The sequence below is a fragment of the Gopherus evgoodei genome, unplaced genomic scaffold (assembly GCF_007399415.2).
Source record: "Gopherus evgoodei ecotype Sinaloan lineage unplaced genomic scaffold, rGopEvg1_v1.p scaffold_34_arrow_ctg1, whole genome shotgun sequence".
Lineage (NCBI taxonomy): Eukaryota > Metazoa > Chordata > Testudines > Testudinidae > Gopherus > Gopherus evgoodei.
In genome coordinates, this window is record NW_022060016.1 from 4,934,111 (window position 1) to 4,992,212 (window position 58,102).

General features: G+C 49.3%; 1 protein-coding gene across 1 annotated transcript; it reads right to left on the minus strand.

Annotated features, from left to right (window-relative positions):
- Window positions 1-21,720: 21,720 nt before the first annotated feature.
- On the minus strand, window positions 21,721-49,738 carry LOC115641314 (very-long-chain 3-oxoacyl-CoA reductase-like). The gene is made up of 11 exons (XM_030544361.1): window positions 49,582-49,738; window positions 37,903-37,949; window positions 37,696-37,771; window positions 37,085-37,195; window positions 35,916-35,983; window positions 33,052-33,096; window positions 31,585-31,619; window positions 31,195-31,276; window positions 27,506-27,571; window positions 26,635-26,784; window positions 21,721-22,270 (listed from the first exon to the last, which is right to left on the minus strand). The coding sequence occupies exons 1-11, from the start codon at window positions 49,736-49,738 to the stop codon at window positions 22,127-22,129; spliced, it is 981 nt and encodes a 326-aa protein (XP_030400221.1). The 3' UTR covers window positions 21,721-22,126.
- Window positions 49,739-58,102: the final 8,364 nt, after the last annotated feature.

The following is a 58,102-nucleotide window of genomic DNA, read 5'->3' on the forward strand; positions in this document are numbered from 1 at the left end:
ATGAGGAAGATATGCGATTTGTTCTAAGTGGCTAGCGTGATCTATTACATCATTGGTATTGTCAGGTATAAACACACAACATTCTTTTCCAATGAGAGCACAGGTCCCTCCTTTGGCCGCCAGCACTATGTCTAATGCTTGATGGTTTTGGAGGGCAACCTGTCTGATCACCCCTGTTTCTTTGGCCAGGGTTTTTAAACTTTCTCCTGTTTCATTTGCCATTATTTCGACCACTGCTTGTAACCTTAGGAGTCTTTTTGCGTGGTGTATTACTCCCCCAAGTGGGATAAAGGAACTGCCAATAGCCTCTTCCCAGGTGTCATTACTGTTCCATATTGTGTTAAACGGACAAGGTCCTCCAATGAGGTCTGGGGAATTGAGTGGGATAGCCAGGACGGGAACACCAGTTTGAGAGTGGGCTGGGATGTGGCTGCAGACCCAGCATTTAGAAATAATAAGGGTCTAAGCTATCCACACTTGCTGCTGGATAAAAGAATTGTCATTGTGGACTCCCCAGACCTTAAGACAATAGCAGCCGAGGAACAGGCACCACCAGAGGCGCATGTTGGAGGCAGGGCCCTTCTGGTTCTGACAACCTCAACTGAGGGAACTGCAGTTACAGTTTTATGTCCACCAGGCAGCAGGCGCTAGGCTCACTACTGCTTCTTCTTGGGCCTTGCTTTATGTAGTCATCTGCTTCTGGCAACCCTTACGAGAGCGTAGTTTGTAAGGTATTGCAGGCTGTTCCTCTACGTCTTCTTCTGGAGTCAAAAAAATTGACTCTGCGTGGTCCTGAGGTGGTGGTTGGTTCACTGGGGGTGGTGCATTTTTACACTGCGAAGCATGTATCCACTCTTGAGATGCCAGACAGTTTAACAGCCATCCCTTGACTCTGGCTATAACAATGGCCTTCACACCTTATCTTTTCCTGATGCATACATTCCTCATTCACACAAATAGATTGAGAATACAAACAGTAGTATTTTATATCGAACAAAAAAGCATTGCAAATTAAACCTTGCTAAGTTTTACAATTGATAACTAAGACAATGTACATTGAGACCCAGGCCTTCAATGTTTCTCTAATTTACTTAACATAGACACAATAGAGAATCCTGTCTCTTACTATCTAAATTTTAAAACAAAGAGTTAGAGGGGGCCCAATTTGTAATGCATATGGGAAAACAGAATCTTATAGTCCCAGGGGTCATTTATTTCTGCTATTTAAAAAAAGTGGCTAGCAGGATGAAATAAAATTATACTTTAATTCTTATGGGACATTATAAAATCCTGCTCCTACATATCCCCCTTTTGACACTAAGATTATTAATCGCCAGTGTCACTTTTTATTTAGTCCATGTAATAGAAAATACTGGGAGATGATTTGGGCCTGTGGCTTTAGCTTTGCACACATTTGTTTTATCCACCAGCACATTGTAAACATTTCAATTACACACATACAATTTAAAACCAAAAACACAATTAGGGGTAGTAACATTAGTATGCCAGTAGTTGTGGGAAACCATCCAGAAAATATGTTATACCAATGGTAAGCTATGATGTTTTTCTGTAGTGGCAATTCTTAACATGTCCCCATTTGTGTGTATAATATGAATGGTCCAGTAGGTTGCTAACACTTTTTAAACACTTTTCCCCAAGAATTAACACATACACATAGCCCATTATACAGTACTTTGGATTATCTGAAAGACAAAAATAACATTTTTCTATCCCTTTTGGGGTGGCATTGATTATTACTTAAAAGATTCCTTTCTTTTACAAATACCCTTGCTGATTGCAGGCAAAACAGAGGAATTACCCCATATTTTCCTGTGTTTTTTTTTTTTTGTTCTATAGGCAGGCCGGGTTTTAATGGCTTTTACTTTTTAAGGGTTATGCGGAAATTATTCCACTGTTTAATTATTAAATTCATGAGGTGGTGTACCTCAAGTTTTTCCTGCTGTGTTAAACTTTAAGTTTATTCACAGATAATAGCTGAGAAGCATCATTACCATATTACTTTAAAGGATTTTTCCAAAAATCATACACTCTAACTTGTTACAGGGGTACTTACTAACATTACATTTATTTCAATGTTTAATATTAACAATAACATTAGCATCAAATCTATTAAAGGTATCTTGTTATACCATGCCTTTTATGTAGGCAATTTGTTTGCTGACCAGGTATGTTATTTATTTGCAGCTTCTTTTGTGCTGGCAGTTCTCACCTTTCTTTATCAGTTAGATAATTTGCATCAACACAGGCTTGACTTTTGGATTCAAAGCCATCAGCAGAGCTCAGAGACTCTGTCTTAACACACAGGGATCTGAAAAACAAAAAACAGCCTATTGCGGCTCTTTTTGGAGCCCTAATATGATTTTAATTCAGCCGCATGTTTCATTTGCATTTCTTTTACCCCTTTTTACAATATACACCACACATGTCCGAGGGAAAATGCACATTCCTTCTATAATATAACTTTTTAAAAACATTAGCCATATCAATTTTTACATAAGGTGTAACTGTTTCTTTTGTTCTTACAGAGTTTTCATGTATCCTTATCAAAGTGACAGTCTGATTCCACAGAGCCATTTTAAGGCTCAGAGTTTTTAACATTGCTTCTTTTTGTTTTGTGCACCTCACCTCTGCTGTTGCTTCAGAGGGTCACGGTTAATTTCTTATTCTTTCACTACAGCTCTTATCTGCTATTGTTACAAAAAAAACAAACCAAACAAACAAACAGACTCCAGAATCTTTACCTATTCTCCTGATTTTTACTGTCCTATTGCAGCCATGACTTGGTCTTTATTTAAAAACATTTTAATTTTTGTAAAGAATGAAATTACCCCTTAAGGGTTAAATGCTAAATCCCAAAGCCAAACAACACTAATTGCCTGTATCTTGCAAAAAGGTCTGTCAGTTTTGCAACTTTGAATTAGAGTCAAATGAATTTGTAGTGGCATTAAAAACAAAAACAAAATTAATTTATCTTACCCCTACAAAACAGGAGTTTTACAAACCAGATGTGCTGGTTTAGATTCTTAGAACTTTACATATTTTCACAGACAAATAGATACATACACTTTTTTTTTCCTTAACATTTCTTTACACTACTTTGTTTTTACATAGCTGTATATATATTTGGATGATTTACAGGCATTCTTCTGGAAAAGGGCCCATTTTCCCTTCAGAATGGCTGCAAAGAAACCAAGAATTCTCTCTTTAACATGGTCCTTTTTAACATTTTCCACAAAGTTTAACTGCTTAATTCTCTCCAGCCTCTGTAGACTTAACTTTTCACTCTCTTCCCTTAAATCACTTGTTTATGTCCCAAAATGACACCTTTATCACCTCAGATTTCACCATTCTAAGGCCATGTCTACATCTAAAATTTTGCAGCGCTGGTTGTTACAGCTGTATTAGTACAGCTGTATAGGGCCAGCGCTGCAGAGTGGCCACACTTACAGCAACCAGCGCTGCAAGTGGTGTTAGATGTGGCCACACTGCAGCGCTGTTGGGCGGCTTCAAGGGGGGTTCGGGGAACGCGAGAGCAAACCGGGAAAGGAGACCAGCTTCGCCGCGGTTTGCTCTCGCGTTCCCCGAACCCCCCTGCAAACCGCAGGGAAGGAGACCTGCTTGCTCGGGGGTTCGGGGAACGAGAGAGCAAACTGGGAAAGGAGACCAGCTTCGCCGCGGTTTGCTCTCGCGTTCCCCGAACCCCCCTGCAAACCGCAGGGAAGGAGACCTGCTTGCTCGGGGGTTCGGGGAACGAGAGAGCAAACCGGGAAAGGAGACCAGCTTCGCCGCGGTTTGCTCTCGCGTTCCCCGAAACCCCCTGCAAACCGCAGGGAAGGAGACCTGCTTGTTCGGGGAACGAGAGAGCAAACCGGGAAAGGAGACCAGCTTCGCCGCGGTTTGCTCTCGCGTTCCCCGAACCCCCTTCCAAACCGCAGGGAAGGAGACCTGCTTGCTCGGGGAACGCGAGAGCAAACCGCGGCGAAGCTGGTCTCCTTTCCCGGTTTGCTCTCGCGTTCCCCGAACCACCCTGCAAACCGCAGGGAACGAGACCTGCTTGCTCGGGGGTTCGGGGAACGAGAGAGCAAACCGGGAAAGGAGACCAGCTTCGCGGCGGTTTGCTCTCGCGTTCCCCGAACCACCCTGCAAACCGCAGGGAAGGAGACCTGCTTGCTTGGGGTTCCGGGGACGCGAGAGCAAGCCGGGGAAGGAGACCAGCTTGATTACCAGAGGCTTCCTCCTTCCACGGAGGTCAAGAAAAGCGCTGGTAAGTGTCTACATTGGATTACCAGCGCTGGATCACCAGCGCTGGATCCTCTACACCCAAGACAAAACGGGAGTACGGCCAGCGCTGCAAACAGGGAGTTGCAGCGCTGGTGATGCCCTGCAGATGTGTACACCTTCAAAGTTGCAGCGCTGTAACTCCCTCACCAGCGCTGCAACTTTCTGATGTAGACAAGCCCTAAGTATTGTTCCAGGGATTCATGCCTGCACTTACTGCTTTTCTTACTCCTGACACTAGGCCCTTAGGGTTTCCAACCTGTTTTTCAGTTTCTTTATCTGTTGCTTGCCTGCTTTTCTGGGCCCGATCCTGCTTTTTTTTTCCAATGAACCGTTTGTGAGTGCTATTGTGGTCACTTCACAATTTTGAAAGAAGTGTTCAAGGAAAGGGACCAGGAAGGGTGGGGGCTAGTTGAGGAGTCCCCCCTCTTGCTGAATTGGTAGTGGAACACTAATGAATCAGTTTCTGAGGCAGACAAAGGGGAGCAGAACAAGGAGCTTTTTGTCCTTTTTACAATGAGATGGGAGTATGAAGGGGGTTGGATCGATCCGGGGTTTGGAGAACAGGGTAAAGGGGAGCGCTCAGTCTGGTGGTGGGAGAGGAGGCTTTTAATAAAGCTTTTAACTTATTATTTGAATAATTGAGAGGCGAGTTTTGATTTTGTCCACCTATGATTTGCCTCTTGCCACCACTGCATGAAACAATTAACCTCTCCTTTAGCCAATTTAGTTTTAGGTTGGCTGAGTTTGTCCTTTAAGACATCCACTCAGTCTTTGTTCCAAGATTTTAACAGTGGCCACTGAGTTTTGGGATCCCCCTGAGTTAGCCTAGACCATTTTTCCAGAAATTTACAGAAGTCCAGATTCTTTTTACAGGAGTCTGGACCCATCCTAAATACATGATGGAAATGTTTCAGGAGAGGAGGGTGGGGTTAGGGCTGCATGTATGCATGCCTAGATGTGGAATAGCCCATTGATGTGGTCTCACGTTGCGGTAATAGGCCTCAGTAATCTCTTCAAAAGTTTCAGCCAGAGCATGCGCAATGCGCTTGCGCAAGTTTATAGGGAGAGCCACTGTGGTCCTTGTCCCAGTCAGACTAACGCGTCCGTGCCACTGTGCCATGAGGGGTAGGGGGTCCATTGTTATAAACAGGCAAACTGCATAGGGGCCAGGGCGGAATCCGCATTGCTGTAGAAGACCCTCCCACTCTTCCCAGGTGACCCACAGCAGCAAGATATCTTCCAGGATTAACTCCTGCAGAAAATGTTGGGAGACTGTTCAGTGTAGATGCCCCCTGCAGCAGTTTGCTTTCCCCAACACACAGAAACCCCTGCACATCCCTGAAGCAATCAGTCCCCCTTACTCACCATTTCGTGGCTCCTGTGGGTTATGTGCGCTCTGTTTGGTATGGGAAAAGTATGCTAAAGTGAAGACTGTAAACTCCTTCATTGCGTGGTGTTGGGGGGGGGTGCAAGGCTCCAAGTAACTGGCAGTATGGCGTGGAGTCAAAAGTTTACATTCTCAGGCCTACGATTACCCTCGGATTGCCCCTCGGGCTAATCAATAAGTTCCTTTGAAGCTAGCATGAGTACATGTGATCATTTATTATTTTTCTTTTGTTCCTTTGTTTATGGTATAAGATGTGATTAATCAAAGGGGGTTCTGTAGTGTGGGTAAAGGATGTTGTTAATTAAAGGATCCGGTAGTTAATGAATTGTAAATGATCGATTGTAGCACCTGTGAACATCTCTGTAAATGAGTAGGGTATATAAGGCAGGGAAAAGGATAGTAATCTGTGCATGATTTGAGATTTGTATCTCCCTGCACCTTATTTGATTTCAAATAAAGAGACTTGCTTCTCCACTCCGGTGTGGTCACTGGGGATACGCACACCGGGCAAACGAACCCCAACTGTTGCCCCCTGCAACAGCTTTGGCGAGCCAGCCAGGAGGTCCGAGGCTGAAAATTAGCCTTGCTCGGACCCTCTCCGGTGGCCGACGGATTGAGACAGTCGCTGATGCCCAGCGCGCACCAGTGCTTTCACCGGGGGCCTCGGCGAAATCTGGTATGGTCGACCCCGGGAGGCACAACGGTGCAACGCCCCAGAAGGTGGAGAAGCTTTGGTCCCGAGCAACGGTGAGGAACTGGTCTCGCGGACAAGGTAGGATTTAATTTAAAGGGTTTAATCTGTCACCTGTTAGGATGTGGGGATGCCCAGGATCTCCCTATAAGGAATGGGACAGGGACAGTCAAAGGATAAAGTAGTGTGCACGCCTTTAGAATGCATTCTGGTTAATTGGAAAATCTTTGGAATGGATCCACTAACTAAAGGTAAACTAAAAAGATATTGTGCAATAGACGGGCCTCAATACCAGCTGGAGGACCAGGAACGGTGGCCACCGGAGGGTTCGATTAATTATAATATGATCCTCCAACTTCTCTTATTTTGTCAGCAAACTGGTAAATGGAATGAGCATAAGTATGGTCAGATATTTATGTCGTTATGGAACAGAACAGATATTTTGAAGCAGTGTAATTTGGTTCCAACAGGCTTAGGAAAGAGTTGTGAAAATGGTCCAAAACTCATTATCCACTGTAATAGCACGATCGGGGTCACATTCAGCCACAGCACCCCCACCGTATGATGACAAAGTCCCCTCAGCCCCGCCAATTGAGCCCTCCACAGGTTTGTACTCTTTGATTACTGAATCGCCCGCAATGCTACAAGTTCTCAGGATGCAACCACTAGGCAGGTGTACTCCCATGTTCCTTTTAATCCTGTGGATCTGGCAGCTTTTAAAGCGCGGCAGGGGAATTCTCAACCAACCCCTCTCAATTTATCTCAGTTTTTGAAGGCTGTCTGGTTACTCATAAACCTGACTGGGATGACTGCCAGGTACTTTTACGGACTCTCCTCTCTGAGGTGGAGCGGGACCAGGTTTTAGCTAAAGCACGGGCAGAGGCAGAATGGAAACATGAGCTGGATCCCACCACTAAGGAGGCAAAAGATCAGGTCCCTTTTACTGACCCCCAGTGGAACCCTAATAAAGCTGAAGGTATGGGTCCTTTCACTAATTATAAAGAACTGTTGTTGTTTGGCTTACGTCACTCGGCAGTTTGCCATAACAACTGGGTGAAGCCTTATGAGGTAGTACAGGAACCAAAGGAGAGTCCGGTAGCCTTTCTACAGCGCATACGGGATGCAATTAGACAGCATACAACAGCCAACCCTGAAAGCGCAGAGATTGAGGCAGTCATCAAGGGTATTTTTACCAGTCGGGCTGCCCTGGATATTAAAAGAAAATTAGAAAAGAAGGAAGATCTCATGGGTATGACTATGGCTCAGATCCTGGAGACAGCTAACAAGGCTTACAGTCTTCGGGATGTAGAGAAGGAAAAGCGGCAGGTAAAAATGATGGTCACAGCAGTCCAGGCTGGCTGAGGACGGCCTCCGGTGGAGGGAAGGAGCCATGGGTATAGGGGTCGTGGCCGAGTGCAGCCTGGTTCCCAAGAAAGACAGCTGGATCGGGAGCAGTGCGCAATTTGCCGGCAGGAAGGACATTGGAAAAATGAGTGTCCGAACTGGGAGTGTATTCCCCAGATGACAGCAGGGACCCTGGAAGATTAGACGGGTCAGGGGAAATGGATTATCCTACGCCCGGAGCCCCGAGTAAAAATGAGGGTAGGAAACACCGAAGTGGATTTTTGGGTAGTCTCAGGAGCAGCCCGAACTGCTGTAAACCAGCCCCTTCCCTTACCCATAGAGAGCTCTCTGGTGGTAACCGGGGTGGTTGAAAAAACAGCTTCGTGCTCGGTTTATGCCCCTGCTGAATGCGCCCTGGGGGAGAAGACTATCTCACACCAGCTCGTTTATCTCCCTAAATGCCCCACTCCGCTGCTAGGACGGGATCTCCTATGCCAGTTAGGGGCTACCTTGCACTTCTCTCAAGATGAAATTGTTCTCACTCTACCCCCCGAAAATGCCTGGGTTATGGTTCTGGAACCCTAATCTAAATCTACAATCACCTGCGCCCCAGAATGGGAGGAATGGAAAGACCGGGTGCACCCTTTGGTCTGGGCTTCAGGGACCCCAGGAAAGGCTGCTCATCTAAGTCCCATAACGGTGCAGCTCTTGCCAGGAAAGGGGCCAATTCGGATTAGGCAGTACCCCATCAAGAAGGAGGCCAGGGAGGAACTACAAAAAATCATAGATAAATTCCTGCAGTTCGGGGTATTACAGGAGTGTCACTCAGCTTGGAATACCCCTATCTTACCTGTCCAGAAACCTGACGGCAGTTATCGATTGATGCAGGACTTAAGATCAGTCAACAAGCGGGTTAAGACTCTACACCCCTTCATCCCCAACCCATACATGCTGCTAGCCTCTGTGGGAGGACAGTATTCATGTTTCTCAGTTCTTGATTTAAAGGACGCCTTCTTCACGATTCCGGTGGACCCCCAGTCCCAGGAAATTTTCTCCTTCGAATGGGAAGACGCAAACAGGAATAAAAGACAACTGTGTTGGACGGTGCTGGCACAAGGATTTAAGAACTCCCCCACTCTCTTCGGCCAAGCTTTATCTCGGGACTTGGAAGAATGGGAAAATGAGAACAAAGTCCTTCTCCTGCAGTACGTTGATGATTTATTAATAGCAGCAGTGAGACTAGAAGTATGTCTCAAGGCAACCGTAAGTCTTTTAAACTTTCTCGGGCTGCGGGGGTATCGCGTGTCAAGAAATAAAGCCCGAATTGCCCTCCCTGAAATACGCTACCTAGGCTTCCAGATCAGACAAGGGGAACACCAGCTCTCAAAGGAGAGGCTTGAGGCCATCTGTCAGGTCTCTACTCCCCGAAATCGCAAGCAGCTTAGAGCATTCCTGGGAATGGCAGAATTCTGCCGAATATGGATTCCAGATTTTGGACTGCTAGCTAAGCCTCTGTACGAATGTGTTAAAGGGACCGATCAGGAACCATTTTACTGGACAACAGAGGCAAATAATGCCTTTACCTTAATAAAAAGAAAACTGATGGAAGCCCCAGCCCTGGGTCTGCCCGATCTTTCTAAGCCCTTTCAATTGTATGTACATGAAAGAAAAGGGGTGGCCCTGGGACAACTTACACAGTTATTGGGCTCTTGGAAAGGTCCAGTGGCTTATTTCTCCAAACAATTGGATCAGGTTGCTACGGGGTGCCCAGCATGCTTACAGGCAGTTGCAGCTACAGCTCTGGTGTTAGAGGAAGCAGAAAAATTGACTTTGGGGGGGGCTGTGCAAGTCTATACTCCTCATATGGTTCAAGCCTTACTGGACACAAAGGGGGGGCCTCTGGCTCACCCAAGCTCGGGTAGCCCGGTATCAGGCTAAGCTCTTAGAGAACCCCGAAGTTACCCTGCAGGCTTGCCACTCCCTTAACCCGGCCACCCTGCTGCCAGAAACAGAGGGCCAAGAACATGACTGCTTCTAGGTTACAGATGCCCAGTATTCCAGCCATCAGGATTTAAAGGATCAACCTCTCCCTAACGCAGACTATGAGTGGTACACGGATGGCAGTAGCACTGTTGTAAATGGATTAAGAAGGGCAGGCTATGCTGTTGTGTCTCTCCATGAAGCTGTGGAGGCAGAAAGCCTGCCCCCTGGGACCTCAGCCCAGCTAGCTGAAATAGTGGCTTTAACTCGTGCACTTGAATTGTCAAAAGGAAAAAGAGTTAATATCTTCACGGACTCTAAATATGCTTTTGGTGTGCTGCATGCCCACACAGGTCTGTGGAAACAAAGGGGATTACTGACGGCTCAGGGTTCTCCGGTCAAGCACGGGTTACAAATTCTTCAGCTTTTGGAAGCCGTACAGCTCCCCTCAGAGGTAGCAGTAATGCACTGCAAGGCTCATCAAAAGGAGGATCACAGTATTAACCAAGGCAACGCTAGGGCGGATAGAGAAGCCAAGCGGGCCGCCACTTTAGAACCAGGACTAGCAGAGGGTGTCCATCTCCACACCTTGATTCCATCACTACGGACCTCCCTACCCTGCAGTATACGAGTGAGGAGTTAGAATGGGCTAAATCTCTTGGGCTTCAGGAGGAAAAAGGATGGTTCCGTTCCACAGAGGGAAAGGTCCTGTTACCAAGGTGTATGATGCGACCAGTATTACAAAAACTACACCAGACCTCTCATGCGGGCAGGGAAGCTTTGACCCAACTCACACAAAAGTATTTCATCACCTCAGGACTTCGGCCTCTAGCGTCCCAGATATCTGCGGAGTGCCTTACTTGCCAGAAAAATAATCCTCGACCAGGGAATCCAGTTATACCAGCTACCCTAGAACCCACTCCGGGCCCTGGGCTAGTGTGGCAAATTGACTTCACCGAACTTCCTTGAGCCCAGGGGTATAGATACCTCCTTGTCCTGGTGGATCATTTCAGTGGGTGGCCCGAAGCTTTTCCCTGACGAAATAACACTGCTAAGACTGTGGCTCTTAAACTTATTAAAGAGATTTTTCCAAGATTTGGCCTGCCTCGATGGATGGAGTCTGACCAGGGAACACACTTCACCTCAAAAATTGTCCAGAATGTCTCGGATATACTCCAGCTCAACTGGAAACTTCACACCCCTTGGAGACCACAGGCCAGTGGAGTGGTAGAACGCACTAATCAGACACTCAAAAGGCACCTAGCCAAAATATGTCAGGAGGCGTCTTTAAAGTGGCCTGATGCCCTACTTTGGTTTTACTCCGCATTCGGGTTCTTCCTAAAGGTAGAACTGGTCTGAGCCCCTTCGAGATTATGTTTGGAGGGGCATGGCCTATGAATGGTACCCTGATCCTGCTAGGGGAATGGGAGGTTGGGTGTGGATATTTGTCTCAGTACATGTGTTCTCTGTCTGCTGTTTTATGTTCCCTTCACAGGTACGTGAGGGACTTTCAGCCACTCCCTTTAGATGCACCTGTCCATTCCCTACAGTCTGCTGACTTCGTCCTCGTCTGTACCTGAAAGGACGAACCCCTCCAGGAAAAGTGGAAAGGATCCTATCTCGTCTTACTGGTTTCCCACACAGCAGCTAAAGTAGAGGGACACAAGAGCTGGATTCACTACTCCCGACTAAAAGCTGTACCTCCACTGCAGAATCCGGACCCCGAGCAGTGGACTGTTCAGCCTACCGGAACCGGAACATTGGAAAATTTGGGACTCAAAAAGTTATTATTTAAACGCAAATAACTCTAATTTGGCCATGTTTTTAATACTCGTTTGGTTATTTATTGTTTCTGGACATCTGGCCCCTTCACCCTTTCGCTCCCCGGAAAATAACTGGTGGGCCCTTTTAGCTGTCACAGCCTCTAATTCCTCCCACTTTTGTGTAGGGAGCGGTTACACTTTAGGGTCTGTATTTACTACTTGTTTTGTGGGGGTGGCTATGCCCTTGCAAGAAATTCACAACTATACTGAACTTGCTACTTTCAATGTTAAGCTGACAGCCCAGCAGCTGTCTCAGTTTGGCTCTATCTCAAATCCTAAGCCCTATACAAACCAGCATCGCCTTCAGATTAGGCTAATAGACGTGTCCTCAAATGTTACTTCCTGTTTTACTATCGTAGGGGCACAAAAGGTTGGTACTAATTTAACCAACCATGAGATGAATTGTTCTGTTTCTCCAACCTCGACTTCTTATTTTTATGCACACTTATATCTTCCCCGTGGGTGGTTTTTGCTCTGCGGACTAATTGCATTTACCTGTGTCCCAGCTAACGGTTCGGGGGGCCATTGTTCTTTAGGACGATTAACCATGGGGGTTGTCCCTGGCCATGCTTTAGTTTTAGAAATGCCTGAACCTACCCGAGCCCGGAGGGCTCGGCGTGGTCTGCCTCTGGATGAAACATGAGGGCAGGGGACTGGACTCAATGATCTCTCGAGGTCCCTTCCAGTCCTAGAGTCTATGAGTCTATGTGATTCTAAGGTAAATCTGGTGTCTAAATCTCAGGCCGTAGCCCTTGCTACTTCATTGGTCGGTGTCCCAGGCCTGGCCTTAGATGCAGAGCTCCAACTTGCTAAAGTGGCCTGTGCCCTCGCCAAGTCCATTAACTTAACTTCCACTTTACTCTCTGACTTGGCCTCAGAACTATCAGGGGTCCGAGAAGGGGTGCTCCAAAATCCCGCTGCAATAGACTACCTCCTCTTAAGGCATAATCATGGCTGTGAGGAATTTAAGGGTCTCTGTTGCTTTAACCTTTCTGATCACAGCCAAAGTAGCGAGAATAGACTGGCTTAGTTGCGTGACATTGTCACTCACATAACGCAAAATAGTAACAATGATTGGTGGGGTTCTTGGGGTTTCGGTAATTGGTTTGGGTGGCTTAAAAGCATTTCTACCTCCCTGCTAGTGGTGGTGGCAATTGGTTTGCTCTTTTGCTGTGGCCTTCAGATAGGATTGCCATGCTGTAAAAGTTGTCTTTCTGCCCTTCGTCAGCCAACAGAAATGTACCCCCTTAGGGTGGTCTCGCTGCCAGCATCGGGTGGCTTGCCTTTTGACCTTATTCTAAGTAATGAATATGAGAAAACTCAACAAAAGGCCTTTGAGTATTCTCAAAGGGGATTGTTGGGGGGGAGGGCAAGGCTCCAAGTAACTGGCAATATGGCGTGAGGTCAAAAGTTTACATTCTCAGGCCTATGATTGCCCTCGGATTGCCCCTCGGGCTAATCAATATGTTCCTTTGAAGCTAGCATGAGTACATGTGATCATTTATTATTTTTCTTTTGTTCCTTTGTTTATGGTATAAGATGTGATTAATCAAAGGGGGTTCTGTAGTGTGGGTAAAGGATGTTGTTAATTAAAGGATCAGGTAGTTAATGAATTGTAAATGATCGATTGTAGCACCTGTGAACATCTCTGTAAACGAGTAGGGTATATAAGGTAGGGAAAAGGATAGTAATCTGTGCATGATTTGAGATTTGTATCTCCCTGCACCTTATTTGATTTCAAATAAAGAGACTTGCTTCTCCACTCCGGTGTGGTCATTGGGAATACGCACACCGGGCAAACGAACCCCAACTGTTGCCCCCTGCAACAGTGGGAATAACTGTCTGGGTGAGATTATAAACAATGCTGCCTCTGTTAACTGTTGCCATTTTTGCCTTTCGAAAAATGTCCTTGACTGCTTGACTGCCCATATCATCAACTGCTCAGAGGCTACAAAACCTCAGGAAGAAGCCACAAAAAAGCAAAGAAGACATGCTGAAAGCAGTTATGGATAACTCTGCCAGAGACAGTAAAAAACTGCAGGACTGGAGGGAAAGGGAAAGCAGGATCCGCCAGAGAAACACAGCGGTTAAGAAGAAAAGCACAAAGCAGCTGATAAGCATCCTGGCGCGCCAAGCGGACTCTATCCAGTCACTCGTAGCCATGCAGGCAGAGCACTACCGTGCCGGACCCCCCCGGTCCAAAGCTCTTTCCCTTGTGCCCCAGTGTCAGCTCCAAACCCCCTTCCCCAGCATCCAGGTTCTTACCACCACCAGCTGTCTCCAACACCTGTTCGTTCACCAACCAGCCCTGAGAACTACGATCCTTACCCTCTGCACTCAACCCCCATCACCATGCAGCATTTTCATCCTGAAGTGCAGCAGTCATTGCACAGCACTCTAGCCAGGACATATTCAAACCTGTGACTGTACAGTTCACCACCCTACCCCCCTGCCCTTTTAGGTTCCCAAAATGTTGTGTGTCTGTCAATAAAGTTATTTTCTTTTCAATAAATGAATTCTTGGCTTTGAAAACAGTCTTTATTATTGCAGAAAGTGAAAGATACCATAGCCCAGGAAAGAAACAGGCACTGCAAATCATTTTAGGAAAAACAGATTCCTACTAATATTGTAACCACTGCACTTCACTCCCATGCAAGGCACCAAACATTACTGTTGGTTTTCAGCCTCAAATTCCTCCCTCAAGGCATCCCTAATCCTTGTAGCCCTGTGCTGGGCCTCTCTAGTAGCCCTGCTCTCTGGCTGTGCAAATTCAGCGTCCAGGTGTTGAACCTCGGAGGTCCATTCCTGACTGAATGTGTTTCACCCTTCCCTTCACAAATATTATGGAGGGTACAGCACGTGGATGTAACCGCAGGGATGCTGCTTTCCCCCAAGTCTAGCTTCCCATACAGAGATTGCCAGTGCCCTTTTAAACGGCCAAAAGCACACTCCACAGTTATTCGGCACCGGCTCAGCCTGTAGTTGAACCGGTCCTTGCTCCTGTCAAGCTTCCCTGTATACGGTTTCATTAGCCAAGGCATTAACAGGTAAGCGGGGTCTCCAAGGATCACAATGGGCATTTCGACATCCCCTACTGTGATCTTCCGGTCTGGGAAAAAAGTCCCGGCCTGCAGCTTCCTGAACAGGCCACTATTCTGAAAGATGCGTGCAGCATGCACCTTTCCAGGCCAGCCTGTGTTAATGTCAATGAAATGCCCACGGTGATCCACAAGCGCCTGGAGAACCATAGAGAAATACCTCTTCCGATTAATGTACTCGGATGCTAGGTGGGGTGGTGCTAGAATAGGAATATGCATCCCATCTATCGCCCCTCCACAGTTAGGGAAACCCATTTGTGCAAAGCCATGCACAATGTCCTGCATGTTCCCCAGAGTCACGGTGGTTCTTAGCAGGATGCGATTAATGGCCCTGCAAATTTGCATCAATACGATTCCAATGGTCGACTTTCCCACTCCAAACTGGTTCGCAACCGATCGGTAGCTGTCTGGAGTTGCCAGCTTCCAGATTGCAATAGCCACCCGCTTCTCCACTGGCAGGGCAGCTCTCAATCTCGTGTCCTTGCACCGCAGGGTGGGGGCGAGCTCAGCACACAGTCCCATGAAAGTGGCTTTTCTCATCCAAAAGTTCTGCAGCCACTGCTCGTCATCCCAGACTTCCATGACGATGTGATCCCACCACTCAGTGCTTGTTTCCTGAGCCCAAAAGCGGCGTTCCACGGTGCTGAGCATTTCCGTGAATGCCACAAGCAATGTCGTGTCGTACGTGTCAGGCGACTCAATATCATCGTCGGACTCCTCACTGTCACTTTGGAGCTGAAGGAATAGCTCAACTGCCAAACGTGATGTGCTGGCGAGACTCATCAGCATACTCCTCAGCAGCTCGGGCTCCATTTCCCGCAGACATCGCGCTGCACAGAAACCGTTGGGAGAGTCACAATGGCACCAAACGTGGAAGGAAAACAGGGACTGCTGGGATGTGTAGTGATGCATCACGGGGCGTTGGGACAGGAAGCGGAATGACCCGCACCCTTCTGTCCCCTTCCTACAACCCACGGCGCCAAAATGGAATGAGGTGCTCTGTGGGATAGCTGCCCATAATGCACCACTCCCAACAGCGCTGCAAATGCTGCAAATGTGGCCACACTGCAGCGCTGGTAGCTGTCAGTGTGGCCACACTGCAGTGCTTTCCCTACACAGCTGTACGAAGACAGCTGTAACTCCCAGCGCTGTACAGCTGCAAGTGTAGCCAAACCCTAACTCCGTCAATCTGTTTCCTCACTTCCCCAGGCGGGTACTGTAGTTTTAAGAATGCTTGATAAAGATCTTCTAGATGTTTGTCTCTGTCTGAGGGATTGGAGCAAATTCAGTTGTATCTTAGGGCTTGGCTATAGACAATGGATCGTGTGATGTGTCTTGGATGGAATCTGGAGGCATGTTGGTAAGTATAGCGGTCAGTAGGCTTCCGGTATAGGGTGGTATTTATTTGACCATCACTTATTTGCACCATAGTGTCCAGGAAGTGGCTCTCTTGTGTGGACTGGTCCAGGCTGAGGTTGGTGGTGGGGTGGAAACTGTTGAAATCCAGGTGGAACTCTTCAAGGGCCTCCTTTCCATGGGTCCATATGATGAAGATGTTATCAATGTAGTGCAAGTAGAGGAGGGATGCTGGGGGACGAGAGCTGAGGAAGCGTTGTTCTAAGTCAGCCATAAAAATGTTGTCATACTGTGGGGCCATTCAGGTACCCATAGCAGTTCCACTGACGTGAAGATATACGTTGTCCCCAAACCTGAAATGGCTGTGGGTGACGACAAAGTCACAAAGCTCAGCCACTAGGTGTGCTGTGGCATCATCAGGGATACTGTTCCTGACAGCTTGTAGTCCATCCTCATGTGGAATATTGGTGTAAAGCGCTTCTACATCCATGGTGGCCAGGATGGGGTTTTCAGGAAGATCACCAATGCATTGTAATTTCCTCAGGAAGTCAGTGATGTCTCAAAGATAGCTAGAAGTGCTGGTAGCGAAGGGTCTGAGGAGAGAGTCCAAATAGCCAGATAATCCTACTGTAAGAGTGCCAATGCCTGAGATGATGGGGTGTCCAGGGTTTCCAGGTTTATGGATCTTGGGTAGCAGATAGAATACCCCTAGTCGGGGCACTGGGGGGTGTCCCTGTAGATTTGTTCCCGTGCTGTTGCCAGGAGTTTCTTGAGCAGATGGTGTAGTTTCTTTTGGCAACCCTCAGTGGGATCAGAGGATAGTGGCCTGTAGAATGTGGTATTGGAGAGTCGCTGGGCAGCTTTCTGTTCATAATCTGACCTGTTCATTATGACTACAGCACCAATTTGGCAGCCCCTTTGATTATAATGCCAGAGTTGTTTCTGAGGCTGTAGATGGCATTGCATTCTGTATGGCTGAGGTTATGGGGGCAAGTGATGCTGTTTGTTCACAATTTCAGCCTGTGCACATCTGCAGAAGCACTCTGTGTAGAAGTCTAGTCTGTCATTTCGACCGTCAGGAGGAGTCCACATAGAGTTCTTCTTGTAGTGTTGGTAGGAGGGTTCCTATAGGTCAGTGCTCAGTTCAGTGGTGTGTTGAAAATATTCCTTGAGACGGAGACAATGAAAGTAGGCTTCCAGATCACCACAGAACTGTATCATGTTTGTGAGGATGGTGGGGCAGAGAGTCCCCGAGATAGGGCAGACTCTTCTGCCGGGCTGTGTGTATGGTTGGATAGATTAACAATATTATTAGGTGAGTTGAGGGTACCACTGTTGTAGCCCTCCTGTGGCAGGTAGGAGTTTAGATAGTTACTGTCCTTTTTCCTCTGTAGAGAAGCGAAGTGTGCATTGTAAATGGCTTGTCTCATTTTTGAGAAGTCCAGCCATGTGGGAGTTTGTGTGGAAGGTTGGTTTTGTATGAAAGTCTCCAGTTTTGAGAGCTCATTCTTCCCATAAGTGTCCAAACTACTCTCCATTAAAACTTCAGAAAAACAAAAGTGCAAAGGGAGGGTAGGGTGGAAAGCCAATAATTAACCCTATGAAGCTATTTTAAAGTACAGGCTAACAGCAGCAAATTAAGCTAACTGAGGAGGAGAAGAAGAAAAGGATATGGTCAGCTTGGAGCAAAGGGTAGGGCTCCCTAGGGTAAAACAGTTGGGAACTGTAACGGTGTTGGGACTCGCCACCACAGCACCTCCCACTGGTTGCTCCGGGAATTAGCTCAGTCCAGTGGAGCACCCCATCCTGGTGGTGTCCCATCCATCATCTCACCCTCAGTTGGCATGTCTGGACCCACATTGCTCCCCACTCAGCGGTGTCCTCTTTGGGCCACTGCCCTCCAGCAGTGCCCCTTAGTCCATCCTCTTCCGGTGGGGGGAGTCAGTTAGCTGTCTCTCTACACCCCAGCCCATGTGGGCCATTGCATCCCCAAAGTCACACTCCTCTTGGCAGGGGGCTGGTGCAGCCCTAGACAGCCACTCCCATTGACCGGGTCTAAGGCAAGGGGGGGACCCAGGCCTGCCCACTACTCTGGGTCCCAACCCAGGGACCCTCTAGTGGCCACCATCCTGCCCTCCTTCTCTCCTTCCATCTGTCCACATCCCTAGGCCAGGCCCCTCACACTGGCTAGGCCCTTCCCCTCAGGGCCTGCAGCCTGGCAGACACCGAGCTGGAGTTCCCTTCTGCTCTCCCAGGCCTGCCAAGCACTGCGCTGTCCCTGGTGCTCGTCTCCTAGTTCTGGAGGCAGACCTTCCCCTGTTGAAGCCCTAGGACAGACTGCCTGCTGCTGTTCTGGGCAGCCTTTATATATGGTTGAGCCTGGCCCTGATTGGCTGTCTCCAATATGGGCCCTGATTGGCTCCCAATAAGCCCTTTTCCTATTGGCTGTACATCTGGGTAGACCCCCTGGCCTGTTGCAGCCCACACTCTCAGGGAGTGGGCAGCTGCCCCCCTATAGGAACCTTTCCCCCTAGCTTTTTATCCTGGCGCTGGGAGAAAAGTGGGGGTTGTTACCCGCTCCTGCAAACCCTGAATTTGTTCTGTCAGTGCCTGTTGCCTTTGTTTGCATGTCAGATGAATTGCAAGAGTGCCATTACCTGCTGTAGTTAACTGTTTCCAAGCAACTCCAAGTGTTAACCTGCTCACTCTCCCTTTTTCACTTTGAAACTGGTTTTTCTATACTCCCCTACAACCAAGTCACACCTCCTGTTTCTTAGGTGGTCTGTTAACTCTGCTTCTGACTCCAAACCCTGTTGTGCCAAACTATCTTTAACCACCTCTAACTCTAATTTACAATCCTCCAGTTGCCTTTGCTGGAGTAGCACCAAGCTTGAAAGATCAATGGCAGCTTCCCATAATGCTGCCTTTATTTCAAACCTCTTACAAATGGACATAAGTAGCTCCTTTCCCTGGAAGGCATCCTGTCCCCATGAACAAGGACCTCATTCTGCTACCTGTTTACCAAGGAGGAGCAGGAGGGACTGGTGGGAGGGCAGCCTGGCAGGAGGAGCCAGGCACAGGCACTGAGTGAGTGTGGGCAGTGCAGCAGCCACTGAAACAGGTCTAGTAGCAGTGAGAGCTGTGCTGGAGGAGCCCTCCCTGTCCAGCTCCTCACTACAACCTTCCTGGGACTACCCACCACCTCTCAGGCCAGGGCAGGGTCTCTTCTCCCCAAACTGTGTGGCTATAGACCCCAGGGCAGGAGGCAGGACTGGAGCCCCCATCCATGTGTCCCACTAGCAGATATATGCCCCAGGGGGTGGGGACTTGGGCTGGGGGCTGCTCTTGGGCACCACACCCTGCCCAGGGCAGATGGAGGGCCCGGGTCTCCCTACAGTGGCCTGGGGTCCCTGGGCAGCTCTTATCTCTGCCTGGCTCCAGCTTCTGGCCTGGGGGTTGGGGGGTGTCTCAGGGGGAAAAGGAGAAGCTGGGGACAAGACCACAGTTCCAGCATTGATGGCCCCTCCCAACTTCTATGCAGGTTCCACCACTCCTAAGGGGGCCCCCAAATTGGCCAGGGCCCCTGTGCTTGGGCCCTGTGCATTAATCTGCCACTGCTTCTGGACTTGGAACCTAAGAATCTATGTCAGAAAAATACCAGAGGTCTTTGTTCCTGAGTTTGTTACAGACCACCCCTCCCCCTTATGATTCCCTCCAGTCTAGAGAGTATCAGGTGTATAAAGTTCATGGCCGTGTTGTAGCAGATGAGACCCTGATTTCAGACATGAAGAACAGGTCTTGCTAGAGAAGGCTGTGATAAGCATGTTCACATGGGAAATCCCACCACTCATGAAAAGACTCCATGTCTGTAGGAAGTCTGGCAAATCTAGGGCAATTGTTGAGAGTGAAAGAACCCTTTCCTCTCAGGGAAGGGGGAAATGCTTCTCTCTGAAGAAGAAGAAGAAGAAAGCAGGTGAGAAGCATGCCTAGTTGGAGCAGGTAAAGATACATGGGGAAACAGACACAAAGGAACTAGATCTTATAGATGAAGACATAAATCCCATAGCTGGGGAGGAACAGGGAGACTGTGAAGATAACATGCACAAGTCACTCTACAAGCCTTAGAAATCAGGGCATCTTGTAATCATTTGAGTCTCTGACTCTATGGGCCAAGAGTGAAAGAGATCCATTGCTGGAGTGGGAGGAGCTGACCAGGTTATCCCATTGGATGGTTGGCACTGTTGGACAGAGAGAAGTGTGACCTACATACATATGCCCCCTTCCATCAGCTGTAGCAGGAATTTCTTTTTATTTTTTTATTAGAGTCAAAAATCTGTTACTGGTATCTCAGCTGTCTTGGGAACAATAACATCTCTCTGACACAAGACGCTGCCAACAATTTCTCTCTCACAGCACAGACTGGGCAGAGAGATGTGCTGATGACTATGTGTCTATCTCAAGGCAATGACCAGGTTGAAACCTTCTCTGTTACTCTTTGCAAACTGGGTGGTCCTTTTCTAGCCTCTCTTTTGGATGCAGGAGAAGGCTGAGGCTAGTACAGGTAGCTGCCGAGGACAGACTAATATGTCTCACCCCTGTATTCAAAGCAAGTGTTCTCCCCTGACACAGGCCTCGGAGTGTATGTCTGGGAATGAGCCTCCCTAGCCTAGTTAGACAGACTCATGCTAGCAGGACTTGAATGTAGATGCTGCAGCTCAGACTAGCCCCCCAAGCTCAAGCCCAGTAGTAGGCCCTAGCCCAGGGGTCCCCAACACAGTGCCCATGGGCGCCATGGCACCCATGGGGGCATTTAAGTGCGCCCGCATACTGGTCAGCGGACGAGCATCCGCTAAAATGCTACCGAAATTCGGCGGCATTTCGGCAGTGATGCCTCTGGATGCTGTCGAAATTCAGTGGCGATGCCTCTGGATGACACTGCTTGCCACCAACAAGCAGCGTCATCCAGAGGCGTTACCGCTGAAATGCTGCCAAATTTCGGCGGCATTTTGGCAGATGCTCATCCGCCGCCATGGTCCTTTGTCTGGCGCCCACTATACAAAAAAGGTTGGGGACCACTGCCCTAGCCTGAGTCTCTGCTAGAACCACACTGTTCACACACTGCGATTTTGAGTGTGCTAGCTTGAGTCTTGCTAGAGCACATCTGTCTATTTGGCTTGGTCCCAGCTGCAATGTGGACTTACTCTGTGAGGTCACAGCCCCATCCCCTGCCTGGCCAATAATAGTAACACAAGAATTTTGAAAATCCTTCCCAGATACACAAGCCTTTGGTCAGCACTGCAGCCGAGTCTCCATGTCATACGAGGGAATGCAGCACTGCTCCACAGTCATATCTCAGGTGAGATGTGAAGCAGAAATCATGAGCTCACCTGGTCACCAGCGATCCCATCAGTTTTCTGGAGAGTAGCATTGCTTTCATTACAGGCTGGGGAACTGCATTCTGCCCAGTAAGTTACCCCTCACGGCCTTTCTAAGGAGCTGGTGGTAGATAGCGTGAGTCTCATGCACTCACTTTAAAGCCCTTTGGGTGGTTCTTGATAGAGGAACAACAGGGACTTCTTATTTCTGTCTTCTCTAGCTCCTATCTCGGAGAGCTGCAGTCCTCTGCCTGTCTGGCAGAGATGGCTGGCAGGCACAGAGGTGATGGGGGGGCAGAGGAACGGTACAAACTGGACATAAGAGCAGGGGAAGGTATTTGTTTATTTCATGCAAGATGAGATATAACAAGACTCAGGGCAAAATCCTGCAGAGCTTAATAGGACAAAATTTCCCACTGAATCCAGTTGGTTCTGGGCCAGTATAAGGTCTGTAGGAGCTGGTTCTCAGGCTGACACTTTAGGCCTGTTCTGAACACCCTACAGCCTCTTGGCTTCCTGCTCCCTCTTCAAGTCATGCTTTAAACTGATAGATTCACAGATTTTAAGGCCAGAAGGGACTATTAGATCATGTAGCCTGACTCTGCCATATGACAGGCTGTAGAATTTCACTCTTTTACCCCTGTATTGAGTATAATAACTTGCATTTGGCTAAAGCATCTCCCAGAAAAACATCTAAAGTAGATCAAAACTTCAAAAGATGGAGACTCCATCCCTTCCCTTGGTCATTTCTTCCAATGGTTAGTGGTGCATCATTTGGGTGTGTGAGTTCTTGCCTGCTCATGCTTCAGTGAGGTCATCTGGGTCTTCAACTTCCTCCACAAGAACCAAGTGCATTTAATCCCAAAGGAGGAGAGACATAACCACTCAGGATACAGCAGTTCATAAATGAAGCTCTGAAATGAGCAAAGAAGGGACAAGTCATTTAAATTGCTACCACCTGTGAAGAGACGTGATTAATCAGGCAAAAGGTAAATCTAGAGTCTAAACTCCACGCATGGTCTTGGTCAAACAGGGCATGGACAGAGGTACCCTCTTGCACTGAGGTGTCTCATCAAGCGCTGTTGTGGACAAATGGAAAGGCTGAAGAGGGGGGATGTAAACTGGTGGTGACGCTCAACACAGCTGCTAGTGTGCTGTCTAATGGGCTGTGTTGTCACTCAGTATGCTGCAAAGAGCCTTGGACATGTGACCTGTGAGACTCCTGCTCAGAACACAGCCCAACTCCCCAGGCTGCTCAGGCAGCTGCACTGATCACCATGAAAACCATGTCTCTCTAACCAGGGCCTGGACATTTTCCTCCTGTTCCCCAAACGTGACATCAACGAGACTCAGGGTTCGCAGCAATTTCCCAGCAGCTGTGCTGCAAACAACAGGGACAGTGACATGATTGCAGCGGATGATCCTCACAAGCAGCAAGAGGCAGGGGCCGAGCTCTTCAGCACAGAGACATGAACCCCAGAGGGTGCGTGACTGTGTAGAACTGATGAATGAACTTATTTTTAATTGTTCACTTTATTCATGTAACTTCATGAATGAAACAACATTCATTCATAAAACCAGTTACCCCAATAACTGGCTAACTGACAATTAAGATGCTTGTTAAGAGCCACAGTGTTCAGCCAGCTGTCCTTGTAAATTTCACTTTCAATCCAATTGCTGCTTAAATCACTGAAACTTGCACTGTTTCAACATTGTAACTTCTGCTCACTGTTTGCCATTCATACGTGCCTACACTGTAGCTTCTGTTCACTTTCTGTTCATTCCTTACACTTGTCCATAGTGTAACCCAAACTCCATTTCAAAACACTCACTCCATTTTGTAAAAGCCTGCTGCAACCTTCATTTTTGCAAAACCCTGCTGTAATCTTATTTGGTTAGTTTAGATGTGTGACTGAGGTATGTATGGATGATGGAATTAATCTCCAGCACCAGCCTCTATTGATGAAATAGAGTTCAAACACCAACGGCTGAAGATGCAGACAAGAGCCCTAAAAGTAAGAAGAGTCCACCCTAAAAAGAAAAGAACAAAGGTACAATAAAAGGAAGATCAAAGCCAAGTCTGAGATTGAAAGTTGCATCTGCAATTGATGGGTAATCAATCACACCGAACCCAGAGGCAGCTGACACAGCAAGACCTATAGACTCTTGATTCAAACTAAAAGCCTATAAAAAAAGATGGGTGAGATGGGAGACTCTGGGTAATGTTCTGCTGCCAACATGGGAGGGCAGACCCAGCCCTTCCTTGTGCTTTCCTAGCCAGTTAGCTGCCACAAGCTACGAACCCAAGCTGGGAAATCAAGCCATGGACTCAAGCTATGTTCAGGACTGGTAACTATACAGCAGCTGCAGAACATCTGGGGTGTGTGTGTGTGTAGGTATTAGGTATTGGTCATAAATCAAATTGTTATCATAAAGAATGTGGCATCTTTGCCTTATCCCCCAAAATGATCCTGTGTAGTTTTGTCTGCATGACAACTGGGTCCTCAGCACAGGACCCCCTCATCTTCCACAGGGGTGCAGGCCCAGCCCCTCAGTGTAGGCCCGGGCCAGCACTAACAACTCTTGTGATTCATCATTAATCTTGCAATATTTGGCGATTTTCTTAAGGCCACGCTGCTCCATGGCTGGAGGAAAGCAAGAACCTCAGCTTTCACCTCAACCAAAACAAAACAAATGAGTTTCTGGCTGTGAATAGAAGCCAGAAAACATGGTTCAAAGTGTCTGGTGGCACCTTATAGACTAACAGATTTATTTGGGCATAAGCTTTCGTGGGTAAAAAAAAAACACTTCTTCAGGTGCATGGAGTGAAAATTATAAGATGCAGACATTATATAATGACACATGAAGAGAAGGGAGTTACCTCGCAAGTGGAGAACCAGTGTTGACCGGGCCAATTAGATCAGGGTGGGTGTAGTCTACTTGATCTAATGGGCCCTGTCAACATTGGTGATCCACTTGTAAGGTAATTCCCTTCTCTCCATGTATCAGTATATTTATGCCTGTATCTGTAATTTTCACTCCATGCATCTGACAAAGTGGGTTCTTTACTCACGAAAGCTTGTGCCCAAATAAATGTTAGTCTTTAAGGTGCCACCAGACTCCTTGTTGTTTCTGTGGATACAGACTAAAACGGCTACCCCCTGATGGTTCAAAGTGTGACCTAAAGACTTAAACTAGAAGACAAAAGGAAACAAAAGGTTTTTTCTCTTTAAGTATCAGAATTTTAAGCCAGTCTTGTGGATTTTTGGGTCCTGACTCGTGATTTCTGAACTCCTGAGATTGGCAACATTACAGGGTTCAGGGAGCTGGGCCCAGAAGCAGTTCTAGGGGTAAGCAAGCAGGGCGGTTACTCTCGGCACCAGCTTCCAATGGTGCCAGACCACTAGGTCACTTTACCTTTTTTCCTCCCCCCCCCCCTTTAGGAGCATATGGTGTGTGAAACAACATTTTCTGCCCTGAGTGGCAAAACGGTTAAGGCTGCATCTCTCTGGGACTTGCCCACATGGCTTTACTAATTAGGTGCCTCCTGGACCCTGGAGAGGACGTGGAAGAAGGTGAGGCGATGGGGGAAGTAGGGGGCAGGTGGGAGAAATAGGGAGTGGGGGTGGGGACTAAGTTTAGGGCATCCCAGCCCCAGCTGGGCTGCATGCAGCAGTCAGGGAGAGAGACAATGTATCATTTATGCCTAGCTTTCGCATTGGGTGGCTTTTCAGAATTACTTAACTGATACATACATTAATTACTCTAGTTCCTAAAATGAATGCTACCTCCACCAGCTGCTTAAAATGTTTGGATTTAGCTTTGTCTGGGAGCATGTATTACAGCTTTAAAGTTTGATTTGAAGTATCACTCTTGTATTTTCTAACCTGTCATGTCCCAGCCCCAGCTCCAGGGCTGCAGTGACCAGGAGAGATGCCTGTCCCCAAACAGATTCTAAAACTGAATGGAAATCAATCACGTGGATTCCAGACATTAAACCATTAAGGCCAGATCTTTGCTATGGGATATCGTTCTGGCTCTTCAGAGTATTCCCACTGACCCATAAGTAGCAAGCACTAGGGGTTTGATGTCAGGTGCTTTGTAGGATGAAGATCTTATTTGCTAGCTCTTTGAAGCAGGGATCTGTCTGTAACTTCTGAAGCCCTGTGTTAATGTGCTTCGTTTACTTAAGGGGCTTGTAAAAACGTAATGAGCCTACGCTACATTTTTGAGTTGGTGACACACAGTGTGAAACCAGGAGAACTTTGCCTGTTTCTACAAGGCTCTGTTGCACTTGCATGGTGTGGGTCCTCCTAAACACTCATAAAATCCCCATAACCAATCACCTGATGTTTTGCTTCCCTTAGTATTTTCAGTGTTGTCACTTGTTTGTTTGTGGTTTTGTTTATTCTGTGTTGCTTTATTACTTATTTTTACTGTTCTCTGGGTGTGAAGTATTAAATGAAGAGTTGACATCCCATAGATATTGTATAAGCCTGAGTGAATGCCTTTTAGTCTCCTTTCCAGTATCAGAAAATATTGTATTCATGTGTGCAGTCAGAACATGACTATTTCTAGTTGACTCAGATTTGTTTAGCATGTTAACGCTGAGCTATGTGTACAGATATGCATGCAAGAGGGATAGTTTTGTGAACTGCACAAGTCCACAGTATGCTACTGTTTTGGCTGATGCTTCATTTTTTGAGGGCAGCTTTCCTTGAAGGTTTAGTAGTCTGTGGTAGGAGTAGGATATTAAATTGAGCCTCTGGTGCTTTAGTTCCTCAGCACAGAGCCTGGAAGAGGAATCCTCATTCTCACCAAGGCTGGCTCTAGGCACCAGCCCAGCAAGCAGGTGCTTAGGGCAGCCAAGGGGAAGGGTTGGCACGTCAGTCTCTTCAGCAGCAATTCGGCGGGGGGTCCCTTGGTCCCTCTCGGAGGGAAGGACCTGCTGCTGAATTGCTACTGAAGAAGAAAGTGGCACGGTGGAACTACCGCCGAATTGCCGCCAATCGCTGCTTTTTTCCCCCTGCCCAGCCACTTGGGGTGTCTCAAACCCTGGAGCTGGCCCTGATTCTCACTATTTCCTTCTAGCTTTTACAGCTGAATTTTATTTGGCTTATTAATTCATTTTTAACATTTAGTGGCTGCTGTCAGAAGCTTCACTCCTTGAGCTGCCCCCCCCGATGCCCCACCTGCTAACCTGACCTGCACAGAATGGGACAGCAGCCAGACCAGCCACTCCCCCTCATTCTCCAATGCCCCCATCTGCCAGACTGACCTGCACAGAGTGGGAAAGGCAGCCAGATGTCCTGCTACTGATGCCCACTGTGTTCAAGGCCTCACAAGCGAAGGTTTCTGCTGTCTTCACAAAGCGGCTGGGTTTGATGTAGTTGGTCATGTTTGTGGAAACAAAGAAAGGCAGGACACTCTAGAGGGGGCAGAGAGGAGACAGTTGGTGCCTGTTCTATTGCATTCTGGCACAATCTCTAGGCTCAGTCTGCCTGCCAGCCGGATATCAGAGTTGATCCTTCACAAGGCTGGCAGCGAAGGCCCAATCACCTTCACTATGATGTCACAAGAGTTTCCCACCTCGGCCTGACTACTGCAGCCAGAGGAAGGGACGATGCTAGTCACAGCTCATCTCTGTCATTCCTGGTTGGAGGGGTCACATTAGAGCCATGCAAGAGGGCTATTTTCCCCATGGGTGAGCATGCTAACTCAGGGTCCATGAAGGGAGAAAAGGAATCAGGAATAGAGCATGGGCTTCTGACACAGCACAGCAAATCCCCTCTGACCTGAGGAGGGGCAGAGAACAGGCAATAAACTTCTGTCTCACAGCAGGGCAGAGCACCAATGGCCAGATTTTCATAAGTGCCCCGCACCCAGCGACTCCCAAACAGAGAATCCCCCTTCCCCTCCCACTTCCTTCCCGCCCCCAGAGAGTAATGGAGAATCCCTTCCCCACCTCTGCACAGGGATCTGCTGAATGCCAGCAGCTGGCAGTGGAAAGTGCTGCCTGCAGATGGAGCAGTGGAGCATGGCAAGCACAGGCAGCTGCATCCCCATACACCTCCCTCAACTGCTGGCCTCAAACTCCACAGAACTCCTTGCCCTTGCATCCAAGGGGAGAAGGTCTCATTGCTCTGTACCTGCACTAGGATGCCCTGGGAGCAGTACTCGGCCTCCAAGCCTCTCGAGAAGAAATCTACAAATCTCTGTAATGGAGAGAAAAGGGAAATGAAGCCACAAGACTGCAATGGAGCAGGAGAGGGGAAAGGGGATGGGAGAAGGGGACATGTCACAATAAATGCTGACAAGGGAGCTAAGAAACCTCAATAGCAGATCCTGAAAGGATGGGTGGCTGGGACAAGGCCCATTGCTCTGACTCTCATGGGTAGCTGGTGTGAGACAGCACCGGGTGCCCTTACAAGGCCTTCCCCATCCAGTAAGACAAGCACAAGGCTGTAACAGGAGAGCCGCTTTGCAACTAATGGAGACCAAGGGAGAGTGTTTTCCAAACCCATCCCCCATACCGAGACAGGATTTTCAGGTGCTTCAAGGAAGGAGAAGAACACATTTGTTTGTCTAAGCGATTGGCTGAACAAGAAGTAGGACTGAGTGGACTTGCAGGCTCTAAAGTTTTAGATTTTTATTTCCCAGTGTAGTTATGTTTTTATACATAATTCTACATTTGTAAGTTCAACTTTCATGATAAAGCAATTGCACTACAGTACTTCTATTAGGTGAACTGAAAAAAATACCATTTCTTTTGCATTTTTACAGTGCAAATACTTGTAATAAAAAAATATAAAGTGAGCACTGTACACTTTGTATTCTATGTTGTAATTGAAATCAATATATTTGAAAATGTAGAATATCCAAAACTATTTAAATAAATGGTATTTTATTATTGCTTGACAGTGCGATTTATCATGATTTTTTTTTAATCTCACTATTAATTTTTTTAATCACTTGACAGCTCTAGTAGCCAAACAACCGGGTTGATACTGATAGTTTCTGGGGCCAAAATGGTGAGCACGGTACTGGCGAGGACCGCAGAAAAGATTCTCTGACATCAGAGTCCCGGTGTAAGAAAAGCGATGGTGCCAGGAGGAGGTACACAAGAGGATTACATAACTCTTGGTCCCTGGCAGTGTCGGTCAGTACTAGGGCTGGCAATGCTTCTACTAATACAGCCCAATATGCCGTTGGCCTTCTTGGCAACAAGGGCACACTGCTGACTTGTATCCAGCTTCTCATCCACTATAATCCCCAGGTCCTTTTCTGCAGAACCACTGCTTAGCCAGTCAGTCCCCAGCCTGTAGCAGTGCATGAGATTCTTCCTTCCTAAGTGCAGATCTCTGCATTTATCCTTGTTGAACCTCATCAGATTTCTTCTGGCCCAATCCTCCAATTTGTCTAGGTCACTCTGGACCCTATTCCTACCCTCCAGCGTATCTACCTCTCCTCCTAGCTTAGTGTCATCTGCGAACTTGCTTAGGGTGCAATTAGTCCCATCGTCCAATCTTTGTTAAAGATGCTGAACAAAACTGGCCCCAGCACTGACCCCCTGGTGCACTCTGCTTGATCCCCGGCAGAACTCCATTCTGCCAGCTAGACATCGTTGAGCACTACCTGTTGAGCCCGACAATCTAGATAGTTTTCTATCCACCTTATAGTCCACCTAATATCCCCATTCTGTTCATTCCCTCTCAAGCACCTGGCATTGGCCACTGTTAGAAGTCAGGATATGAGGATAGCTTGACCATTGGTCTCACTGAGTATGGCCGTTCTTATGAGAGGATCCAGCAGCCTGTCTGGCTGAAGGACGAGAACCCTGGAGAGAGGTCAGGAGAAGTAATTTCCTACGGAGGGCTTGCTGTTACTCTTGGGATCTCAGTGCAGGGCAGGATGATTTATGGAGCATCTTGGGGACCACTTCCTGGTGAAAATGCTGGAGGAACCACCTAGGGGCCGTGCTCCTCTTGACCTGCTGCTCACAAACAGGGAAGAATTGGTAGGGGAAGTAGAAGTGGGTGGCAATCTGGGCAGCAGTGATCATGAGATGGTCGAGTTCAGGATCCTGACAAATGGAAGAGAGGAGAGCAGCAGAATACAGACTCTGGACTTCAGAAAAGCAGACTTTGACTCACTCAGGGAACTGACGGGCAGGATCCCCTGGGAAGCTAATAGGAGAGGGAAAGGAGTCCAGGAGAGCTGGCTGTATTTTAAAGAAGCCTTATTGAGGGCGCAGGAACAAACCATCCCAATGTGCAGAAAGAATAGCAAATATGGCAGGCGACCAGCTTGGCTTAACAGTGAAATCTTTGATGAGCTTACACACAAAAAGGAAGCTTACAATAACTGGAAACTTGGACTGATGACTGGGGAGGAGTATAAAAATATTGCTCAAGCATGCAGTGGTGTAATCAGGAAGGCCAAGCGCAACTGGAGTTGCAGCTAGCAAGGGATGTGATGGGTAACAAGAAGGGTTTCTACAGGTATGTTAGCAAGAAGAAGGTGGTCAGGGAAAGTGTGGACCCCTTACTGAATGGGGGAAGCAACTTAGTGACAGATGAAGTTGAAAAAGCTGAAGTACTCAATGCTTTTTTTGCCTCAGTCTTCACAGACAAGGTCAGCTCCCACACTGCTGTCCTGGGAACACAGTATGGGGAGGACGTGAGCAGCCCTCAGTGGTGAAAGAACAGGTTAAGGACTATGTAGAAAAGCTGGACATGCACAAGTCCATGGGTCCGGATCTAATGCATCCAAGGGTGCTGAGGGAGTTGGCTGATGTGATTGCAGAGCCATTGGCCATTATCTTTGAAATCTTGTGGCAACCGAGGGAGGTCCCGGACGATTGGAAAAAGGCAAATATAGTGCCCATCTTTAAAAAAAGGGAAGAAGGAGAATCCAGGGAACTACAGACTGGTTAGCCTCACCTCAGTCCCCAGAAAAATCATGGAGCAGGAGGAGAAGGTGGTGATCAGGAACAGTCAACATGGATTCACCAAGGGCAAGTCATGCCTGACCAACCTGATTCCGTTATCTCACCATAGAAGGCACTCTGTGGATATGGTGAAAGCACTGGATGTGATATACCTTGACTTTAGCAAAGCTTTTGATACGGTCTCCCACAGTATTCTTGCCAGCAATTTAAAGTATTATGGGCTGGATGAATGGACTATAAGGTGGATAGAGAGCTGGCTAGATTGTCAGCTCAATAGGCAGCGATCAAAGGCTCAATTTCTAGTGGCAGCTGGTATCAAGTGGCATGCCCCAGAGGTCAGTCCTGGGGCTGGTTTTGTTCAACATCTTCATTAATGATCTGGATAATGTGATGGATTGCAGTGAAGGGCAATGAAAATGATCAGGGGGCTTGGGCACATGACTTATGAGGAGAGGCGGAGGGAACTGGGCTTATTTAGTATGTAGAAGAGAAGAGTCAGGGAGGATTTGATAGCAGCCTTCAACTACCTGAAGGGGGGTTCCAAAGAGGATGAGGCTCGGCTGTTCTCAGTGGTGGCAGATGACAGAACAAGGAGAAATGGTCTCAAGTGGCAGTGTGGGAGGTCTAGGTTGGATATTAGGAAACACTATTTCACTAGGAGGGTGGTGAAGCCCTGGATGGGTTACCTAGGGAGGTGGTGGAATCTCCTTCCTTAGAGGTTAAGGCCTGGCTTGACAAAGCCCTGGCTTGGATGATTTAGTTGAGGTTGGTCCTGCTTTGAGCAGGGGATTGGACTAGATGACCTCCTGAGGTCCCTTCCAACCCTGATATTCTATGGGAGAGGAAAGGGTGCTAGGGACAGGGGGCACAGGGTGTAATTTTCCTTACCTTGGTAGCACTGTACACTGTGACCAATGGCTGGGGGCGACGGCCCGTTTCAGAGGATATGTTAATGATGATCCCCTTCTTCCTGCCATGAAGAGAGAACTCTGTGTGAGGATGGCCCCAGAGAGCACCCAGGAAAAAGGAGAGAGGTGTGCTCCTTGCCCAGGCCCAGGCAACCAGCTGGGGGCAGGAAGGGAGAACCCATCACTTGAAGCAGGGGAGAGGGAGAGCTCATTGCCCAGGAAGACTCCTGATCAGTGCAGGACAGGTGCAGCTAAAGACGGATGCCACCCAGAGGCACACAGATGGCACCGCGCTGCAGCTGCTGTCAGGCAGGCCTGGTGCATGGGGCTCCCCAGTCGCCGAGGCACAGTCAATTCCTGCAGCTTGTACCTGGTGAGCATCTGGGGCAGGACGATCCTAGTCATCTGCAATGAGAGGCATCGGTGAGACATGAGAGAGGCCCTGCAACACAGCCTGCCAGCAATGCCCTGTCCATGACAGGGGCCATCATCAGCTCCTCCCCGCCCTTAGCAGCCATGCCCCACAATGGCAGACTGTCCTCCCTTCACCAGCCACATGCGACAACCCTCATTCCGCCTGCCCTTCCCCTACCAGCTATGCCCCCCCTCAGCCAGAGCCCCCAAATGCAGGGACAGTCCTTATCTCTGCCCTCCCCCCACTGGCCACACACCCCTGACATGACCAGCCTCATGCTCCCAAATCATCCTCCCGGAACTCTCTTTCCCTCAGTAACAGGTGCTGTCCCTGTGTCCCTGTCCCGCTCCCATTAGCGCCCACACTGCCCATCCTCACACTCCTCCTTCCTTTCGCCCACCAGCCCTTCGCTACCCAAAACTGGAACTGCTCTCTCCCCCCTTGTAAGGATCAGGCCTTCGTCTGCAGCCAGATTAAAAGAGCAGCCGAGCAGCAGCCATTAGCCGAGAAGCAGGAAGTCACATTCTCACATTCCATCTAAATTACTTTAAAACAATGTAATATCAGGCTGTTAAGGAGATCCCCTCCTAATAGCACGCACTATCACCAGGGAAAGCAACAGATCTTAAGATGGTTAAAGAAAATTGAGTTTGACAGCAGCCTGTCTGGCAAGACATCACTTATCAATAGCTGTGGTTGGGAAATCCTCATTTCGTTATTGTTTTGTTACTATGGTCCCCACTTCCCTATTGTTTCTCTGTATGGGCTCTGTCTGGTTCTTTGATTGTTTCCGTCTGTTGCATAATTAATTTTGCAGGGTGTAAATCAATTAAGGTGGTGGGGTAGGATTGGTTAGAGAATTTTGTTACACTGTGTTAGGATTGGTTAGTAACATTTGAGTATAATGATTGGTTAAGGTACAGCTAAAAAGGACTCAAACTTCACTATATAAACGGGTCCAAAAGAAAGTTCTTTGGGAGTTAGGTCCAGGACACAGCCCCAAAGATCATAGCTGCCAGATCTCAACACTCTGCCAATGATACGGCGCAGAAACTGGAGTTCCCCCAGATGGACCTGATCCTGACTGGCCAGCAGGGAAAGTTCATCTATCTTACAGGGAGTGGTGAGCACTGTATGTGTAACGTGTGCACTCTGCTTCTGGTGATTGTTAGAGGATAAGGGTATTACTGTGTAAGGCTCGTTCACTGGTAAAAGGTCCTGAAAACCCGCAGGGTTATGCCTGAGCCCTAGGAACTAGGTAAAGGTGGGTGCCCCAAGAGTGTGTAAGTAGCAGAGAATTTTGTACGGGTAACACCCTGTGGTTTCCCAGGAGTTTATCGGTTCCTCATGTCATGCCCCCTGTAAAAGAAACAAGAGAAAGCCACCGAAGCTGCCTAGCGATGCCAGCTCTATTTCACTTACCTTTGCCACTGAGAGCATGTTGCAATTCACAAAATCTGACACAGTCTGAAGGGAGAGGGAGTGAAAGGAAAAGACATAATGACCTCTCCTTCCCCATTGTCACGCACAGCACTGAGATTGCCCCCCTGCATGGGCGAGTTAGCACTTTCATCTCTGTCACTATACATGGTCGTGGTTATTGTGGTGGGTAGCATCCCAGCCACTGTATTGACACATCGAGACAGCCCCTCCTGTCCTATTGAGCTCACAGTCTAAAGAGAGAAAGACAGCAGTAGGTTTAACATAGCTTCAGAGGGAAAAGGGGATCAGATCACTCAGATCACTCAGGCCCACAGACAAAATTGCTGCCACTCTCTGGTCCAGGGAGCTAGACAGGGCACTGTCTAGGGATGGAGAGAATGAGGGGGAGCAGGAGGCAGATTTAGGGGTTGGGGCACAGGGGGATGTGGAGGCAGGTGAAAGGCTGAAGGGGGTACAGAGGACAGTGATGGGAGATGGAAGGAATCAAATGGCAGCATCACGATAGGGAGAGGATTCCCCGCCAAGCAGCCAGGGGAAGGCCAGTGTCAGAGTCGGTGCAACCATTTAGATGATCTAGGCGGTCGCCTAGGGTGCTGGCATTTGGGGAGCGGCATTTTCTTCGGCAGCGACCGGATCTTCAGACACCCTGGTCGCTGCTGGCATTTAGGAGGGAGCTGAGGCAGGGGAGCGCGGGGAGGGCTGCCTGCAGCAAGTAAGGGGAGGGTGGCACACAGGGGAACTCCCCACCCCAGCTCACCCCTGCTCCAAGCATGAGCACACTGTGGCTGCTTCACTTCTCCCACCTCCCAGGCTTGCAGCACCTAAGCTGATTGGTGCCGCAAGCCTGGGAGGTGGGAGAAGTGAAGCAGCCACGGTGTGCTCGTGCTCGGAGCAGGGGCGGGGGGGATGCCTCAGGGCAGAGAGTGGGGAGCTGCCACAAGGGGGCGCCTCAGGGCAGAGGGGGACAGCTGCCGCCGGGGAGGAGGGTGCGCCTCAGGGCAGGGGCGCGGGGAGGGCACAAGGTGCAAGTTTCGCCTAGGGCGCAAAGCATCCTTGCACCAGGCATGGCCAGTGTTACCTATTCTCATGAACCAATTGCAAGTCACAGGTTTGTGTGTTGCAGGAGGAGCTGTTGTGATGATGCAAGAAGCTCTTCCAGTCCCATAGAATTTCCAAGGCTGGGCAGAGCGGTGGGCGACAGCCTTAGTGGTGAGCACACAGACCTGCCTTGCCACTTGGCCCTGCCTTCACATATGGTCCTAGAGCAGAGAGCGCGCCCTGAGGCAGTGCAGGGCCCTGCCTCCCACTGCTTTGAGACTTCGCCTCTACTTGGGAACCAACTCCAGGACACTTCTACGTGGGAGAGGAGAAGCCCTCGGGCAGCAACTTGGCAGCGGAGAGGGCAGTTGGGGAGGTGGTGCTGCTGGGTCCAGGGAAGGGGACAGCCCCAGGTCAGTGAGCCAAGGGTAGCGGGAGTCGAGATGTAATAAGAAACGGCTGACAGTTCACCTGTCTCGGAAGTGAGGAGAGCATGAGCTGGAGCTCCATCTTAGGAGCCAAGGAGAGGGATGCACTTCTGCGTGCAGTCAAGTCAAGTGAAATTCTCACACACACAATGGCAGAATAGCAGAGGAAGTTATGAAGACAAAGCATAGACTTAAAAAACCATGGTTTGATGTCTTTAAATTCTCATGATTTGCATGCCCTATCTCGTGACTATTGGTCTCTTCAGATTGGCAGTTCTGGAGAAGGGCCAGGGACTCCATGAAATCCACCAGGGACTCTGCTACTGCTTTTAAGTGGAAGACACTCCCCTACTACAGTGATGGCCAGCAGTACAAAACCCTAAGAAAGACATAGGGCTTAAATTCAGCCAGAGCCATCTGGAGGGAAGCTCTGGTAAATATTTTTTAAACCCGCAGAAGCCCTGGTGCGGCCCCACATCCCAACGAAGCCCCGAGCCCCTGCAGCCCCCCCAAGTCCTGAGACCCCCATCCTGTCATTGAAGCCCAGAGCCCCAAAGGGGGGGCGGGGGAGCCTGGGGAACTCCGGGAAATAATCTGAGAATTTAAGCTCTGAAGAGACAGATGAGGTGATCGCTTGTGGGGACTATATAAGCAGTGCTCTATGCACTTCCTGTGTGAGGCCAAGAACCGGGGTAGACCTGAGGTGAGTCTCTCTGTACAGAGTGACAAAAGGACAGTGGCTAAGGGCGTGGAGTGGGACCAGCACTGACTGTGTGAGCCACAGTAAGGGTCCAAAGGGACTCACCTTGATACAGAGGTGAAGGGATAAAGAGATTATTGTCAAATAATATGAAAGCCACAAGGGGACTCTGATGAAATTCAGTATTGCCTTTGAGACTTTGTTACACTGGGCCCCAAAGATGATGTGAAATAGAGGCTGAACTGCACACCCCATGGAGACATGCCCTATGTTCCCCTATAACCTAATTCTTCATATAGGAAAAGCCCAGTCACATTAACTCTGCCCATTCCCTGGGCACTCTCTTTCCCCTGCACTGAGATCCACCTGAGCCAGGCAAGTGGGAAGAGGGAGGTGTTAGGGAGTGGGTGACAGCTCCCCCAATTCCGTAGGCCAGTCTTTTAACTCAACTCACTTAACATGTGTCCAAGTCGACATTCCCTTGGTGGTACTAGACTTTTAGCATATTTGCAAACAACACACTTCTACATCCTCACGAGATGAGCAGTGCTCAGAGTGCACTAAAAAACCATCTGTACCACTTAACAGAGACCCAGCTCCACTCTCTGGTCCCAGGGAGATCAGATCATCAGCAAGACAAGAAACCAGCCTGGCAAGAATTTTTGAACAAGACAAACCTTCTCAATGTTGGGGATATCCAGGAATTTCACTGGTCCTGTTGCATAGAACATTCCGACGTTGTTCACTGTTAAAAGAACAATGCATCAGGCCCAGCTATTCTGAATTATGAGCATCATGTAGTAGAAACACTTGGCACTTTAGAAACCATACAGGTCTATCACTAGGCTCCAAAGAACCAGGTTCAGACAGGCACAAGCAGGGAGGTTTGGATCTGGATCCAACTATTCCCGAAATCTTTACTATACAGTGTACATCTGCACTTGGAGCTGGGGGTATAATTCCCACCTTGGGGAGACATACCAGCACTAGCTCTGATTGAGTTACCATGCTAAAAATAGGGTGTAGCCATGGTGGTAGAAGCTAGCCGCCCCAACTCGTATCCAAACAAAATCATAGGTGTTAGGGTAGCTTGCCCCTCCCGCCACTCATACTATCACAGCTACACGCTATCTTTAGCGCACGAGCTCAGAACCAGCACGGGTATAGCTTCTCAAGCTGAGAATTACACCTCCAGCTCAAAGCACAGATGTCCCCTCAGAGAGTAAAGGCCATGATGAGAAGGAGCTACCAGTGGCGTCCATTTGGATTTTAGCGCATGTGGTGTAGGAGGCAGAAGATTCTGGAGGCTGAAGGAAATGCAAGTGGGAGTGGATGAAGAAGACAGGCTGAGGGAGCAAGCATGTGGCTCTAGACTAGTTAGGGGTGCCTGGAGTGTAGATAGAAGACTCTGTTAGGTGCACACATGTCCATGGCAGCCTCCAGTCCCAGAAGACGCTCCAAAGACATTTGCTCATCTGTTAGGTTTACATCAGACCTGTTAGCTCAACTGAAATCAAGTGTTTGACCAGGTTATTTCTGAGACCAACTTGGGTGCAGTCCACTGGGAACTGCAGTCACCAGAACTCAGGTGACCAGACAGCAAATGTGAAAAATCAGGACAATGGGTAGAGGGTAATAGAAGCCTATAGGAGAAAAAGACCCAAAAATTGGGACTGTCTCTATAAAACGGGGACATCTGGTCACCCTAACTGGAACAGAGAGAATGACACCTGCCACCTCCCTGGGAAAGCAAGCGCCAGCCGCAGGCCACTACTTCTGGCCAAGGTATGTTTCAGGCCAGGGCAGCTGCAAAGACAAACAGAACAAAACCCAAGAGCCCATTTACCCAGAATGCCAATATCCAGGCCTTGCAGGGCAGTTTGGATTGATTCATAGATCTCTGACTCCTGGGTGAAATCAACTTCAATAACTCTGGTGCTTCGGCCATGCTGCTTTTCTGGAAAGCAAAGTCAGAGTAAGATTAGAACCCTGGGCAGAGGCTGGGGAGAAAACAGAGGGGAAGGCAGGGCTGGGAAGGGGGTGGGCTCTGAGTTCAGGATGACAGAGCCCTGGGCAGAAAGGAAACGGGGGATGGGATCTAGGCTAGCTGCAACAGGTCATTAGGAGAGGGAAAGAGAAGGAGCCTGGGCTTGCAGTAATTGAGCTGGGTGTGGAGGGGGTAAGGCCTAGTCTATTGGTAACAGAGCCCCTGGGAGTGGCAGGGAGGAGGGCAGCAGACTCTGGGTTAACAGCCCAAGCCAGACCCCACCTCCCTATCTCTTCACTCACCCCAAGCTCTAATACTGTGCTTTGGTAACAATGCAGCCACAAGGTGGTACTGCATAAGATTCCCACTCTAAGTACCTGGGTGCCCAACTCCCCTGGCATCCACACAGGGGTTCGTAAACCCCCCCCCCCCACTCACACACAGGAGCCTGCCCAGCCCATCTTACTTACCTATCTCAGCTGCCACCAGCTTCAGTTTCTGCAGGGAGCGGCTGATCAGCACCACATTGAGGCCTCTCTTGGCAAGCTGGAAAACAATTAAGGTGGGAACTCAGGAGAATCTGGGAAGCCCTAAATCTGCTCAGTTTGCCCCACAGCTACTCGTGGGTCAACTTCACCCTTGTGCCAAAGCTGATCCGAAGTAGCACTGGTTATTACCTCATGGGCATAGGCTCTTCCAATCCCAGATGTAGCTCCAGTCACCACTGCAGGAGGAGAGAGGTACAGGCTGTAAATGCCTCCTTAGGCCAGTAGCGGAGAACCACTCCCCTGTGGAATTTTCATGCCTTGCACACGCTCCCCAGCATGGTTTGGTGCAAGCTCCATGGAGAAGGAAGGGGAACACCCTATCTAGGGTCCAGATAATTGTTAGGCCCTTCAATCCCAGAGCAGGGAGGGAGAGTCCCTCTCTATAGGTTCTGGTGAGACAGCACCTGGGGTACTTCATTATCACCCCTGAATTCTGAGAACCTGGGGGAGTTCTATTCCCTGGGACAACTCTTGCTGAGGTCATTGGCAACACACCACCGGCCACGTCCACAGGCCTCATACTGCTCCATTAGCTCAATCTTCTCTATGAACTTTATGGATATCTCCTCCTCTATCTACAGCTTTGGCAAAACCCCCATCAGTATCCCTCAAGGCTCTGTTCTTTGGCCCTGTACTGGGGCAACTGCCCCACTCCCTGAGAATTTATGTGCAGACAGACAGCCAATAGGAGAAGGACATATTGGGAGCCAATCAGGGCCAGATTGGAGGTAGCCAATCAGGACCGGGCTCAGCCATATATAAAGACTTCCCAGAACAGCAGCAGTCAGTCTGTCCCAGGCCTTTGAGATGGAAGGTCTGTCTCTAGAGTGGAGGGCCTGGGCAAGCAGAAGGGAACTCCAGCCCACTGTCTGCTAGGCTGTAGGCCTTGAAGGGAAGGGCTTAGCTGGTGCAAGGGACCAAAGGGAAGCAGTTTAGGGAATTAGGCAGAGAAGGAGGACAGCAAGGTTGCCATGAGAGGGTCCCTGGGCTGGGACCCAGAGTAGAGGGCAGGCCTGGATTCCCCCCCTTGCAGTACACCCAGGCATCAGCCATGGAGAATGGCCATCACAGACTATGCCAGATCCGACAGGAGGGATTAAACTTTGGGGTGTGTGGTTGGACTTGGTGGCTGGGGTTTAGAGAGATGGCTGAACCTCCTGCCCCTAGAAGGGGGTGTGGATGAACTAAGGGGTACTGCCGGAGGGCAGTGGTCTGGAGGAGGACATCGTGAGCTGGAGAGCGGTGTGGGCTCAGACACAAACCAAGGGCGAGACAATGAGCGGGACACCACTGAGAGAGGGCGCTCCACTGGACTGAGCTAATTCCTCAGACAACCAGCAGGAGGTGCTGTGGTAGTGAGTTCCAACCTTGTCACAAGCCCTCTTCTCTTGTCTCCCTCAAGGGCGTCGCTAGCTTTTTTCACGCCCCAAACACAACAGTAAGGCAGCCTTCAGTGGCTTGCCTGAGAGAGGTCACCAGTCCAGCAGATTTGGTGGCTTGCCTGCGGGAGGTCCGCCGGTCCCAGAGCTTTGGTGTACCCGCTACCGAATCCACGGGACCGGCAGACCTTCCACAGGCAAGCCGCCGAAGAATGCCTGACTGCCGCCCTCGCACGGACCGGTAGGGCACCCTCCCATGGCTTGACGCCCCAGGCACATGATTGGAGCGCTGGTGCCTGGAGCTACCGTTGCTCTCCTTGCATTGTAGCCCTAGGTGACCTCATCCCCTCCCACATTTTCAGGGACTTTCTCTACACCAAGAATTCCCACATAGACCTCACTGCTGCACCTCTCCTCCTCCTTCCTGTGCGGAGTCTCCTCCTGGACCTTCCACCAGCTCTTCAAATTGAGGCCACCCAGTATTCCCTTTTAGGCTGCCAGCTTGTTCTCCAGAATCACAACTTGCATTAAAAAAAAAAAAAAAGGAGGAAGCCTATCGCACTTTTGATTGCAGAGAAAGCCTTGAAAATGCAGTCCAAGAGTGAGCAATACAGCAATGTCAGCCTGCATCTGCAGAAAGCCTAACACAATAGCACTGGAGGGTGGGGGGACACTGCCTCATTCTTCTCAATAGAATGATAATTCAGATGTCCAACAAGGATAAATGTCAACATGAACTACTGTACTGCTTAACAGAGCACACGGGTAAGGGAAGAACAAACCTTCTAGAGCAACAACTGCTCTGTAATTCAAATGGCAACATAGTATCTGTTTAAAGCTGAATTTTGCATCCTCTGTGAAATCTGGAGGCAGCCCGAGGAAACCTGGGCATCCTGCGTTCCTTCGCCTAATCCAGAAGCAGTGGAAGGAAGGAGAGATCAGGAGCCAGCCTCTCTCTCAGTTTGATGGAGCAGCTTTTAAAAGGTAAGTGTCTTTCAACCCTAACAACACAGAGCTGCGGTGACTTTTCACTTTGCTGCCACAAACCGGTGGTACTTCAGAGTCACCACCTCTGACTTGCGCCTGCCCCAGCTCCTCCACCCACCTGACCTGTGGAGCCCACCGGCCAGAAGGGAGAAGCAGAGCCCGGTGTGGGGGGAATAGGCTCAAGTTTTGCTGAGCGACAGCCACGCCCATTCAGACGGGGCCCAACTAGGCCATCTGGAGCTCTAGCTCACCCCCACACTAGCCCCCTACAGCCCTATAATCCCTGCACTACAGTCCCATGCCTACCTGGGCAGGCAGTGTCAGGCCTACCCACCTAACATTGGTAGGGGGCAGACTAGAACCTCCCCCTTCCCAGCCCACTGCTTCCTGCCTTCTGGCAGGCTAGGTTGCTCCCATGAGGCAGGAACATTAAGCCCCTGTCCACCGCAGCAGAGCACTCTGTGTGTGGGTTCCCCCAGTATCAGCCTTCCCTCCCCCAGTCCCCCCAGAGGGGACATCAGTGGTGGTGTCCCTCTCCCCCTTGGCAGGGAGCCTAGTGCGGTCTGATGGGAACTCTCGCTGGTTCTACTGGTCTCTGCTCTCCACTACACTCACCCACTTTGTACAGTGTTACTGGTGACCCAAGGTGTCAGGCCATGGAGAATGAGGCTCCACGCCTCAGGTTCTGCGTCTAGAGCCCAGCATTCTGAGTAGAGCACACAACAGGAAGCCCCTGTGCCCTGCCAGTGCCAGGATGTCAGTCCTAGCCCCCTGCCCCTGAGGAATGTTGCTTGGCAAGTTGGCTGCCAGTCCCACTCCCTTCCCCGGGGGCTTCCGGAAATGAAGTGAATGAAAGACATGAACATGCCTCATTGGGCCATTGAGATAAAGAGCCTCCCAGGGAGTCTGACCGGGTGGGAGCAGAGGGTTTGTGCCCCTTCCTGATGTGTAGAGACAATCAGAAGGGGATTCCATGCAGGCAGAAGCTCTTTGTGCTTGTTATGACACAGGAAATCCAGGTCCAGTCTACAGTTTCTCTGGGCAACAGAAGAACTATCGACTGGAAGCTCTTGAGGACCAGCTCTGTGTACCGTGCCCAGGACAATGGGGCTCCAGTCCCTGAACTGGTGCTACCACAATGTGACGACAACAACAACATACTTCAGAGGCCTCATTAACTAAGAATGGAAGAGATGTCTACTCAGGCTGCTTTAAATGCTTTATTTCCAGTTTAAGTTCATTTAACTTCAAAGCCTGAGGAAACACTTGGGAGAAAAATTCCTTTTGGTAAGAACCCAAGGGGTTCCCCTCCACAGAGATGGGAGCAGTAGCCCTGCTCTGGGACTCAAGGCAGAAAGTGGAGTAGGTGGTGACGAGAACATATGGCAACACAAGGCTTCTGGAGCAGGGGTTCCTGTCTGTGGAGGCTACAGGTAGGGCCAAGTTCTACAGCAAGTCTGCAGTATCACAGGATTAAGGTTCCCCAAAAATCACAATTTAAAAAAAAAGTTTGTGATTTATCAGGCACAAATCTGGGCTTTAGGCCATTTTTCCAAGGTTTTCTCTGTAACCACAAGGGCTAGAAACTACTTTTTAATTTGAGGAGAGTGGAGAGTCTCCTGTGATCACAGGATTCCAGGAGCTGAGTCTTTGAGAAAAACACCCCATGTGACCACACCAAAGCTATACTAGAAAGTTTTGTGGTAAAGAAATGTCGGCTAGGGCTGGGAATCTAGAGTGACTTTGTTATACCAGCAAAAGCCTTAGGTTAGATGCAGTTATATCCGTATCAATGTGCTTTACTGCTATAGCTTATTTTGCTGAGGAAGCAACAACACTCTCCCCCTTTTTTAAAAACCAGCAAGGAGTCCGGAGACACTTTAAAGACTGACAGACTTATTTGGGCACAAGCTTTCGTGGGTAAAAAACCACTTCTTCAGCTGCCTCTTTTTGTCGTTATCCGCTGCACCTGCTGTAGGAGAGTTTGCCAATATAGCTGGCAGGGGGAGAACCTGAGACCTTGGCTCCCTATATGTTGCCTTAAGGTCTAGGTAAGGGCCTGGAACTCATTTTATACCCCCGGAGTGACAAAGGGCCGTGTTAATTGGAGGCTACAGGAGTCTGGTTTCTGACTTCAGCAAGACGGGAAATGTATCTTGGCAAATGTCCTCCAGATATTTTCTACCCCATGCCCCGGACACTGTCCTCTCCACAGGCCCAGCATCCCCCAGGCCCTTTGGCTGTGTCATGGAGCCCAGTGACCTTGGCCATCCCTCCCTCCCACTGAGGCTTCCAGCTGTTTCATGTGCCTGGGGGCAGCAGAGCTGGCATCGGTCCTGGGGTTCAACAAGAGCTGATGGGGCACCTGTCTGCCTCATGCCTGAAGCCCTGCGAGCAGGAACCCGCCCCAGCGCCCCTGCCTGGCCAACAGCAATCAGCACCGCCTCCAGCTCCAGAGAGGGAACCAGCTAGTCTACACTAGAAGGACCACTAGCGCATCTGGTGAAGATGTTCTATGCGGATGACGAGAGCTCTCCCGTGGGCATGTTAAAACCACCTCCCGAGAAGGCAGTAACGCCTCCCACCGACATAGCACTGTCCACACAGGTGCTGAGGTCGGTGTAATTTACCTCATTCAAGGAGTGGCTTCTTCAAACTATGTCGACATAAATGCCAGTGTGTACAAGCCCCCAGGGCTCGTCTACACTACCATGTTCTGTTGACACAACTTATGTCAACACTCAAAAATCAACAAAACAAAAATTGCCAAAGGGTGTTCACACTTCCTCCCTCTGACACAGGTGCCAACTTTTTTTTCTCCAGTGGGTGCTCATGCCCCCAGCCCCGCCCCAATTCCACCCCTGCCCCAAAGTCCCCGCCCTAACTCCACCCCTCCTTGCCCCAGTTGGATCCCTCCCCAAATCCCTGCCCCAGCCCTGCCTCCTACCCCTCCCTCCCAGGCTTGTCACGCAAAACAGCTGTTTCACAGCACAAGTGCTGTGAGGGAGGGGGAGAAACAGGATGTGGCGGCACACTCGGTGGCGGGGGAGGCGGAGTGGAGGTGGAGGTGAGCTGGAGTGGGGCAGGCAGGTAGGGGAACAGCTGGTGGGTGCAGAGCACCCACCAATTTTTCCCCATGGGTGCTCCAGCCCCGGAGTCTGCCACAATGCCTGTCGACAGATAATGTCCACAGTGGGGACACCATCGACAGGGTGAGCAATGCACTGTGGGTAGGTATCCCACAGTCCAGCATCGTGGGATGGAAGAGCTGATCGTTGCACATCTTGGGATTCTTGCCAAGTTCTCCCACAGCCCCGTCCACTGCCGAGAGCAGCATCACGAGTAGTGCTGTGAGCTCTCTGTGCGGAGGAATGGCAGAGCAGCACAGCAGTCTGTCCCCCTCCCCCTGCAGCAGCAGTCTGCCTGCTGCTGTGTTCCTAGTGCTGGGCAGAACAGGAGCATTGCAATGATTTCCTCTTCGTTTGTTCCCCAAACAGGGCAGCACGGGGATACTTCCCGGAGCTTTGAAAGGGGAGGGGTGCATGCCTGCAAGGCAGCAGAGATTGAAACACTGAGCAGAGCGATCACGGCAGGCATTGTGGGATACTGGGGGAAGCCAGTTCTGTAGACAAAACAATCATCAGTGCCTGCACTGGCTCTTTGTTGACAATAAAGGGAAGGGAAAAGACAAAAGTATCTCCTGGGGTGGAAGTTTTTTGTCACCAAAACTGGGCGTTTTTCACGAGAAAAGGCCCATTGAAGAACTCTGTGTGGACGCCTCCTGATGGTCAAAATGACAGACTGGACTTCTACACAGAGTGCTTCCACAGACGTGCACAGGCTGAAGTTGTGAACAAACAGCATCACTTGCCATACAGAATGCAACACCATCCACAGCCTCAGAAACAACTCTGACATTACAATCAAAGGGGCTGACAAAGGAGGTGCATTGGTCATAATGAATAGGTCAGATTATGAACAGGAGGCTGCCAGGCAACTCTCCAACCCCACATTCTACAGGTCATTATCCTCTGATTCCACTGAGGGTTACCAAAAGAAATGACACCATCTGCTCAAGAAAGTCCCGGCAACAGCACGGGAACAATCTACAGGGACACCCCCCCAGAGCCCCGACTAGGGGTATTTTATCTGCTACCCAAGATCCATAAACCTGGAAACCCTGGACACCCCATCATCTCAGGCATTGGCACTCTTACAGTAGGATTATCTGGCTATTTGGACTCTCTCCTCAAACCCTTCGCTACCAACACTTCTAGCTATCTTCAAGACACCACCGACTTCCTGAGGAAACTACAATGCATTGGTGATCTTCCTGAAAACCCCATCCTGGCCACCATGGATGTAGAAGCACTTTACACCAATATTCCACATGAGGATGGACTATAAGCTGTCAGGAACAGTATCCCTGATGAGGCCACAGCACACCTGGTGGCTGAGCTTTGTGACTTTGTCATCACTCACAAACATTTCAGATTTGGGACAACTTATACCTTCAAGTCAGTGAATCACAGAATATCAGGGCTGGAAGAGACCTCAGGAGGTATCTAGTCCAACCCCCTGATCAAAGCAGGACCAATCCCCCAACTAAATCATCCCAGCCAGGGCTTTGTCAAGCCTGACCTTAAAAACCTCTAAGGAAGGAGATTCCACCACCTCCCTAGGTAACCCATTCCAGTGCTTCACCACTCTGAGTGAAAAAGTTTTTCCTAATATCCAACCTAAACATCCCCAACTGCAACTTGAGACCATTATTCCTTGTTCTGTCATCAGGTATCAGTGAGAACAGTCTAGATCCATCCTCTTTGAAACCCCCTTTCAGGTAGTTGAAAGCAGCTATCAAATCCCCCCTCATCCTTCTCTTCTGCAGATTAAACAATCCCAGTTCCCTCAGCCTCTCCTCATAAGTCATATGCTCCAGCCCCTGATCATTTTTGTTGCCCTCCGCTGGACTCTTTCCAATTTTTCCACATCCTTCTTGTAGTGTGGGGTCCAAAACTGGACACAGTACTCCAGATGAGGCCTCACCAATGTCGAATAGAGGGGAATGATCACGTCCCTCGATCTGCTGGCAATGTCCCATCTTATACAGCCCAAAATGCCATTAGCCTTCTTGGCAACAAAGGCACACTGTTGACTCATATCCAGTTCCTCGTCCACTGTAACCCCTAGGTCCTTTTCTGCAGAACTGCTTCCTAGCCATTCGGTCCCTAGTCTGTAACAGTGCATGGGAGTCTTCCTTCCTAAGTGCAGGACTTTGCACTTGTCCTTGTTGAACCTCATCAGGTTTCTTTTGGCCCAGTCTTCTAATTTGTCTAGGTCCCTCTGTATCCTATCCCTATCCTCCAGCGTATCTAATCCTCCCAGTTTAGTGTCATCTGCAAACTTGCTGAGGGTGCAGTCCACCCCATCCTCCAGATCATTAATGAAGATATGGAACAAAACCGGCCCCAGGACCGACCCTTGGGGCACTCCGCTTGAAACTGGCTGCCAGCTAGACATGGAGCCATTGATCACTGCCCATTGAGCCCGACGATCTAGCCAGCTTTCTATCCGCCTTATAGTCCAATCATCCAGCCCATACTTCTTTAACTTGCTGGCAAGAATACTGTGGGAGACAGTGTCAAAAGCTTTGCTAAAGAGAAGGAATAACACATCCACTGCTTTCCCTTCATCCACAGAGCTAGTTATCTCCTCATAGAAGGCAATTAGGTTAGCCAGGCATGACTTGCCCTTGGTGAATCCAGGCTCACTGTTCCTGATCACTTTCCTCTCCTCTAAGTGCTTCAGAATTGATTCCTTGAGGACCTGCTCCATGATTTTTCCAGGGACTGAGGTGAGGCTGACTGGCCTGTAGTTCCCCGGATCCTCCTCCTTCCCTTTTTTAAAGATTGGCATTACATTAGCCTTTTTCCAGTCATTCGGGACCTCCCCCGTTCGCCATGAGTTTTCAAAGATAATGGCCAATGGCTCTGCAATCACATCTGCCAACTCCTTTAGCACCCTCGGATGCAGCGCATCTGGCCCCATGGACTTGTGCTTCTCCAGTTTTTCTAAATAGTGCCAAACCAGTTCTTTCTCCACAGACGGTTGGTCACCTTCTCCCCATACTGTGCTGCCCAATGCAGCAGTCTGGGAGCTCACCTTATTTGTGAAGACAGAGGCAAAAAAAGCATTGAGTACATTAGCTTTTTCCATATCCTCTGTCACTAGGTTGCCTCCCTCATTCAGTAAGGGGTCCACACTTTCCTTGACTTTCTTCTTGTTGCTAACATACCTGAAGAAACCCTTCTTGTTACTCTTAACATCTCTTGCTAGCTGCAACTCCAAGTGTGATTTGGCCTTCCTGATTTCAGTCCTGCATGCCAGAGCAATATTTTTATACTCCTCCGTGGTCATTTGTGCAAGCTTCCACTTCTTGTAAGCTTCATTTTTGTGTTTAAGATCAGCAAGGATTTCACTGTTAAGCCAGCCTGGTTACCTGCCATATTTACTGTTCTTCCTACACATTGAGATGGTTTTTTTCCGCAACCTCAATTAGGATTCTTTAAAATACAGCCAGCTCTCCAGGACTCCTTTCCCCCTCATGTTAACCTTCCAGGGGATCCTGCCCATCAGCTCCCTGAGGGCATCAAAGTCTGCTTTTCTGAAGTCCAGGGTCTGTATTCTGCTGATCTCCTTTCTTCCTTGTCAGGATCCTGAACTCAACCATCTGATGGTCACTGCCTCCCAGATTCCCATCCATCTTTGCTTCTCCTGCTAACTCTTCTCTGTTTGTGAGCAGCAGGTCAAGAAGAGCTCTGCCCCTAGTTGGTTCCTCCAGCACTTGGATCAGGAAATAGTCCCCTACACTTTCCAAAAACTTCCTGGATTGTCTGTGCACCGCTGTATTGCTCTCCCAGCAGATATCAGGGTGACTGAAGTCTCCCATGAGAACCAGAGCCTGCACTCTAGTAACTTCTGCTAGTTGCCAGAAGAAAGCCTCATCCCCCTGGTCTGGTGGTCTATAGCAGACTCCCACCATGACATGACCCTTGTTGCTCGCACTTCTAAACTTAATCCAGAGACTCTCAGGTTTTTCTGCAGTTTCGTAATGGAGCTTTGAGCAGTCATACTGCTCTCTTACATACAATGCAACTCCCCCATCTTTTCTGCCCTGCCTGTATTTCCTGAACAGTTTATATCCATCCATGACAGTACTCCAGTCATGTGAGTTATCCCACCAAGTCTCTGTTATTCCAATCACATCATAATTCCTTGATTGTGCCAGGACTTTCAGTTCTCCCTGCTTGTTTCCTATGCTTCTTGCATTTGTGTGTAGGCACTTAAGATATCTCACTGATTGTCCCGCTTTCTCGGTCTGAGACAGGAGTCCTCCCCTCTTGCACTCTCCTGCTTGTGCTTTCTCCCGGTATCCCATTTCCCCACTTTTATCTCAGGGCTTTGGTCTTCTTCCCCAGTGGACCTGGTTTAAAGGTGGCACTGCTATGGGTACATACACAGCCCCACAGTATGCCAACATTTTTATGGCAGACTTAGAACAATGCTTCCTCAGCTCTCGTCCTCTAGTGCCCCTCCTCTACTTGCACTACATTGATAACATCTTCATCATACGGACCCACGGGAAGGAGGCCCTTGAAGAATTCTACCTGGAGTTCAACAATTTCCACCCCACCATCAACCTCAGCCTGGACCAGTCCACACAAGAGATCCACTTCCTAGACACTATGGTGCAAATAACTGATGGTCATATAAACACCACCCTATACCGGGAACCTACTGACCGCTATACTTACCTACATTCCTCCAGCTTCCATTCAGTACACATCACACAATCCATTCAGCCAAGCCCTAAGATACAACCGAATTTGCTCCAATCCCTCAGACAGAGACAAACACCTACAAGATCTTTATCAAGCATTCTTAAAACTACAGCACCCACCTGGGGAAGTGAGGAAACAGACTGACAGAGGGAGACTGGTACCCAGAAATCACCTACTACAGGACAGGTCCAACAAGGAAAATAACAGAACACCACTAGCCATCACGTACAGCCCCCAGCTAAAACCTCTGCAGCACATCAACGATCTACAACCTATTCTGGAAAATGATTCCCTCACTCTCACAGACCTTGGAAGGCAGGCCAGTCCTCACTTACAGACAGCCACCCAACTTGAAGTAAATACTCACCAGCAACTATCCAGAACACCACAGAAACACTAACCCAGGAACCAGTCCCTACTCTGTCCCCATATCTACTCTGATGATACCATTAAAGACCCAACCACATCAGCCACACCATCAGGGGCTCATTCACTTGTATGTCTACTAATGTTATATGTGCCAGCAATGTCCCTCTGCCATGTACACTGGCCAAACTGGACAGCCCCTATGTAAAAGAATAAATAGACACAAATCGGACATCAGGAATGACAACATGCAAAAGCCAGTAGGAGAACACTTCCATCTCCCTCGACATTCTGTAACAGACTTAAAAGTAGCTCTACTTGAACAAAAAACAAATTCAGAAACAGACTTCAAAGAGAAACAGCAGAACTAAAATTCATTTGCAAATTTAACACCATTAATTTGGGTTTGAATAGGGCCTGGGAGTGGCTGGCTCATTACAACAGCAGCTTTGCCTCTCCTGGAATTGACACCTTCTCATCTATTATTGGGAGTGGACTACATCCACCCTGATTGAATTGGCCTTGTCATCACTGGTTCTTCACTTGTCAGATAACTCCCTTCTTTTCATGTGTCAGTATCAGAAGTGGCACCAGGGTTTTTGCCACCCTAGATGGCAGCGCTACTCCTCTGAGCATTCGGCAGTGGGGGTCCTTCCGCTCTGCGTCTTCGGGGCACTTTAGCGGCGAGTCCCAGAGCGAGTGAAGGACCGGTGGAAATTCAGCAGTGGAAGACCCAGAGCGGAAGTACCCCCTGCCACCGAATTTCCACCAAGGATGGTAAAAGGCTGCCTCCCAAATCCTGCCACCCTAAGCGACCGCCCGGGTCAGTATATAATGCCTGCAGCTGTAATTGTCACTCCATGCATCTGAAGAAGTTGGTTTTTCACCCTGGAAAGGTTATGCCCCAATAAATCGGTTAGTCTTTAAGCTGCCACCGGACTCCTGGCTGGTTTTGTGGTGCCTGCAGCCTAAGAGAGCTACCCCCTGGTACCTGACACCATTGTCCTGTGTCAGCTCTTGCTGTTTTGTCCCCAAAAGGCAGTTTGTGGCGATAAAACTTGCCAGGGCAGAGAAGCCCTCAGCCGCACCTGCCAGCCCCGCCCTGCCCAGCCCGACCTCCCCTTCGCCCCAGCGGCCGGTCCGAGCCATCAGCCCTGCCCCGTAGCGCCCCCCCCGGCCGACACTGGAGGAGGGGCTCGCTCAGACCCTCCCCGCGGCCCGCGGGCCGAGCTCACCCGCCCAGGCTCCGAAGCTGGCGAGCTCCGCGCCCCTCCCGCGCTCCGCCAGCAGGTGGGTCAGCACCGCCCGGCCCAGCGTCCAGGCGGCCCGCAGCAGCAGCAGCAGCAGCCCGAGCGCGCCCAGCACCGGCAGCCCAGCGTCGCCGGCCCCCATCACCCTGCAACTGCTCCGGGAGCGAGCGCGGTCCGGGCTCCTCGCTCGGCCGCCTCCGCTGCTGGGCCAGTAGCCAAGACGCGCGGTGGGCGAGCCGCGGCCGCTCCCTGCGCCTCCCCGGCAGCAGCTTCTCGAGGTTCTCCCTGCCCCGGCTGCAGGGAAACGCAGAAAAGGGGGTGCGGGGCCGGTCCATGCAGCGTCCCCCGCCCCAAACTTCCAAGCGCCCGAGTCAGGACCAAACATAAACGAAATCGTGTCGTTTTCAGCGGCGTTTGGATTTTTTTTTTCACCGCTGGGGAGAAGCCACCCCCGCCCCACGGCTCCCGTAGGTGCTGGCGCTGGCAGTGCTGCTGCTGCACCCCTTGGCTTCAGGTGGTTTCTCTCCTATCCAGGGGTTACAGTTTGTTCCAGTGTCCCTGCCTCGGGGGTGGAAGAAGGGGGGACGCAAGTGCACCAAAAAAGTGGCCTCAGGGTTCCTAGAGAGACAGGTGCCACCTCAGCCCCTTTGAGAAGGTTTGTGACATGAACTAAATCTCCCCTGCAAACCGGCTGGGTCCCTTACCCCAGCAACTGCGGTTTCTAGCCAAATGGGTGGGACAGATTGGTGCTGAGCAGGGCTGGCTTTAGGAAGTGCGGGGCCCAATTTGAACATTTTCAGGGGGCCCTGGCAGGGATGACTAAAAAAAAAAGTGTAAAAAAAAAAAGCCTTTTATTTCTTCCATGTATTATTTACTGTCCATAACTATATAAATAATACAATTCTATATTATGTACATTGCTCATATGTGCTGTTGATTGTTTATTAATGACCGCCGTTTCACATGTGTGGGTCCCTGCCACTCCCTGCCTCCCTCATTGTAGCAGGTGTGCAGGTTACTGCCCTGGGAACTGCAGGGCAGCAGTGGACATGAGGCTGGTTGGAGGCAGGGCAGGGGCTGACTGGAGGTAGGGTCTAGCTGCAGGCAGGGCTGCAGGGCTGGCTGGAGACGGGTGTGGGGTGGGCTGGCTTCAGGCAGGGCCGCAGGGAGATGCAGCAGGGGTTGAGAGGGCTGGAGACAGAGGAGTGCAGAACTGGCTGGCTTCAGGCAGGGGGGTGCAGCAGGGATTGGCTGGAGACAGGGCAGGGGATGCGGGGCTGGGTATGGGCAGGGCGGGCAGGGTGTGCAGGGCTGGTACGGGCAGGGCTGTGTGTGGGGCTGGCTGGCTTTGAGCAGGGCCACAGAGGTGTGTGGTAGGGGTTGGTTGGAGACAGGGCAGGGGGCTTGGCAGGGGCTGGCTGTGGGCACGGGGTGCAGAGCTGGCTGCAGGCAGGGGGGGCAGGGCTGGTGCGGGCAGGGCAGGGGGGGCAGCAAAGGCAGCTGGAGCCCCCGCCCTTTAAATAGCTCCCAAGGCTCCCCCTATCCCAGGGCTCTGGGGGTTATTTAAAGGACCTGGGACTCCCCTGCTTCTGCTCCCCCGGACCTTTTAAATAGCTGCAGAAGCCCTGGAGAATACATGGGGGCGGGGGAGCTCCAGTGGCTATTTAAAGGACGGGGTGGCAGAGGCAGCTGGAGCCCCGGCCCTTTAAATAGCCCCCAGAACCCCCCGCTAACCCAGGGCTTTGGGGGCTATTCAAAGGGCCCAGAGCTCCAGCCGGGAGAGCATGGCTGCAGGGTAGGGCTTGCGCTCCGGCTGGGAGAGCGGGGTCGTGGGGCGGCTTGCCTCGCTCCGGCCGGGGCTCCAGCCGGGAGAGCAGGGTGGCTTGCCGCACTCCAGCCTAGGCTCCAGCCGGGAGAGCGAGGCCACAGGGTGGCTTGCTGCGCTCCGGCCGGGGCTCCAGCCAGGAGAGCAGGGCCGTGGGGCGGCTTGCCCCGCTCCGGCCGGGGCTCCAGCCGGGGCCATGGGGTGGCTTGCTGCGCTCCGGCTGGGGCTCCAGCCAGGAGAGTGGGGCTTCAGCTGGGAGAGCGGGGTTGCGGGGCAGCTTGCCACGCTCCGGCCGGGGCTCCGGCCGGGAGAGCCGGGTTGCGGGGCGGCTTGCCACGCTCTGGCCGGGGCTCCAGCCGGGAGAGCGGGGCTGCGGGGCTTGCTGCGCTCCGGCCAGGGCTCTAGGTGGGAGAGACGGGCTGTGGGGTGGCCGCGCTCCCGCCGGCGCTTTGGTCAGGGGAGCGGGGCCATGGAAGACCCCGGAGAAGACCACAGCCAGGGTAAGTAAAAAAAATTTAAAAGGCGCTTAAGGCACGGGGCCCTCTTAGGCACGGGGCCCAATTCCGGGGAATCAGCTGAATCGGCCTAACGCTGGCCCTGGTGCTGAGAACAGGTCCAAAGAGACGGGTTCCTTATGTCTGAGTTCTTACCTGATGCCTGTAAGAAAGGGTGTTGCAGTGTGCAAAATAACAAAGGGGTGACGTAGATGGAGGTTGGGTGTAATCCCACAAGTGGGTGAAACGGACCAGTGTCACTATTCTGGAATCTTTGTATCACCTGATGGGTTTAGAGCAATTCTATGGAATAGGTCTCCTGAGCTTAAAACATGGTTAGTGGATCAAGCACCTAAGGATTCATGTACATGGGCCTTCAGCTTGTGGACAGTAGGTCCAGCTATGAAAAGAGACCCAAGGGGACTGGTCCTGGGAAGGAGAATTAATGGAGGTTCTGCAGAAGTGAGATTTGGGTAAACCCAAAGTGAGTGGGGTGGAAGGCAGCCAGTGATGTTAGACCCTCACTAAGGGAGCCCAAAGATCTGAGGTGCACCATTTGTAGGCAGACCAGGCATAAATGAGTGTACTACCCAAGGCTGAAGGACTTGGGGTTTGTCTGGGACTGAGGGGCTCACCCATCATCTGCCCAGCCTAGAAGGCAGCCTGTAGCTCACTCAAAGAGTGAACTGCATGAGCTCCCATCCCAGTCACTGATGTATATGTCCCATTGCAATTTCATGGGCTCAGATGCATCTGATCCCCAGTGGGAGCTGTTTGGAGTGATTCACAACTGTGAGTGCCTATGTCAGGGCAGACTGTCAGAAAACAGAGCAGACACCTCACTAGCCAGTCTTGCCATGGAGTCATGGACAGTCCCCGTAGACTCTCCAGTCTATCTTGCCATCCAGACAAACTGGACTTTGTGATAAAAGGTCACTGTGACATTATTGATATAATCTGGGACCATATAGAACATGGTTGCAACCAAGGTCCTGTAGTGGCACCAAATCTTATGTAAAGGGGGTCATATAAGGTGCCTAAGACCAGGTTATGGGTTGCTGGTTATAATTATGCTGTCTGTATGCATGTGTCATTTTATAGTTGAAGTTATGAATATTGGCTCTATACTGTCTGTACTTCAAACTTATACTATGCTTCTGGGAGACATCCCAGACAAGTTGGTGTCAGCTCTGCCTAGCCTGCTTGCTGGCCCATTAAGGACCATCAGTTATACAATTGACCCATGGAGAGAAGGCAGATATGCCTTGTAACTCAGCAAAGTATGCAGGAACTTGCCCATATGACTCCAGACTCCATTTTGCTGTAATTTTCCACAGTAAGGACAAGGAGGTACTTACACCCGGAAAAGACTATAAAAGGCTGATGCCTCATCTCCATCTTGTTTTCAATCCTGCTTCTTACCTCTGGAGGGACTTTGCTACAAACTGAAGCTCTGAACAAAGGACTAAATGACCCATCCCAGCTGGGGATGTACTCCAGAGACTTGATTTGAACCTGCTGTTTACTCCATCATTGCTACAAGCCTGAACCAAGAACTTTGCCATTACTGTATGTAATTGATTCCATTTAACTAATCCTAGCTATCATCTATATATTTTTTCCTTTTATGAATAAACCTTTAGATTTTAGATTCTAAAGGATTGGCAACAGCATGATTTGTGGGTCAGATCTGATTTGTATATTGACCTGGGTCTGGGGCTTGATTCTTTGGGATCGAGAGAACCGTTTTCTTTTATTGGAGTGTTGGTTTTCATAACCATTCATTCCCAGGACAGGTGGCACTGGTGGTGATACTGGGAGACTGGAGTGTCTAAGGAAATTGCTTGTGTGACTTGTGGTTAGCCAGTGGGGTGAGACCAAAGTCCTCTTTGCCTGGCTGGTTTGGTTTGCCTTAGAGGTGGAAAAACCCCAGCCTTGGGCTGTAACTGCCCTGTTTTAAGCAATTTGTCGTGCATTGGCACTCTCAGTTGGGTCCCGCCAGAACCGCATCGTCACAGTGGCGTAGTCGTGCTTGGATCCACGGAACCAGGTCAATTAAGCTTTGGGTCAGAACCCCACGCTATCCAAATTTGAAATTTGGGATTGAGAGTTTGGTTGGTTAAAGATCAGTGATCATGAGCCAGAAAGCATCAGCAAAAGCAATGAAACTGCAAGCCCTGAGAGACAGCCTGCAGTTTGAACATGAGCAAAAACTGGCAGAAATTCGAATGAAAGAGAAGCAAGCCTTGGCCCAGCTGGAGAAAGAAGCTGCTGAGAAAGAGACAGAAGCTGATGAGAGAGAAGAAAAAGCTCGTAAGGGGCGTCTGGAGCATCTGGCTGCTGAGAAGGAGATGGCTAGATTCTGGCTCCAAGTCAAAAAAGCAAGGGAAGAACAGCAGAAACTGTATCCTGTTGAAAATCCAGCTTATAACTATGTTGATATGTGGTATTACTCTAGGCAGTTTTGTGTGTTTAACCAGTTTTGCTATGGCCATGAAGAGGGGGATTCTAACCTGGTGGGTAATAGCTGTTTGTCTGTGCAAGAAAGCAGTGTGTCTGTGCATGGAGTTTCTGAATGTCTGTCTAATGTCTCAGAAGTGAATCTGGAGTTAGATCAAGAGCAGAAAGATCTCATTGATGAGGAAAATGTTTCTCAGAAGCAGATTAAAGTAGATGGTCAGGTGGAAGCCCTAACTGAGGAAGGAAAGAGTAGATTTGTGATGGGTGATGGATTGGTGGGTAGTGCAGCTTGTAAAAGTGACCCTGAAATGGGTAACTGTGATTTGCTGGAAGTAGCTCAGCGTAGTGAAAAAAAGCAGCAGCTTATCTGTTGGGAGTGGCAATGTGCCTGGTAGGGAAAGTTTGAAGGAGCCTAGGCAGCCTCGTGAGCTGATGGCTTTGTCTAGTCAGCAGTGTGGGAAGACAAGGATAGTGGAAGATGAGTGTCCCTATCCCTTACCTATTTCCTGTGTGGAGAAGTGTGACAGTGAAGGAAATGTGCTTGGGTCTGTCTGGGATATTGACTTGCCTATGGAGGAAGCTACCTCGATCTCCAAGCAGTTGTCTGTGAACAGCCCTGTGTGCTGGAACAAGGGAAATAAAATCCCAAGCTGTGTGTCTGGTGAAGCAGAATGTGTCTCTGGCTTTTCTTTGTCAGTGGAGCAGACAGAAGGTGCCTTTCAGCCTGTGATGGTTGGGAATAGTTCAGTTGTCTCAGAGTTGGTTGTGGATACAGCTAAAGCCCAGGAAGGGATTGGTCTTAAGTTTGTGTCTGCTGAGGACAATGGCACTGTGACTAGGTTGTATCCAGTTAGTGTCGTAGCAAAATCCCAGAGACCAGACAATTTTGGTGCTTGTAGTTTGCCAGTTGCTAAGGTGTGGTTGGAAAAGGGTGTAGCAACTCTGTCTGCACAGAGTGATACTCTAGCCAGGGCACCAGGAGAGTATGAAGGCGATTTAACTGTGTTACCTACTGACAGTTTAACAACTTTTAGCAAGAAGGAAGAGATTCCTGAGCTTGTGTGTGGCAAAGGGAAGGAGAAAGCTTCTGACTTTTTATCTGGAAAGTCTATACATTTGCCTGAAAGGAGATTGTGTAGAAATCTGCCTGATGGGACAGAGGTGATTCTGGATGTGAGAGAGACCCAGAAAGAGTCTGTTGTTGCTCAGGAAAGTGTTTATTGAGAGCAAGCCCTAGGTGAATAGGATAAAGGCAGAATTTATGTGAGGGGGGAATTGCTGCTTAGAAAAGCTCCTGGGGAAAGGAACCCTCATGGTAATCTGTGCAAGCAGTTTACTGCAACTGCAGGGTGTGAAAGTGATTTAATCAAGAAAGTTTCAGTTCCTAACAGCCAGAAATTTTCTGTTGTGAATGGATCCACTGACTTTCCTTTTGAAAGATCCAGTGTGGGTAGCTTTGAGAAGGTCTCAGATGGAGTAAAAGCTGTTAAGAAAGTTGAGCAGCTCCATAACCAAGTGGCTGTGTGTGGCCATTTTCTTGGGAAGACAATGGTGTTGGAACAGGAATGTCTCCATGCTGATTCTGAAAGTGAGCAGTCTGTGCTTCAGGGTCTAAGGACAGATTTGGTTATTGGTATTTCAGAGCAAAACAGTTTTATGGCTGAATGCTTGAGGATGCAGGGGAGAGCAAGCAAACTCTCATCCTCAGACCCTCTGGATTTGTGTGGTATCTCTGTAAGACAGAGTCCAGCATTGGAATTGGCAGCAGCTAAGAAGTTAAAAGCTAGTGTTTGTGTTGATGCAAATTATCTGGCTGGCAGGGAGAAGAAAGACGTGCTAATAGCTGTTAGCATAGAGAGCCCACCCAACCAGCCAGTGAATTTGATTAAGCAAGAGAAATCAGGGTTTGATCCTGCAGGACAAGGAGGAAAGAGAAAACTGAATTTTGCAAAGGGAAGCCGCAGGTGACCCCTAAAATGCCCAAACCCCAATGGTATTGAGCCAAAGGTATGGCATGACAAACATGATTGTAGATGGACACTTGCAATGAATTTATTGTTATTGCTAATGATAATTTTTGTAACTAATGTGTTATTACCAAGAACTGTAAGAATGTATAATGCGCCTAATCTTTTGGAAAATCCTTTGAACATGTTGAGAGTAATGCCTGAAGACATACTTTATGTTAAAAGGCCTTGTTATACTGATGTTTCACAGTTGATGCCTATAAGCAGTATTGGAACTTTTCACAATGGAGAAGACATTCTAGACCTGATATGTTGTATGAAAAGGGAAACCGAGGCACACTACCATATTGCTTTCATGACTAAATGCCAAGATTCCTGTACTATGGACAACATTAATATCTACATTGGTTTGATGTTAATTGAGTTCCAAACATCCATACAAGCTCTGGCCAATAAAGTAGCTGTTTTCTTTAGGTCTTGGCAAGATCACTTGAAACATACAGGAACCATGCTGCAAGAGCAGATCCAATCCACTATTGTTCTAACCAAGTTATACCTTGAGTTTGTAAAGAGATTCAGTCATGTTATTGAACATGACTTTGATAAACCATTTCTGTTACACACTGGTACAGCTTCTGACCCAACACTTGCTGCCGTGAGACAGACCCAGGGATGGGAAGCTGTTGGGATGCAGTCAGTGATGTTTTGTCATCCCTTCCTGCATCAATTTTGCTTTGAGGGTGTGACGTTATTGATATAATCTGGGACCATATAGAACATGGTTGCAACCAAGGTCCTGTAGTGGCACCAAATCTTATGTAAAAGGGGTCATATAAGGTATCTAAGACCAGGTTATGATTATGCTGTCTGTATGCATGTGTCGTTTTGTAACTGAAGTTATGAATATTGGCTCTATACTGTCTGTACTTCAAACTTATGCCATGCTTCTGGGAGACATCCCAGACAAGTTGGTGTTAGCTCTGCCTAGCCTGCTTGCTGGCCCATTAAGGACCATCAGTTATACAATTGACCCATGGAGAGAAGGCAGATATGCCTTGTAATTCAGCAAAGTATGCAGGAACTTGCCCATATGACTCCAGACTCCATTTTGCTGTAATTTTCCACAGTAAGAACAAAGAGGTTTTTACACCTGGAAAAGACTATAAAAGGCTGATGCCTCATCTCCATCTGGTCTTTAATCCTGCTTCTTACTCTGGAGGGACTTTGCTACAAACTGAAGCTCTGAACAAAGGCCTGAATGACCCATCCCAGCTGGGGATGTACTCCAGAGACTTGATTTGAACCTGCAGTTTACTCCATCGTTGCTACAAGCCTGAACTAAGAACTTTGTCATTACTGTATGTAATTGATTCCATTTAACCAATCCTAGCTATCATCTATATATTTTTTCCTTTTATGAATAAACCTTTAGATTTTAGATTCTAAAGGATTGGCAACAGCATGATTGTGGGTAAGATCTTATTTGTATATTGACCTGGATCTGGGGCTTGATTCTTTGGGATCAAGAGAACCTTTTTCTTTTACTGGGGTGTTGGTTTTCATAACCATTCATCCGCAGGACAAGTGGCACTGGTGGTGATACTGGGAGACTGGAATGTCTAAGGAAATTGCTTGTGTGACTTGTGGTTAGCCAGTGAGGTGAGACCAAAGTCCTCTTTGTCTGGCTGGTTTGGTTTGCCTTAGAGGTGGAAAAACCCCAGCCTTGGGCTGTAACTGCCCTGTTTTAAGCGATTTGTCCT

Excerpts from the sequence above, each read along its gene's own strand:
- LOC115641314 (XM_030544361.1), bottom strand. The coding sequence starts at position 49,738 with ATGGGGGCCGGCGACGCTGGGCTGCCGGTGCTGGGCGCGCTCGGGCTG. Across the intron at positions 35,984-37,084 it reads CCTGGATATTGGCATTCTGG|TGAACAACGTCGGAATGTTC; the intron begins GTAAATGGGCTC and ends TTCTTTTAACAG. Across the intron at positions 27,572-31,194 it reads CAGTGTACAGTGCTACCAAG|AGATTTGTAGATTTCTTCTC; the intron begins GTAAGGAAAATT and ends TCTCCATTACAG.